Genomic DNA, 72,089 nt, shown 5'->3' with positions numbered 1-72,089 from the left:
TCTACTGCGTGTGGTACTTGTACTGTCAATTGATGTCCTAACACTATGGCATCGCTTTGTCTGATTGCTAAAGCTGTCGCTGCCACTGATTTCAGGCACGCAGGCAGAGCCTGAGCTACGGGATCTAATGTACTAGAAAAATAAGCACATGGTTTGTGTGATCCTGCTTGTTCCTGTGTGAGTACTGACAAGGCAGTACCTTCGCGTTCTGTAACAAAGAGTGTAAACTGTTTACTGTAACATGGTGTTGCTAGGACAGGTGCTTGACATAAAGCTTTCTTTAAACTTTCAAAGGCGTGTGTATGTTCTTGAGTCCAAGGGAGGACAGTCGATGTGGCTGCCTCCTGTGTTGTCAACTGAATGAGTGGTTTTGCTAGAAATGCATACTGAGGGATCCACTGCCTACAATATGAAGTGAGGCCTATAAAAGCCCGCACCTCCTTTTGTGTCTTGGGTACTGACATGTTATCAATTAACTGTATGCGGTCGGGTGTAAGCTGCCTTCCCTCCTTGGACAGCGAGTGCCCAAGGTAAACAACTCGCTGGACACAGAATTGCAGCTTAGTAGGGGACACCTTGTGCCCCTTTTCGGCCAAAAATTGTAAAACCGTCAGTGAAGCTTTTTCACATTCAGGTTCGCTTCTAGCGGTGATCAGCAGATCATCGACATATTGAAGCAGGGCAGTGTTGACTGGCATGTGGATACTGTCAAGTTCTCGTTTCAGTGCTTGGCTATAGATGCTGGGGCTTTCTGTGAATCCTTGAGGTGCGCGTGTGAATTTAAAGCTTCGTCCATTTAAACTAAATCCGAACAAGTATTGGCTTTCCGGATCTATTGGGACGCTGAAAAAGGCATTCTTGAGATCAATTACAGTAAGGAATGTTGCTTCGGAATCAATGGCTGTCAGTAATGAAGAAATGTCTGGAACTACGGGGTATTGTGGTACAATACATTTATTTAATTCGCGCAGATCAATAACCAATCGATATACTGGCGGGGCTTTTGGATCAGTTCGTTTAAGAATCGGAATTATCGGGGAATTACATACATTGGAGCCGGTTTCCACAACCACTCCTTGGGTAATAAGCTCGTCAATGATTTGTAGTAAAGCCAATACAGCATCTGGTGGTAACTTGTATTGTCGCATTCGTGGTAGTACCACTCCTGTCTTTAGTGTGACTCGATATGGTGTAATGTTCATGCAACCAACATCTGTAGGGCCTTGTGCCCATAAATGTGTGGGTAAAGTCTGCAGTCGGTGATCCATATCTCGGGACACGTAGTGCCCTTTGAAATCACGTAAAAACAATCTTACTCCTTCCGGAGAACAACATATTATAGCTCCTAGAGCTTTCAATGTTTTTATACCTAACAAGTTTTCTGGACATGATTTAGTAAGCAATAAATCTGTAGTTCGTGTCAAGGGACCAATCGTAAGTGGAAGAGGCTGTGACACTTCGTTAATGATAGGTTTTCCTGAAAAACCAAGGGAAATATTCTGTGAGCCTGAGAGGGGTGCCCCTGGAACTTCACTACGTTTTATGGTTGTTCGGCTTGCCCCTGTATCAAGTAAAAATTTTCTATCTTGGCCTAATAGTTCACTGTGTACATAAGGTCCTTCTTGATCTATAGGGACCTCAATAAGGGGTAAGCCAACTTCCCTCTCTAGGCTGTTTCATGAGTATCGTTGATAATCAGGATAGTCATACTGTGCAGTCTGGTACATCTGTCGTGTCGTTGTTGGTATAGCATCAATAGGCTGCGGTGGTGGAGCTGGCATAGACTGTTTCGGAGCTGGCATGGCCTGTGCATGCTGCGGAGCTCCTTGTTGGTTCTGATCCTGTCTAAGTGGTCGTGGTCTTTCTTTTGTATTACCTATGGCGATATTATGTTTTAAAACTGGACAATCGTGTACATAATGACCTGGCTGTTTACAATAGTTGCATGTCCCCTTTACAGAACCTGCTGGAACACTGGACTGTGTCATACCCTTTTTATGACCGTCAGCTGGAACTGTCTGGGAAACTAGCATTTTCATTTTCGTGTCTTTCATGCGTCTTTGTTCATGTTCTTGTTCCTCTCTAATTCTATTGTGATGGTACTGTAGCATTTGTAACATTTGTGACGGAGTGTTACCTTGCCAGGTACTCTCGAATTTCAATACTCTATTCTTAACTTGGGGCAGGGTATTTTCAACTAATTTTGTCACAAACAGATGTGGATACGATTCGCTACTTGCTTTTATTCCACTATTTATACCAAAACATTTTTCGGATCGGGCATAAAAATCACTAGTGTCTTCATCTTGCTTTTGTTTACAGGCTGAGATTGCACCCCAGTCTTCCTTTTTCGTAGTTAATAAACGTGGCAGTACCTGTACTAGTAAACCTGGTAGTATTTTGGTCTTGTCCCCAAGCCCTAAACCTGGACCTCGAGCTGTTTCTTCGTTTTCTAATGCTGTCCAATCTATCTTTTGGTCTCCCACCTCCCAATCCTTTTCTTTCAGTTTTTCATAAATGCCCGCAGGCATTAATACCTTTAATATTTTCATAATGTCGGGATAGGTATACTCTCCCATGAGCAACATGTCTTTAATTTCATGGTGGAAACCCGCTGGGTCTTTGTCATGACTGGGTACCACTTTCTTCATTTCTAATAGTTCCATTTTAGATATGGGTGTGTATACAAACACACGTTTAAACTGATTGTCATCACCTTTTATCGGGTGGACTTCGCGTAAGGGATTCTGTCTATCCATATAATACGTCGTTCTTTCCTTGATGGGCAGTGAGACATGTTCGGGGCATACAAAAAGAATATACTGCTTTCTGGATTCTAGTATTTCTCTAATTAACTCAGTACCTGAACCTCTCCATTTATTCGTGAGTAATTCAGTCAATATATCAGGTAAGGGACCAGGATCGGAGTGTTGGCTTTTATATAATGTAAGGAGTTGTTGAATCATGTAGATACCAGCTAAACGCTGTTCATCTGGGTTGAGGTTCAAAAACGTGTGTGCTAGTGTATCATCACTATATTTTCCGGGACTGTCAACCCAGTGAACGGCTGACCTGGCTAATTCTTGTTCGTCCATAGAATCGAGTATATGATAACCCCTTCGTTCTCGGAGTAATTTGTCAGCGGCTTGGAACGAATGTTCGGGGGACCTTATATTTATTATAGGGGTTTGGAAATTTCTGTCATTTTCTGGACGTATCGGACGTATCGGATCAGTAAAGCCTCTGGTATTATTATGGGGTCTTCCTTTACTTACATAGGCCATAGTTTCTAACTGTCCTGTGGGCAGTTCTAATTCTTCCTCCTCTTCGGTTTGTTCAGGCTGGTCTACTGCTAATCTTTCTTCGTGTATTCGTTCTACTTCTTTGCGGATTTTTCGGCACATAGCTATTATACTTAATCGTTTATCATGTCTCCTTTCTGATATATTCCGACTCCATGTGGTAAGAATTTGCATTTCTTCCGGATTTACCCCTGGTCGGTCTTGATTTCTGACCACACAATTTATGAGGAAACGTAACAGTTCTCCCTGTATCTCCACTTTCTGGTACTCCATGGCTCTATTAATACTTTCAGAATCTCGCCCTGACTGGACAAAATGATATATATTTTCTAAATGTGTAGTCATTCCTGGTAGCCTCCCTAAATATATTGCAGCTCGTCGGATACGTAATGAGGCCAGCAGCATTTCATCCTTTTTGCCGGGCACAGGGTCATATCTACAATCTATTAGAAGTTCCTTAAGCGTGTCTGGAGTTACTAGTTTGGGCGTACGTTGGTGAGCTAATTCTTGAAAGGAAAGTTTATTTACTCTGGGTGGCGTGGAAAAAATGTTTGTTGTACCTCCTGTAGCACCGCCTGGGGTGCTGGGTGTGAAAGGATTCGTTGAACGTGATATAGCAACCATAGGTGTGGGTACAGCTGTAGAAACAGATGTGCTTGCCGGAACTTGTGTCGGAATTTGTTGTTGCGGAGGTACAGACGGAGGGTCTTGGCGTTGAACCCCCTCGGCAGGCGGTCTATGTGGTGCAGTATTAGCATACTCGGGAGCTGCGTCGTCTAAATAAGAGGAAAGGAAAACATCTTCTGCGGTTCTGGGATGCCCTTTGGGATGTGCTTTTATCGGAAACAATGGGGGTGGCAAGTCTTTGGGTATCTCCAGAGTAGCCTTAGGTAACCCTTCGGCCAGAAGAGGATACATACCATTCATAAGGGCATTTCTTTGTCTGTCTAGTTGTTCTGCTTTTGCTCGGGTACCTTCTTCAATTAATAGATTCTCTCGGACTTTATCTGAATTCTCCTTACTCTTCTCTTCCTGTCTACGTGCTTTTTCTGTACGTCTATACGATTCTTTACGCCATAATTCAATGGCATCTTTCTGTGATTGTCTAGCTTTCTTTTTCCATAATTCTTCCTCTACTTTCATGATGCAATCTGCATCCCAGGTCCCAGCTGCGGGCCACCTCTGACTTTCTGGGAATTCCTTGGTGTAGTCTACCCATAAATCAAGAAATAATATGGCGTCTAGGCCATGTTTATGATACATGAAGTACCCTGGAGTGTCCCTAGGAGGAATGGGAACAGCTTCTTCGAGTACCCCTTTTCTAGTTTTGATCTGTCTTAATTTCGAAAAGAGCGGCATATTGAAAACTGATCTGATACCTAATTCTGAACACGTTTAATACAACAAAACACAATAATGAACAGTCATTCACACCACAATATGCAGAACGTATTTAAAACATTTAACATTTAATGAACAACAATGATGGCCATTTAGGGAACTAGTCACTAAGCATGATACTCGACACTAACTAGGTAATTCTGAATTATATACTAGACATACTAGATATACTGCTAAACAGTACAGATACACTGCTGAAACAGTGCAGACCGGATTTGTGTACCCAAACCCGTCTTGACCGGCACAACCTATGTGCACGTCAGAACGCCTCCCCGACAATGGTACTCACCGGGTAGCTCGGAACGGAAGGCCTCGGAACTGAACTGAACTGGACTCGGACCAGACTGGACTCGACTCGAAACTGCGGAACTTCGGAACCTGGTGGGCCTCTGTATACCTCGGATCTTGCTCTCTCAGCTAGGCTCTGGTCGGGATACTTCGCACTTCTCACCGCCTCGTCTGGGTGTTGATCGCAGCCTCAGTTACCCCCGCTCGGCAGGAGGGAGATACAGGAAATCCTGTGGGTACGCGTTGTTGTCCGTCCAGCTGTGGCAGGAGACCGGGCCTGCAACGCACCTCCGGCGCGTGAGATGAGAAAGTGTCCCTGTTCGGGCGCCATTCATGTGGTAAATAATTTAATTACCGGTACTTAATTTGATGCGGAAAATCTATAACAATAGCTCAGTAAAATAAGAGGCAGAATCCGTGGTATTAGAGGTTCGGAACGGGCTTTATTCCTATACAAAGGAACATAATTCGAATTATGGGCCTTCTATTCCATCACCACGAGAGTTCAGGAAGGAAGGAACAATACATTATTGACAGGTAATCATTTTTATAGAAAAGGCATTACAGTGAAACAGATGCAGGAGGCGTAACAGTTGATATCAGAGATAAAAGCATACATACGTAACTAAAATGGGTGTAACTAGGCGTAACTAAAGAACGTCATTAGATATGATGTCATAAATGGGTGGTTCCATGAAAGAATTTCTCAATGTCAGCAAAAATACTTGGCAGAGATGCGCGCGTAGCAGCATGACGTGTGATTGACGTGTAACTAGAGGGTGAAAGGGACTTGACATTTAGCTCTACATGTGGAGACAAAAGTCTGGGGTTATGTCAACCTAATCCCAAATCATATCTAATATCCTATGTTTAAAGAACTGTGTTATCCAAAAAGAGAGGTCTCTTAGGATAGAATCTTATTCTATACTGACTATACTGACTGTTAGTGCGTGTACAAGCGTCTAAGTGTCTACACTAGATGCGAGGGGGTAGGAATATTCCATGGTAACAGGGCTATGAATTACTTGCATGAGGGCAGCGAGGCCTGGTCCTTTGCACGGTAGCTGGAGGAATGTTTACCTAAACTACTAGACAGGAATGCATCGGATGAGGAGCGGAGCAGAGCAGATAATCTTGAAGGTGAAATACAGTTTTTGGCAGGCAGACAGGCCGAGTCAGGCACCGTTAGCCGCGCAGGGAGTAAGACAAAGTTCATGGTCACAGATGCAGGCTCAGACTGGAGCTTTCAGAGGCAGAAGGCAGAAAAAGGCTTAATGGCAGAATCAGGGCCTACTCGCCTGGACTGTAAAATGGGATAAATGAACCATATAAAGCCGGTGGCCTTTCATACTTAGAAATAGAATATCCGGCCCATTCATGGCGGATCTGAAAGAGGACATGTTGACGGTGGACGCACATGTGTTTGCGTCTTCATAACTGGAACTGGAGGGAACATACATGTACTTGTGATTTATACACGAAACCGTTGGGGTCCAAGATAGGGGACATGACCGACCATAAAAATCCATATTTCCACAGAGCGACCAAACTTCATGCAGGAAGGCAGTACCCAACGGTTCATATCTGCCTAGGGCATAATGTTTCATACATGAACTGAACTTAAACAATCGAAACGGCAAGGTGATTAAACCGTGGATAAGCCAAACAGCTGAGTTTGATTCGGCCACTGAGAAAGGTAAAGGTTCCAACTTTTCAATATGCACTAATGAGCATGTTGCATCTTTCATGGACATGAACTGTTGTTTTGCAGTCAGATTAAACGGCAGGAGTAACGATGATGTATTCATGTAGTCCCAGGGAACTTTTCCAGCCTTCAATGTTTGTAAAGTCCAATCAAACTGCATTATAGAACGCAATTGATTTTGACCAAGGTATAAAAAGACATGTCATCCTGTACAATATCCACAACAGATGAAACTATATTATCTAATGTGTAAATTCTGGAAGAAAGGGTGTTAAAGCTATTATCGATGACACCTAGCACTTTTTCCAAATTTGCTTGATCAATAGCCCTTAATTTGAGATAATTTCCAAAGTTCGTTATAAACAGCATACACCCATTTTTTGGATCTGCCACCCACAGGACCCTAACAAAATCATTCAAATCTACTCTGTCATTTCATTTCGAAAAATGAAGTTTAACAGATGCCAAGGTGGAATGTTGCAGCCAGTTCTGACATAACTTCCCGACAGAATAGGTAGTAACAGAATGGGAAGATTCAAATCGGGGGTCCACTCTAACCTGTGTATAGCCAGGGTACTGACCCAGAAAACGATGTTGACAGGAATCCGAGCTCTTCTGCCATATCAACCACCCTTCAGGGTCTAGGTTGGAAATGTTGAAGGATTTATTAGTAATGAATGACTGCAACGCATCAAAGGACAGATCTGTGTGATCATTCCATTTCGGATAAGCGCCCAGATCAGGAATATAGGGGAAATTCATCTTTTTAGAAGTAGCCAATCCAAAGCAGGTGGTTTGAAAAATGGTAGAATTCAAAAACAATATGTGGTTTTGGATAAGGCAAGCACGATGTAAAGGTTCTGCACCTTGTACTTGTCACGCTTTCGAACCCAAAACAGATTGAAAATCAATGGTATCTTTCCACAGCTCATAGCCCCCTGTAACCAATTCATTCATAAAGGACTTGGAATACAATAATTTAGTGTGGGTCAGTCTAACTTTGGAAGCTGACTCAGCAGCCACTTTAAAATAAAAGTCTTCAGGTTCAGAAACACTGAAACCAGTAAAATATGTAAATTTGTTCACTAGAGATTTGGAGCTGCCTTCAATAGGCGCAGGGCAATGTTCCCATTGTGTAAAATTGACAACATTTTTAAATGTATTCGCTTTATGCAGGAAATGATTGCCATAGTGTTGGTGGCAAAACAACTCCCCACAATTAGCCGTGTATAAACACAAATCTTCAGCATCAAAAGCAGCATAATATTTCAAATCAGAAAAAAGAGCCTCTATGGCCTGGACATCCCAATCATCAGAGTGGATGTTTTGTTTAACAACATCCCTCATAGAAACACGTAGTACATTGGGGACATTAATCACCTCTGTGGGACCATGAATTTGAAATTTAACAGCATCCCATACAATCCCATCTAACACAGGCCAGGTAGTAATATTCACAAAAGTCTGGTCCCTCTTCATGATGTGAGATGAGGAGTGGGGAGCCAAAGTTCCATCAATTAATCTAATTGTAGATCTTTCGATGAAATAGTGTCCATTCACTAGACGAAAACATACAACTACAAATCCAATAGACATAAACAAAAAATAGTTATGAGCACCAGCCAAATGTAAGTCCAAGGGGGAATTAAAAAATGTCTTTTAAACCAAAGAGCAAAAATAGAAATTTTCGATGGGGCATTGGAAGTCAAAGAGTTAGTGTCAAATGAAAAACGTGACTGGTCAACTGCACTTGAATGTGAACCAGGCAATGACACATCTGTGGGATAAGTGTACTCAGTATCTTCAAGTGGACCACCAGGCAGTGGAGGCAATAAAGGATTAGTAACTGTATGCATCTCGATGGCAATGTCAGGTCTGTTGGTAGGTGCCGGAGCCAAAACAGAATCTCTCAGCATTGCTGGACAAGAGACCGCTGGAGTCATACTAAGAAGAATAGGCTACTCGCTGTAGTTTGACATTGTCAATGGAGATGTACCTGTTATTCTTGCGACCAGGAAGTGGAAGTAAAATGACTGTTCTTGTACCCTGCATGCCAAGCACTGGTACTGGAGCACGATAAGAGGGGCCAAACTCCTTCTTGTTCTCTACCTTCTCACGGACCAGGTTACCAACTCGAGGTAGCCAGCCAACTACCGGAATTTGAAGCGCAGCATCAGTTGTGGAGGGCAAGTGTTCCTTTGCAAGACTGTCTCTGGTCTTTTGTAGATTCTATAATACAGCACAGTGATCATCTACGTCAAAGGGTGCGGCTGATGCCGCCATGTCTAGACCATCAAGGTCCGGGACAAACATCTTTATGCCAAAGAGCATTTAGAATGGGGTCCGCCCACCCAGAGACCTTCTAGGGAGATTACTAAGTGCACGTTGAACGCTATACAGATGGGCCAACCAGTTCCTGCCAGTATCTAAAACTCCAGCTGTCAGGGATTGCTTTAAGTCACGGTTCATTCGCTCCACAACACTATTGCCCACAGGCCGGTATAGAGACGAAAATTTGACTTGGACCCCCAAAGATCTCATGGCTTCTACCACATCCAAAAATTCCCACAAAGACACGCAAATCCCTGATGACAGTTCGAGCATCAGCACTCCGTTGTGGCCAGACCCAAAGAAACCGTGTGCATGAATCCACTGCAACCAAGATATACTTATACGCAGTTTCAGAGGAGAAAGGAATGCAGTGATCTAAATAAACGCACCCAAGTGGTTTATTAGATATGTACAACTGTTTTTGAGGTGGGCGCGCAGCAGTGGAAGGTTTTATCTGCTGGCAGATGTCACAATTAAGAACATAAGTACGAGTTTGTTTATACAATCCATGCCACCAGTAACGTTGTTGTAAGAGAGTAACAGTCACTGAAACGCTGGCATGGGCTGAAGCCATACCTTCGTGAGCTGCTGTTATCAAAGAAAGTCTGCAGTCCGCGTTGGGAATCAATCTGTCACCAACATCGTTAATTCTCACATAGGGAACTTTATCAGGACTTAAATGATAAGAGTATAGAAGGGAAACCTCTAGGGTAATCACTTCCCTTCTCTGTTGCAGCAATAGCTGCCAAGATGACGTCATCAATCTTACTTTTGGATCTTGTAACTGCTGCTACTAGATATGTTTAATGCGTTGGAAGTAATCTATATCATCAGTAAATGGAAAGACAACTTCAATTATTTCTTCACAATGAGGTACACTCTCTGGATTTAATCATATATCGATCAATACTATTGACAGATAACACGTTTGATTTAAACACAAACTTTTGTATGTATTCACATGTAAAAAATAATAATAAAGACACTTTTTATGTTTCACTATACATATACATACAAACAATAATAAATCCAAAGAAATTATGAGTCACAAAACACTACAAAGGAGGAACATAACCTCTATTCCTTATTTCCCTGCTAGTGATTGAGGATGCTCACACTTTTTTATAGGACCATTCCATTTTTTCAGAAAACCCTAATACAAAGTACCATGAGGAAATAACTCTATCCTCTGAACAATTGAATTAGTACTTCTTAATCTATTTACACATAATTTTAATTTGTAAGGGGCTTCTTCAATTCCTAAAGTTGACGCATTTCATCCCAACTTGCTTTGGGCCTCATCAGGACTAGGGTATATAAGGAATGGACCTGGGTACGTACTGTGGGGCACAGGGCTCATGCTCCTGTGCCCACACCACTGGCATAGGGCACCCAGCTAGAGGGGTGGCTGATGTATGCCAGGGCAGTGTAGGTGGTGGGCATGGCACACAGGGATGTGTGCCATGTCGACTCTTTGTTTTGTCCTGTACCCAGACACTCAGCCTGCAAGGACAGTGTGTGTGTGTTAGGGTACAGGGCTTCTAAGGGTGGCACAATGAGTGCTGCAGCCCTTGGAGGCCTTCCCTGGTCACAAGGCCCTGGGTACCTAGGGTACCATATACCAGGGGCTGACATGTGGCCAGGGTTTGTCAATTTGGGTTTGAGGATTTTAGGGAAGGAACATAGGCCCTGGGCACCTGATTGGCAGGAGCCCAGGGCACACTCAGTCACAGTACATTCAGCATTCAGCAAAAAGTGGGGGCATACCATGCAAGAAAGATGGCACTTTCTCACATGTGTACCTTAGGCAAGGTATATATCGTCAGAAGGCGTGGGTGTTCGGTATTGAAGTATTCAAACTCCTTTTCTGAGAGGAAGCCTTCCCCTCTTCCGTGATCAATCTTATCTTTCTTCGGACTCCATCTGTATGGTCGCTATTGGCAGTGGTGTAACTTATACCATCTCGGAGTTACGAGTATATTTCCGTTTTATAGTCTTGGGTGTTCTGCACCACAATTGCTCCCCCCTTGTCTGCCGGTTTGATTACAAAGTTTTTATTCTCCTTTAACGTGTTCAGTGCTTCACGTTCCCCTTTCATGATGTTATATTTCACGTAGCATTTGGTTGAACATGCTCGCATGACATCTCGAAGGACCACACTCTCAAAGGTTAAGATCTTGTGTGGCATCATGTGTGCCGGCAGCATGAAGGTGGATGGTGGTCGCATTCCAGTGTTCGCTGTGGAGGATATCGGCAGTGAATGTCTGAAGAAATGTCTTAAACGAACTTTCCTTAAAAAGCGGTGAAGTTCTGATTTCACATTAAAGCGGTTGGGATGCGATGTTTGTACAAATGAAAGTCCCTTACTGAGGATGCTGGTTTTGTTAGCAGATAATGAGTGGGAGGATAGGTTGATGATAGTTCTTTCCTGTTGGTTTATCATCTGTATGTTCTCCTCCAGATGAGTTACCATCTGTATGTTCTCCTCCGGGTGTTGATTTCCCCGTGATTCTCTGGTTGGAAGCGGACTTATTTGAAGTTCTGTCCTTCTCAACGTCCCATATCCCAATTTTGCTGGTTCTGTCCTCTGCGTCCACCTCTGTTCCAGTTGTATCCTCAACCCCTGGGGAGTCTCCAGTGGGTATCCTCTAAAAACGGTTGACCGACTGTTTGATGGGCCTGTGGTGGTTGGTACGATGAATCCTGGTATTGATGGCTGCTGCTGGACCCTGCTTGCTCGCTGTCACTGCTGGTGCTATATGATGAATCAGAGAAATTAGTGAACCTACGGTTGCCTCTATAACCTCCTCTGCCTCTGTAGAAAAAACGGCCATGATTATCTTGTTTGAAGTAATCTTCCTGTAGGTAAGGGTATGTTAACTTTTTGTCATAGTAGCGGATGTCTTTAGCGAGTTTATCAAGTTTCTTCGCTTGAGTATTGATGTTGAGTTCCTTAATGGTCTTTTCTAGCCACTCCAGTGCTTCCTTTGCGTTGTCCAGGGTAGAGTGACCATTTATTTCTTGTTTGAGGTCACTGATTGCTTTCATCAATTTCTCCACTTGTTCAAGTGCTGTTTTCACCCTCAACACCATCCAATGGCGTGAACAATTGTTTGCCACAAATCTTAACCCTTCCTTGAATTTGGGGTTGTCTACGAAGATTGCAGGTTCATTACGGACCTGTAAGCCCGTTGGTATGATGTTCGCTTCGAGATATTTGGTTAAGAGATGTCCGTGGAGGCGAGTTCGGATAAGTTTTTTCTCTAGGCGCTCTAGTTTATTTATTTTCTCATTTAAAGAGAAATCAATGTTGGGAGTATTGGATAGAAAAGATGCCCCAGATTCACCTTGTACTAATCTGGTGATGCATTCCTCGGTGTAAGAGAGTGTTTCCCTATCTGACATGGTATGTCTCACTAATTTAAAATAAAGAAAGGAACCCTCGCAAGTGTGCACTTGCTCTGAGAGTGTTGAGTTTCAATGGGGTGTCCCACACATGACAGCAATGTTCTTTCTTTTTTACACATAAACAATTTCACACGCTTCCAAAACAACCTCTTTTCCAACTACCCCTAAACAGCAAACCTTCAGGATCTTTCATATCATCCCTTGACGTCTGCCGGCACCTTTCTGATTGGACAGCCACATACGAGCCCCCTAGCAGCATCAAGCTGCTGCACGCGCGCCATGCTGTCATTACCTTTTAAGCGTGAGCTTTGGCAGCCGCATGCATCTCTGAGTCCACCGGCCGTGTAGGAGGTAAGCGCTTCATAAGCGATCTACAACAACTATCTTTGACATGCTTTATGCTAGGTGATACGCTCCGATGTAAACATACTTGATAAGGGATTTATTTTTGATACCCAAAGCGACAGTGATGTTTTGATTAGAAACGCTTAGTGCCCCTCGATGTCTCAGCACTAATGAATTTATTACCCCCATCACTTAATTCTTTGCAGCCACCGCCCGGAGCCTATTAGCGGTACGCGAGTCACACGCTCCTACTGATAATACAATTATTACGCAAAATGAGACTCAAAATATTCTTCCAGGAAAGCGAAGAAATGACACCCCAAAACTTTTCAGGCTTAAAAAATCCTTCGACATTTTTCCCAAACGCTACCAACATGCCCATCGAACTTCTAACATTTGAGAAAAATGTATTAAGAGACTTGGACAATCTAGAAAAAAGAAAATATTCACCAAATGGAACCTTACAAAAAAAGAAAAAGAAGCTCTAGACCACCTATCACACAAAAAGAGTCTTATAATAAAGCCAGCCGACAAGGGAGGAGGAATTGTTATTTGGCCCAGAGAGAAATACGAGCTTGAAGTACAGCGACAACTAGCAGACAATAAATACTATCGAAAAACCAACGAAGATTGGAACAAAAAAATCAAAGAGAAACTCCTGCCCATTATACACACTGGAAATGAAGAAGGTTGGCTAACAAAAAAAGAGTCACAATTTTTGATCAATGTCAACCCAAGGACACCCATTATGTATGTCCTCCCAAAAGTACATAAGGACTCTAGCAACCCACCGGGCAGACCAATAATCTCGGGAGTTAATTCAATACTAGAAAGACCGGCAAAATACTTAGACACTTTTTTAAAACCATTGGTCTGCGAAACACCAAGTTACATCAAAGACACCATGCAGGCAATCACCATGCTGGAACACTTCCCCTTTGATGAAGAAAACGAATTCCTAGTGACCCTCGACATCGTCAGCCTGTACTCCAACATTCCACAAGAAGCTGGTCTAGAAGCCCTGCAAGTGTTCCTTGACAAACGCATCCGACCGCATACTGTACCAACGACCTCCCTCATCCAGCTAGCAGAAATATGCTTGAAACACAATTTTTTCTCCTTTAATGACACACAATATCTACAAATTATGGGTACAGCGATGGGTTGTCCCTTCGCCCCAGAAATGGCCATAATGTTTATGGCACTCTTCGAAGAAAAATGGGTGTACAACAATAACCCTTACGATGGACACATCAAAATGTGGCGTTGTTATATTGACGATGTTTTTCTTTTATGGAGAGGTGATGAACAACTACTTGAAATTTTCGTGGTCTGGTTAAATAACAGGAACCCAAATATTCAATTCACGGTTAATCACAATAAAGAGGAAATGAATTTCTTAGATCTCTTAATTAAACATGAAGAGGGCCATCTATATACTACACTTTACACCAAAAAAACGGACAGAAATAAATTTCTACATTTTTCAAGCTTTCATCAACGCAATTTGCGGGAGAATCTTCCATTTAGCCAGTTCCTGAGAATAAGGCGGAACTGTTCAAAAAAAGAGAAGACTACTTCAGAAATGCGACCGAATTACTGGAGAAACTGGTAAAGCGTAATTACCCCAAAAAACTTCTCAAGAAGGCATTGAAATGGGCATGGTACACTCCACGAGAGTCCCTTCTCATTCCAAAATCAGAGAAAAAAAGTACACCTTTGGTATGTGTTACGACATTCTCAGGTCGAACAACAGAGATGCAAAAAATCATTTGCAAAAACTGGAACACAATAAAAAGCATATCCGCTTTTACACAAATTCCTATATTTGCACTGAAAAAAAACACAAGTATAAGAGAGAAACTTGTACGAGCCAACACAACCATCAAACAACCAGAAACAACATTGAGGACCATGCTATCACTTCCACCAATCAAAGGACACAGAAAATGTGGCACTTGTGTATCATGTGTCAGTACACTAGAAGGAACTAAATTTGTGTACGGGCAGAAATATATAAACCATGATAATTTCACCAACTGCAATACTCATAACGTTATATACTGCTTTCTTTGCCCCTGTCCACTAGCTTACATCGGGAAAACCACTCAACCTATAAAAAATCGCATTTCCCAACATCGGTCTAGGATCAAATGCAAAACACCTAATGCTCCCATGGTATCACACTGGATTGAAAAAAAACATGACCCAAACGACCTTAAATGGACAGTTTTGCGCCACATTCAAGGTAAAAACATCGATGCCTTATTATCCAAAATCGAAGCAAAAACTATCATGTTCCTGGGAACTATCGAAAATGGGCTAAATGAAATGACGGAAATATCACATATCATATAGAAGAAGGGTTCCATCTGTTACTTCCTCCCGAGGCACAGAGAGCTGAAGTCATTATGAATAAACATACTTTCATCAATCCAAAAGGAACTTTATTGTTCACTCAAGCCATACAACCCCACAACAAGACGAACATCAAAAAGCTTTATTGACAGCCAGTTGCTTCACACAAGTACTATTCAATATAGTGGAACTGATTATTGAAACAAAGAAGGGTGTTCACCTCAGTACAACGGTTATTTGACTATTCCACTCAAAACCATGTGAATGCCACAAAACACTGCTTTTTCAATATTACGGCAGTAAAACCAGGAAAGGAATGTACAACAGCGAACGGAACTTTCTCGGAGAGGTCGCACTTAAGAAGAAAATCACCCACGAATCAACAACAAGGCACCAAAGGAACACCCCCACCATTACCTTAACGACGCCGAACGTAACCACGCCGGAAGCATAAATGAACCAATCAACAGATCCCAGTGAAACGGAGCTTTTCCCAATTGCCGTGGATGAAGGAAACGCCGAACTAGCAGAAAGCCGGTATCTTACCAACAGCAAGGTATGAAAAACCACGGAATAATGATTGCGGTCTTTTCACAACCACGAGGTGACACGAAGGGGCACTCGATACTAACAAGTACTGCCATTGTTAACGAGCACTTTTCTTAAACGCCACGACCTTAAAGACGTAACTGCACAAAGCCCTCTCTCCGCCTCCCAGCTAACTACTGTCCTGTGTGAAACAAGCGGCGATTCAAATTTAGACATCGCGCCACCGAGGTTTAAAGAAGGGGCACCAAGTATCAACAATTACCTGCATGCATAACGAATACTTAGGACCGCCAAGACTTCCGAATTTGAATACAGAAAGTACCGCCGCGTCCTCTGTGTACCGCCAGTCCATGAGAAAACAGTGTCGATAGAATCACATCAAACTAGACGCACATGGGAGCACCCTGTGTATAAATACACCACGAATGTTTTGACCTTTGCACACAACTAAGTCCCCTCCGCTTTATATTTACAGAGAATTTAGCCACAATAAGCAAGATTGGATCAGAAACACACGCCATCCCTTCTCCCTTAGAATCATCGAAAAGGGTACGTAACAACCAAACAGCATGGCTTTAAAGCGTGTGTAAGACACATAACCATCACTGAACACCCCTTTTCATAGATTCATTCTCTTTTGTGTGTTATAGGCAAAGAAGATACAGCAACCTATAACTGAGTGTGCGTAAGTTTTCCCAACATATCACGTTTTTAAGAAAAATACACCATTTTATCATACATACTAAAAATAGACATATCATTACTTCCATAGGAAAAAGATGTCCCATCGGAACTTCATATGAGCCCTGACGAAGACCTTATGAATCAAATATAGGTCCAACACGACACAGGTCGAAACGCGTCGGCTAGCAGAGATCTAGAACCGTTCAGGATACAAATCAGACATCAGTGTCCCCTGGAGAGTAAAAACAACAATCCAGTTACTGCTCTCTAGAACGACTATTAAACATCTCCCTCTGACTCTGCTCAGGACCACATTAACTAGTTAACGCTGAGGAGCCAATTAGTTTGCGCCCCAACGACTTATAGAAGTGGACACCTTAGTACCGTAGTGCAATAATTTCTCCGTTTGTTCAAAATACTTTATTTATGTTTTTGGATATGTCATTAAGTCACTGTACAAAATGTAAAGAATTTTCATTGTTTTATGTAAAGGACATGTGTGATGCGAAATGAAGAAGTGTTCTTTTTGTTTCAAACAATCGTAGATTGTAATAATTGATTTAAAACTCGCAGTCATTTAATAGGCTTGCACAGAAAAGATACAATTGTGATCAATGGTGTCAGAGGTAATTGCACGTTAAAGAAAGTTATTGTATAGATTCTAGCCTCTGAAACCTCAGAGAATCCTCCCCCTTTGTTTCATATTCCACACGCTCCTACAGTGGCATGCGCCAATTGCCGATTTTTCATATTAATAAGGGCCCGCGTTTAGCAGACGCCACTGTGATCGTATCGACAACAGGAGTTTCTTCTTTCTTGATACGCTTTTAATGATCTGCGCCACCATTTCTTTTCCCCAAAAATATTTTAACACATAGATCGTGCCCCTCAGATGTGTTTTATTAAGTTCTGGATGGTATATTAAATGGTCGTAGGGATGCGCAGGCAACCAACTTGCACTACCTCGAGTTAGGCACCAGTGTTCTCACAGGAACACGAGGAGCACCCATGACATCCCCTGCAGGCACGAGTGAGGCACTCCCGTTTTTAATCTGTTTCACTGTACTCGCTGAGTTGTTTGTTGTTGAGCCCATTTTGGTGTGTATTTCCTTCATATATCAGACTGTAAGCGGATTAAGTTCCTTGGTTATCTCATGACATAACCTGCAGGGCCGAGCTCACGAGTGAGGCACTCCCTTTCTTAATCTGTTTCACTGTACTCACTGAGTTGTTAATTGATGAGCCCTTTTGGTCTGTATTTCCTCCATGTATCAGATTGCAAATGGATTAAGTTCCTTGGTTATCTTCTGTCTGACGCTCGCCTGTTCTATTTCCTCCGTGCACTAGATCTAATGTGGATTAAATCTAGGCCTGGGCGAAAATTTCGTTCCGTTTGTGGAAATTGCGATAATTTGACATTTTCGCGTTCCGCGGAGAGCGCGAAAATGTCAAAATTTCCGCATTCCGCAGCTTGCCGATAATTTGTTTCTTGCTTGCACTGTAAAATAATACATTCTCACGCGCGCGCGATTGCCTTACCTGAATCCCTGCGATCGCCGACAAGTTTTCTTGATCCAGTCGCGTTCTCCATGAGATGTTGTATTGTTTTTAGCCATTTGCGCTGTCTCGCGACAGTTTGCGCCCGCAGTGACGTCATTTGTCCCGCGATCACGTCTTTCTTGGCGAGCCGCAACCATGCAGAAAATCTCGCGAACATGCGAGAAAAAAACTTCTGCATCTTCGCGATATTTCTGCATGTTTGCGATAATTTTTAACATTTTCACGATAATTTGCGAAAGTGGATTTCGCAAATTCCGCCCACCCCTAATTAAATCCCTAACTGCGATTGATTTGTACTCAGCAGGAAAACAAAATACTGGGGTGAACTCAACAAGTCTGCGGGTAGAATACAGTTCATCTGTCATTCTTTTCTAGTTGTTTTGCCGCCTAGTTAAAAAAATGTGTTGCTTTACAAGACAGTTGAACAGAGGAACCACCAAGACATTTTATGACTACCGCTCCGCAGGTCCTTGTTTGTTCTTTCATAATTGGCTGTAAGAGGATCTTCCTTATGTTTTGTCGAACCGGACAGATGCATAGTAGGTGCAATATTGACTCTTCTCCAATGCCACAAAGGTGGCAATCCGTAGTCGACCAGGTCCGTTCTGTACCATTGCTACAAGGGTTGGGCTGAGGTTTAAATTACTGAAACATTGAGTGACTAAAGAGGAATAGTGCCATTATTACTTGTGGTGGACCACCCCCCACTCTAATAATCCTCATTCTCACACTCATGAAGTAGAGTTATCTGTATCCTGACTCCTATATCGCCATGCTGTATCTCCCCTTGCTATGACAGTGCCTCTTGTCTGTGATCCCCAAAAATCAGCGTCACCATGAAGGTTTCTATATCTCAATTTCTTTCCATATATGAAATGAAAAAGCATTTGTTAAGCGCAGGGCTACCAAAGGGCATCCCAGTGCTGAGAGCGGCAAGTAGTGGGAAGCCAGCCGGTTTAGGGGAATAGCCAGGTTTTTAACAATTTACGGACGGCGAGATGGTTGGGTTTCTTTTGTAGATAAAGAGGGAGGGTGTTCCACAGCTTGGCTGCGTTGTAGAACAGATGACCCCCACTTCTTGCTTTCCTAATCCTCGGAACAGTAGCAAGGTGCAGATCATCTGAGCAGAGGCGTCTGTTAGCACGGTAGGGACGAGCAAGAGAGTGATTGATGGCTGGAAATGAACTCTCTCCCTGATAGGGAGCCAGTGAAGAGACTTCAGAGCGGGTTTTGTTGATTGATTTTTTGGGACATCCATAAGGATTCTGGCTGCCCAATTTTGTACAGTCTGAAGTTTTGATAGGGTTTCACATGGGGCCCCTAAGTAAAGGGCATTCCCATAGTCAAGATGCAACAAAATAAGAGCCTGGATCATAAGTTTCCTTGCTCATGAAGGAAATAGAGAAAGGACTTTACGCAGCATCTGTAGGATGCCATATCATGAGGCTGCCACATTATGTGCCTGGACCTTGAAAGTCAAGTCTTGGTCAAGCCAGATACCCAGGCTTTTTATCTAGGTCCTGGGAGTCAAGGCTGGGCCCAGAGCAGCCGGACACATTGTATTCAGGTCAGAGGGGGACCGATTCCCAAGAATCATGATTTCAGTTTTTTCCCCGTTCAATTTCAGGAAGGAGTCATTCATCCATTTGGCTACCTCTTCCAAGCCGGGACTAGGGCTGGAAGGAGAGTTATCAGCATGGTTGAGGCCCAGCACAAGTTGTGTGTCGTCTGCATAGGTCACTATGTGAACCCCAAATGGCAGCACAGTTTCCACTAACGGGCGCATGTAAATGTTAAAAAGGGTGCAACTCAGGGATGATCACTGAGGCACTCCGCAGCCGAGCGACACCTGTTCGAAGGCTGCACTGAGGTCGAAGAGAATGACCACAGTGGTACCTCCGGCATCCAGGATTTTTTTAGACTCTTCAACAACTGAGAGCAGGGCCGTTTCTGTTCCTTGAAGAGGACGGAATCCCGTCTGCGAAAGGTGAAGGAGACTATACTTCTCTAGGAAGGTGGACAGCACAGAATTAACAATTTTTCAGCTATTTTGCTGATCTCTGGAAGTGAAATGGGACAATAATTTCCCAGGGAGTCCAGGTCAAGGCTGTTTTTCTTTAAGAGTGCCTTCATCATGGCTTCCTTCCAAGGTGGAGGAACCTCTCCGGAAGCAAGTGAGGCATTGATGAGCTCCAGAATTTTTGGGGAAACTGTGCCTGCAACTTGTTTTAAGATTTTCAGAGGTACCGGGTCTTTGGGAGAACCGCTTTTCACCTGGTATGAAATACTACCAAATGTCTCACGGTCCAACAAAGGAAATGTGTCCAAATAAGGTTCAGTACTGTTAGGACTAATATCCAGTATTTGGCTCTCTGTCAGAGAAAAAGAGGTAGAGATAGTTTGAATTTTGTCAAGAAAAAAGTCTGCTAGTTTGTGACAGCGTGAGCCTGAAGTGTCGGAGATCATTGGGGGAATGGGGATTTTGAGCAGTGATTTTGCAATGCGGAAGAGCTTGCGTGCAGAATTAGCTGCCAACGAGATTTTGTCATCATAGTACACCGCCTGGGCTGATTTAATTTCCACTTTGTATAGTTTGATAGCCTCCCTATATTTACATTTTTTGTCAGGGGAGAAGTCCTTCCTCCAAATTATTTCGAGCTTCTTACAAGTTTGTTTTAAGGCCCGAAGGGGCATATTTTCAGTTCCTGGCGATAACTATCACCAGCGCCAGTTAGCGAGAGTTTTATTATCACCTTCTTTCCCTGATCATTATTGCTTGTTATCGAGGTATTATCAACACGTCGGTAACAGGCGATAGTGTCAGGGAACGGCGTAGAAAACTCCCGCTATCTTCTTAGCGATGGCGATAGGTATTTAGGCGATACCTAGTGATCGCCGCGTTAGCGACTGGAAAGGTGTCACTAAAACGGCGATAAACCCATGGTATTATGCCCCCAATTGATATCTTCAAGAGGATCGGACGTTACATCATTTATTTTCCAGTTGTGAGTCCTCTTTATGAGCCTTGAGCCAGGGTCAATTCCGAACCTGAAAGTCAAAAGTGTCAATAATTAATATATCGTGGAAGATCATGTGGTATAAGACTGTATCGATTGCTTTAGTCATTTTGGCAATTGATGCAAGATGTCTGGCTGAGATTTAAAACCTCCATATGCAATTCCACTATTGTTTTTCTCTGGGCAGTGGATGTCCAGAGAGGGTTGGAGGAGCGTGCTGCTTCCATGAGAATTCCTGACAGTAACCGAGAGCCAATAGGAATGCTTGGAGACTGCGTCGTTCTCCAGGGGGGCAGAGAGGCCTGACGTTGGGGTACAGTGTGCGGTACAGTAACCGAGAGCCAATAGGAATGCTTGGAGACTGCGTCGTTCTCCAGGGGGGCAGAGAGGCCTGATGTTGGGGTACAGTGTGCGGTACAGTAACCGAGAGCCAATAGGAATGCTTTGAGACTGCGTCGTTCTCCAGGGGGTGCAGAGAGGCCTGATGTTGGGATACAGTGTGCGGTACAGTAACCGAGTGCCAATAGGAATGCTTGGAGACTGCGTCATTCTCCAGGGGGGCAGAGAGGCCTGATGTTGGAGTACAGTGTGCGGCACTGTAACGCCTGTGGAAGATGACTGAAGGGCTTGTTTAGGCAGAAGAAGCGTGTTGCGCGGTCGTGCATGGGCAGAGGCGTTTTCCTAGTGAGGCTTGTGGCGAGGAGAGTGAAGCGGGTGTGTTAAGTAAACAAGCATTGGAAAGTGAACAAGTGGGCTTCTGCATGACAGCTATTGTGTGACCGAATGAATGAATATTGATACAAAATGCCAAAAGAAAGAGCATGTTTATTGGAGCTGTGAGACTGCACAGCGGTGCATTTTCTCGGTGAAAGCGTGAGCAGCACCACGGGCAGTAAGTTCCATGCAGAAGAGGTGAACATAGGTACAGTTCTTTGTAACATAAGTATTTGTAAAGCGCACGTTCACGCAAATAACAGATGTTTATTGTTACACAACTCGATGGTTCTCATTTTATCGACCTCTGAAGGATGCAACGCTGAGTTGTTTGCCGGGATGTGAACCTGTGACCATGAGGTCAAATACAGGCCCCTACAGTGGACTCATCAGTCCACTAAGCCCCCAGACCCGGCTGTATGGACCCTCCGAGTGCATTCACCCTGCGACATGGAATCGCAGTTCACCTCAGCTGTTCCTGTGTCACAGCAAAATCTTGGCAGATTTCTTATTTTTCACAAGTGCAGTAATGGACTGTGGGGTGACTGCATATGAAATGCAAAAGTATCTGCAGATTAAGACATCTCCAGGGCTACAATAAGTGATAGCTTCCCATGCAAGCAGATCCTTCCTTCACGGCAATGCGAGGTGCGAGGCAGCTCTAGGAAAGCCTGTAGTTACTTATCTCTCTAGCTTACAGTACATGATTTGTGTGCATGCCTGTGCTATAAACCAAATCAGTCATTGTGTCTTTTAGTGGTATGTGGGAAGTCCCCTCCAGAGAATGTGCCAATCAGTGTAATCCCCAGGTTCCTGCTTAGTTTGTCAGGTCAAGCATTAGCAACCGTGTGTCCATAACCTATATAACCTTTAGTGAATAAGTCATGAGGCTCAGGTTCTTAGGCAAAACCATAGACTCCCGCTGGAGTATGATGATGCGCACCATGGGAAACTTTGTGACCCATTTTGGAAGCTTTAGAGCAAAGGTCTTCAAACTTTTGGATGCCGAGACCCCCCTGTCAAAATTTTCAGGTGTGAGGACCCCCTCCTGACAAAAATTTCTAGACTTGTAGGCAGGGCTACTGGAATTATGAGGTAGATGAGGACCAAATTACACGACAGGTTTGACTAAATTGTATGGGAAGAAAATGTAAATAATATTATGTGATGCAGCGTATTTTGGGATAGCATTGCTTCATTATTTTTACATTTTTTACACACAGTAACACTGAGGAAAGATTTCACCAAATCAGTACCAGTTTATAACCAAAATACAGCAATTAACATCAGAAAGATGTCTAGTCAACATTTGTGAAGGGCCTTCCACTCCGCAGAAATACGTGCTGCCACATTAGAAGGTCACCTGGCCCTGGCCATGAGCAGCAGGGTACCTTAAAACCCTGGTGGTCTTGTGCAGAGTTAAGCAGTTTACCCATGCTGCTTTCCTCTCACCCCCTCCCTTCCATCCCTCTCTTCTCTCTCGTCTCCCAACCCAGGATCCCTCTCTCACTTTGCAGGCCATTTTCTTTCACCCCTTTTTACAACTTCTGAACTCTCCCCATGCAACCTCTCACTTCACCTTTAATCACCTTTCTGTATTTTCACTGTCCTCATCTCTAACAGACTCCCGCATTTATCTCATCGCCTCTTTAGCCCCATCACCTCTCGTGCCCCTCAGCACTTCTCATTCACCTCAAGTCTCTCTATTCAAATTTGTGTCTATTTGTATCTTACAACTCTCCAGTCCCCCCATTAATCTTTCACATCTCCCCTTTGTTCTTCCACACCTTCTTGAACCAAAGTCCCTCTCCCCTTTTAACTCAGCACCAGTGCATAATTTGAGCAGGTGGTTTCTGGTGCGCTGCACTGGCACCTAACTGTGCGCACTGGCACTATGACCATCTGCCACATGGTGGCTCTGTCTGTGTAATTTAGAGATGAGCATAACAGCTGTTTATTAATTCAATGCACATTAAAAACGCAATATGAGGTGCGAGGCAGCTCTCGGAAAGCCTGTAGGTACTTATCTCTCTAGCTTACAGTACATGATTTGTGTGCATGCCTGTGCTATAAACCAAATCAGTCATTGTGTCTTTTAGTTGTATGTGGGAAGTGCCCTTGAGAGAATGTGCCAATCAGTCTTCTCTCCAGGTGAAAGTTCCTGCTTAGCTTGTCAGGTCAAGCATTAGCAACCGTGTGTACATAACCTATATGACCTTTAGTAAATACGTCATGAGGCTCAGGTTCAGGCAAAACCCTAGACTCCCGCTGGAGTATGATGATGTGCACCATGGGAACTTTGAGGCCCATTTTGGAAGCTTTAGAGCCAAGCATGGCAGGTATTGTTGTTCGGTGTCTACAACACTACAATCCTTTGCTAGGGGTCGGTAGTGGGGGAATAGGAGGCTGGCGGCCTGAAGAGCCTGAAAGGTGGACATGCAAGACAAAACAGTAGGCTGTATGATAATCTCATGAAGTTACTTGTGAGCCACTTAATCAGGTTGATGGTAAAATCTTCATGTGGAGAAAGTCATCCATGAAATTTAAAAGGAGACAGGCTAGGATTAATTGGCTATTGCACTGTTGAAATCCAACTTCAAAGGAGAGCCCGATCGGCTCTAAAATGTTAGCAAAAAACATTTCCCTGGTTTTATCTCCAATTGCGTTATCTGTGGTTCTCTTTTATTTGATTCCTGGCAAATATATCTAAATGAATGTTTAAAGTCGGGTCATGTCTCCATTCTGTGGCCTTCCTGGATTGTTGGCTTTGGCAAGGAAGAGACCGGCATATTATCAAGGACTGGTGATACCTATCGCCAACGCCAGTTGGCGCAAGTATTTTTATCGCCGTCTAACCCTGCAAACTATCACCATGTTAGCGGCGTATTACCAAGCCGTTGCTACATGGCGATAGTACCAGGGAACAGCGGTGAAAACTGCTGCTAAAATGAGCGCTATGGGGATAGGAAATCCTACGTTAACCCATAATACCTAGCGATAGGCCCATTATCAGCAGTAAAGTGCTACTAACGCGGGAATAAATACCTGATAATATGCACTTGCACACCAGAGATCACCGCTGGGAATTAAGGACCTGCGCCAGTCAAAGGAGGGACACCCCTGTGTACTGGCAGAGGTGAAGCGTGGTCAATAATTCATGATTGGAATGGCATTGTATTGCATGTTGGGGGATGGACACTGCAGTGACCGCTGCATAGAGTGGGCGCGTGAATGCCCATTGTTGCCTCTAGTGTGCGTGGGCCACACCAATAGAAGCATACACAAACAACCACAACATGCACTCGTGAGCACACATATGACACAAGAGCACACGCATATCACCGCACACACACACACACTCATACAAGACAGAAGCATGCCTACTCACACATGCGCAGCACAAGAGCACACACACACATAAAAACACACTGACACACACATACAAGACAGTATGCATACTCACAAAACCAGAGTACAGTAACATATAAACACCTAAATACATTCACACACATACACTCATAGAAGTCATAAGCACGTATAATACACAGCACAGGAACATGCACACCCTAACATTGACAGTAGCATGGTAAACACACTCAGGCCCCCCAAAAAATACGGCATGTACATACAAACATGTGCACAGGTACGTGCAGTCATTCCCTCACTCTAACATCCAGGCCAGATTGAGGCGCATACACACAATACATGCATGCGCGCCGACACTGCACCAGAAGGCCTTACAAAAAGCACAGGTGCACACCCCAGCACAGATTAAGGTGCACACCGAAAGTGGTAACACTCACTAAGGGCCATATGTAGGAAACACTTTTGCGATCGCAAACACTGCGAATCGCAAGAATCTGGGTGTTTGCAAAACTGACTTTACCTATGTAGGAAAGGTGTCCACTGCATAAAATAGCGATTAGATAATTTAGCGATTAGCAATTTTGCGTAAAGCTGATTCTGCAAATATTTTAGCATAATCGCAGTCTGCGTCCCAGTATTAGCGGAAATCATAATTACCGACATTGCAATTTGCGAATTCGCAAAATCAGATTTTCAAAAAATTTGCAAATAGCCATTCCTCAATAATCGCAGTTTAGCACTTCTCAATTACCACCAACTCTGAGCAGGTGGTAACCAAGTGCAACCTATTTAAACAGGCCCATAATGCCACAGGGAATTCCCACCATGGCTGGGCTGTACGTGATAGCCAGGAGGCTGCGAATCAGGGATGCCACGCAGAGAAGGATACGCCAGGAAAGGATCTACAGAGCACGCATCTCCCTCTTCCAACTGACCGATGAGGAGATCCATGTGAACTACAGGCTGCACCCACACAGCATCCTGGATTTAATAGAGGAGCTGACACCCATACTTGAACACCCCACACGCAGGCCACACTCCATCCCACCCATGTTCAGGTGCTGTGCTCACTGCACCTCCTGGCATCAGGGAGTTTTCAGGGGGTAATTACCACAGCAGGAGGTGTCTCGCAAAGTGCACTGTCGCGCTTCCTCCACGCTTTCCTTGATGCAATGGTACAGAGGCTGCATCACCACATACAATTTCCAAGCACACCACAGGCACTAGATCAGACCAAGCAGGAATTCTACCAAATTGCCCAATTCCCCCATGTCATTGGCTGCGTAGATGGGACCCATGTCGCAATCTCACCCCCATCACATAATGAGTATGTATTTCGCAACAGAAAGTCATATCATTCCCTGAACGTCCAGGTAGTGTGCAATGCTCAACATATAATCACTGATATTGTGGCCAAATGCCCTGGAAGCACACACGACTCATTTATGTTTCACCACTGTGCATTACATCGAAGACTCACAAATGGTGATTTTGGAGAGGGCTACCTGCTAGGTAAATGCATGCCAAACACACACAGAGGCAGTAGAGTGATGCAGTGGCAGGACACTATTGAACCTGAATCTGCTTATGCCCCGCAGGTGACAGTGCGTATGCTGTACGAGACTACATCCTCACTCCGTACCTGAATCCAGCAACTGCAGGTGAGAGGAGGTACAACAGCGCACACAGAGCCACACGCTGTGCCATTGAGAGGACCTTTGGAATCCTAAAGAGCCGTTTTCGATGCCTCCATAAGAGTGGAGGAGCGCTACAGTACAGCCCTGAGACATGTTGCAAAATTGTGGTTGCCTGTGCAATGCTACACAACATTGCTACCAAAAAAGGAACCCCAGTGGACCTGACAGACTCTGAATCATCAGATGAGGATGGACCAGCACCACATCGCAGTCCGGCAGGTGGTGCTGGTACGGCTACCGGACGCATGAAACGAGATGAGATCACACAAAACTACTTCTAAGTGAGTAATGAGGACACGATGTGACTGATTGGTTTCTTACAGGGATGTTTATTTCCTTATCTTCAGGAATGAAGGTATCTTACATTGTGGCTTTATAGTCCCTACATGCACATGTTTGTGTCACAGTGCAAAAACTACCATCAGCCACTGAGTCATCATGGACTGTGTTGCGTCACACATGGCCATTAGTCCCTTGTGTCCCTTCACCTCCTACGTGCACGGCCTGTTGAGCCTCGCTGTGTCTGCGCAGTGCCCTCCCTGGAGTCATCATCCACTCTGCCCTGGCGTGCACTCCGGCGTCTGTCCTGTGGAATTGGGGGAGTGATGCTGCTCCTGCTTGACTGTTCCTCAGTGTCCATGGCACCAAGTGTGCCTATGCCACCTGTGGCAGTTGCGCGCATCTGGTCCACCGCATGTGTAACCTGCACCAGGACACTGCCAACGTCCTGGCAGCAGTGGGCCATCTCGCGCTGCATGCTGACACATCTTCTGGCCAGCAGGGATGTGGCGGTTGACTGGCGGTTCACTGCCCTGGTGTATAGGTCCAGCCGTGTGTGTAGGCGATGTCTCTCCCGGCGCCTGGCTGCCCTGTCCCTCGCAATCTCCCTGCACAGTCCCTCCAATGCACCAGTCATGGCCATTACACATGCGAGCAACTCGGTCATGTTGTGGTTATGTGCAGCCAGCTGCCGTTGGATTGACCGTATCCCCTTTACTTGCAGGCGCTGTTGCTTGAGCATGCTGCCCTCGAGGCCCGAGAACACCGTGTCCTCTTCACCAGGAGCAGTGCTGGTGGACGGGCGTGCCCTGTGTCTCATCCCTCTCCCTACTCTGGAGTGTTCAGGGGACTGTGATTGGTGCTGTCCTGCACGCTGCCTGTGCACTGGCTGTTGCTCCTCTGCTGTGTCTGGTGCCTGTACCTCCAACAGTGGTAGTGGTGTTACAATATTGCGGCGCCTGCATGGTGCTGTGCCTACAGTTCTGGCTTTGCCCTGCTCCTCCTGGCCTGCCTCGTCCTCCATCTCAGCTGTTGCCTCGCATTCAGCCTCACTATCCTGTGTTCGTGATGGTGCTGTGGATTGAATGGCACACATTAGTTCTGTGTCCTGTCTGGCATTTGTAATGCATTAGTTTTACACAATAAATTCACATGGGTACTATCTGTCTTTTTCACTATCTGCATGATGGAGTCCTCCCTATTCCACCTGGCTGTGTCTCACTGTCACAGTTATCAGTGCATGTGACTACGTCTCCCATAATGCATTTCTGGGTGTGCTGTGTGACATGTACTGGAGTTGCAGTCAGGTTGCCTTTTGGGGGTTGTGGGTGGGTTGGGGATGTATCAGGGGGTTTTGGCATGCATCTTATCTTGTCTGGTGTCTGTGTGTTCGGAGCTGTCCAGGGCAGCCACTCCACTCACACTCTCAGGCTGCAGTGCGCCCTCCACCAGCTCCTCCAGGGGCGTCGGTTCTGTTGCAGTGGAAGGCCCCCCACTGTTTTTTTTGGCATCTGCAAGTCTTGTGGCCACCCTCTCCTTTCACCTCTGCCGCATGTCATACCACCTTTTTCGTAGGTCCTCAACACTGCGGTGTGTGACACCAATGGCATTGACTTTCTCTTGGATGTCACTCCATATCTTGCGCTTTCTGGCCTCTGGAACTCGTAGGGAACTTTTCCCAAAAAGGAGATCATGGCTGGTGACAACCACCTGTGTGAGGACCTCCAGCTCCCTGTCACTGAATTTATGTTTCCTCTTCCTTGGTGGTTCATCATGCTGCTTCTCAGGCCCCTGGGACTCCATTTGGCTTGTTTCCAAAAGCTGAGCAAAACTGTTCTCCTCTCCACACAGGCTCTCACACAGCTACTGGCTCAATCACAGCTGCTGGCAATCAGGTGCAGCATGGGCAGTCACACTTCGCAATTAAGGAATCGCTATTTGGGTAATCGCAATATAATTCTGCAATTTTTTGGGAATCGCTAAATAATTGCGAAAAAATACCTACATCGGAATTTGCGATTCCGAAAATGCGATTCGCCAAAAAATGCAATTTGAGAATCGCAAATTTGGTTCTAACTACATATGGCCCCAAAACACTAGCCTGCACGTACAGTTCATCCACTCACAGAGTCAACTATACACATGCACTGTACAAACACAAGCAAACCAGGGAGGTACCCTGCGTGCCATCCTTGGGGCTGCCACCTTTGGTCCTTGTCACACCCACACCCGGGGAGCTCGTCTTGTTCACTACACTAATTTACGGTGGAAAAAGTAGCCACCCCAGGGCTGATGTTCGTGTGCTGGCTATTTTTGTTTGTTTTATTGTTGATTCCTATCCCTTTGGAGAAGGTGAAGAGAAGCTGTGCGCTACTTCCTGTGTGGGGAAGGAACGAGGGTGGAGTCTCCGGTAGTAGGTGCAGTTCCTTGGCTTCTGATGTGGACATGGTTCACGGCGACGTTGCACATACCTGCCTCTCTGCGCGAACTGCAGGGGATGGATGCATAAATCATGCCCTATGCCAGCCAGAGATAGCCATAGGAACGCCAGGCCTCCGGGAGCAGGCGCCTCTAACCCCACCCACCTCAGAGGGCTGACCTGTGCGTCTACCCACAGGGCCCACCAATGGATGGGGGAGGGAGCACCCCCGGCCAGTTCACTGATGGCCATGCAGCACCGACAGCCCTATCAGGGTCAGATCGTTTCAGTTGTGTGTTACAGCTGATCATGTTCAAAAATGGTCACATCATTTAGAACCTGCAGCACGGGGCAGACGCGGCAACGGAGGCAGTCTTTTCATTACAGGGCTGCCTGTCCTTAAATAAATCCTCATTTTGAGGCTGTGGCTGCGGAAATGCCGATGAGAGGGCGGGCGTCGGCCCTTGCATGGGCATGATTCACGATCTCGATTGCCTAAGCTTACACTCAACACGTTTAGGGGTATGTCCCGGCAGCACTGCAGAGTGCCTGGGGCAGGCTTGTTGGTACTCCTCTCCTGGGCTACACTCCCAGGCTGGCCAGTGCCACCTCAAAGACTACAGTGCAGGCTCTCTGGTGCCCCCAAACACGGCAGCCTCTCCAGACTACCATGTGTCCCATCATGAACTACACACCTAGGTTCATGTGCACCTCCCATATCGCCTTCCCCCCAGGGGATCAAGTGCAGTGTACCCTCCCAGACTACACGATGCCCCCTCATGGGATACCTACACAGGTTGATCTGTGACCCCTGGAGGACTGAATACGGAGGCTCCGCTGTGCCCTTCTTGGGAGTTCCTTTGCCAGCCATCCCAGGGCCGACCTCAAAGTCTGCACCTCCCTAGGTGCTCTTGGACCTGACGCCCAGGCTTCAAAGTGTGTCCCTCATGGGCTTTAGGATTCCCAGTTCTACCCTCATGTGATGCCCTTCATGCCCCCAGGTTCCACCCATAATGGCTGTTCCCCAGGGTGCCCTCCTCATGGACGGACCTTCCAGGTTGCCCTCGTCATGGGCTGCCTTTCAAGGTTTCCGGGTGCCCTATGAAGGGCCGGCCTTGAAGGATACCCGGTGGTCTCTCGTGGGCTCACCACCCAGGTGCTCAGATGGGCTGACCTCCAGGGTTTACAGGTACCCTCCCTGGTTGCCCGGTGCTCTCTCACGGACCTCCTTTCCAGAGTGCTCTGCCTCCTCAAGGACAACAATGCAAGGCACCTGTTCCCATCCCACCCACGATCTCCCCTCCACCCCTCAAGGGCCACCCTGCCTAGGCTCCCAGATGGCCCTTATGAGCTCCAGTCCCTGAATGCCTGGTGTTGCTTCCGCATCCCCTTCTAGGGGATTCCTTCCAGGCTGCACTGTGCACATGCTCTTACTGCCTGCCTCTGTGCCCCTTGGGACAGGCTTGCCCCTTTCATACTGGCTGTTCCTTCTTCATAATGCCCCTCCATGCTCAAGGCTGCCTGACATCAAGCCATTCACCCAGGCCAACCCCCCGCCTTCCCTTATCAAAGCTTTCCGTCTCATCACCTCATCTTCAGCCCTGAAGGACCGCCCAGTGACACACACGCTTCATGGATGGCCAACCCAACACTGGAGGACACTCGACGGCACCTGTCCCTTATCACCCAGACTAACCTCAGAGTCACCCGATGCCCTCCCAGCTGGCTGCCCTCACAGCTGTCCAGCCCCCCCCAGCACTTCTCAATGCTGGCCGCTGTGCGCCCATGCACAGCGGGCGTACCACTCATGTGCCAAAGGCCATACGTAGTGCGACGCATGCCATGACATCGCATTCCATTCCAATGCGTACTAATACTAGTAACATTGCAACAGTAGAGTAGGTTTAGCATAGTGAAGACATAAATATCACTGTTCCCACTTCAGTGAGTGCAACCCAAAACTTACCTTTGCACCCCAAACCTGACCGTGAACCCTGGAATTACTTTTTGAGCCACCAAAACACACCCAAAATTCATATTTGACCCCAAAATTCAAGCCAATTTTTCCTATTTGACCACAAAATTCAACTAAATGTTTTGTATTTTACCCCAAAATTCACATTTTTAATATTTTACCCCAAAATTCACCCCATTTTTCATATTTTACCCCCAAAACTTCCCATTTTCATATTTTACCACCATACAAATGTAAATGTTCAAATTTTACCCCAAAACCAATACACACATGAGTATCTTTAATCACCCCATTACTGACCTGCAATGTGTTGTGATCAAATGCGATGTTAAAGCACCCGCGTTGTCGGAATTGCATTGTTAACGATGTACTACCAGCTTTGTAATGGTCATTTGCCGTGCCAAAGGCAACCCACAGGCTATGACGTTTGTGTCCGTCTGCCCCTGGACCATGCTCAGCATCAAGGAGCATTCCTCTTGGACACTCCACCGCTACAATGCCAGCACCCTCGTCACCATGAACAATGGACGCCACCTCACCTACCAGGACCAACCTCTGCTCCATGCCGGACATCGCCTTCACCGTCACTGTCGGCTGCAGTATCACATGCAAGGAGCACCCAACCATCAAGGAGGAGGCATTGCCGTTACGCGTCACCTACAGAGGCACACTCTGACTGACATTGCACTCTAATGTGCCAAGGGTGACCATGGACCATGTCAACTCCCAGATCCGGACCAAGGTCAAGAACATCCTCTGCAGCATCCTCATGTATAGGCGCCCCGGGCCATGGCCCCCCATTCTCAAATGCCATTGTAGACCTCATTGCACCCCAGGGTCTCTCATCCACCAACAACATCCGACTCATTGTACTCAAGTTCCACCTGGACAACCCCAGTGACCAGAGCACCACCCCCTCCTTTGGAGGGTCACCGACATCAGAAGCAAGCAGCAAGTCACCTCAACAGGCCACATAGCAGCACACACGGTCGGGCACTTCACCTCCGCCAGCGGATACTTCAACTACATCCACATCACCAGACTCTCCTGGACCGACCATCATTGGTAACATCATGTCTTCACCTTGCCCAACGGACGCCACCGCCATCATCGCACCCCCTCGCAGCTGGATCAAGGCCACCCTAAGAACGTCTCATTAACTCCCTCCACACCAACGCTCCACCAATGCTTCCAAATGATGACACCGCAGCGCGCAACCACCACCGATGGATTTCCAACAGCGCCGACATTAGGACACCCCTCGTGAACAGCACTGCGTCAGTACCTTCCGCCTGCCTAATGGCAGGCGTGAGGGTGAGGCAGTGCCACAGGGAAAGGCTGGCCCCATACATTGCTGGAGTTGCATCATGGTTGTGACACGACTTCAGCAATGCTTGAATTTAGCACCAGAAGATACGTCAGGATTCCTGACGTATCTTTCATTACTTTGCATCATGGAGCACTGTCCAGTGATTACAACTCATCCATGCTGTCGCAAGAAGGGTGTAGTGAGAAGTGTTGCAACGCTGTCTTGTCGCAGCGCAGTTTTCATGACTGTGGCACAGGAATGCACACTATCTTATTTATTGTGCACATTCCTGCACTGTAGTTTTGTCACAGGGCAGCGCTGCAACATTGCTTGCAGCGCTGGCCAGAGCCAAAATCTGCAGAGATATGGGCCCAAGTTTTATCACCATTTTTAAGACCAGCTACTTTCTGACTTAAATAACTGGCTCTAACTGCAGTTAGAGCCAGTTTTTTGGCTCTTCAGAATTTCAAGGAGCCCCTTGATAATATGGAGTAGTGGTGTTTGCATGCCTTTGTGCACGGGAACGCCTACTTTGCTTGCCATTAGCAATAAAAATCACTAACATGCTTTGAAAAAAAAAAATGGCCCGCTATCGCCCAAAAATGCATGCTAAGGCCCGTTAGCTGCAGCTTGCTAATAGGGCAATAACATTTTCATGCTTTAGCGGCAAAAAAGTGCCACTAAAGCACCGATAAGCCCTTGATAAAATGCCCCTTTGTATCCATTTATTAAAGTTCTCATTAGCTGCTACAGCATCAGAATTGGGCGCAGGATTTGATTTTTCTAGTTCTAAAATCTATTGTTCTATTGAAAGTTTGGACCAGGGACGTGACCTTATTCTGATAGGTTTAGTGTAGGACACTGCAGTGTTGGGGGTCCAAAGAACTGGGATGAGAAAATGGTTGGACCATGGTACTGGGATGGGGTTCCCTCTTGCTAGGTCTTCCAGATTGGAGAAAATAGAGTCCAACAAGTGCCCTTTTGTATGAGTAGGATTGGCAACTTTTTGCAGAAAATGATAGACTGCGAGTTCATTTGTTATCTCCGCTGAGGGATCATTGAAATGGAGAATAAAGTCTCGCAATAAAGTAAAATTAGCGGGGTTGCTGGCTAAGTTGGCCACCAGGTCGGGCATGGATTTTCCAAATTGGCCCAAGGACCCGGGAGGTTGGTAAATTAGGAAACCTGACAGGGTGAGCATAGGTGTAAAACCTATGGCGAAAGCAAGGTTCTCACATTCTGGTAAAGGGCTTCCAGCTGTACGACAGATGAGGTGGTTTTTATGAATAATAACTATCCCATCACCTTTCCCTGTAGTCCGATCAAGCCTCTGGATGGAATAGCCCAAGGGAAGAGCCTGGACTAGATCGGGTTCCGACCCTGGGTTGAGCCAGGTTTCAGTCAAGAACAGAACCTCCGACTCTTCTTCTTCCAAAAGAATACAGATTTCCACCATTTCCACTGCATGCTTTGGCAGTGACCTGCAATTAAGCAGGAACATTTTATAAGATTTGGAGTTTTGAGAATTAACGTGTGGGTCCCAAGACAGGTTAAAGGGGCATTGCATACACTCAGTAGAACTGGTGGCAGGATGAATGGAGCTTTGGCAGCTCCCCGTGGTGGGCCCATTTAACTGAAGCAGCTCTTCTGCTTTGTAATACAACCGTTTGGAAATGATAGATGCAGGGTTTCTAGCCCCTGGTCCCGGCCATACGCAGACGGGCGCGGACGGGCGCGGACGGGCTTGCCTTTATCGTGCCTTCGGCGCGCCAGCGGCTGGTCCGCTGCGCGTCCGTTGCAGCATTTCTCTTAAATGAGAATTCAGCCCCGGGAATTGAGGATCTGATGGGAGGGGCCATGTCCCTCCGCAACAATCGGCTGTTAAAGCAGCGGCGGACCAGGGACCGGTTTCTGGAAAGTGCGCGGGCTGGGGTAAAAAGGTGACTACGGTAAAATGCCCTGACAGCGAGGCTTGAATCATTAAAAGTATTTTAAAATAGTGCAATACAATTATTAAAAACTGGTGCTTAAATCAAGGTACTGGCTTCAAACTTTGACGCGCTGCTGCATATAGACTCAGAAAATGGCCAGACCCACAGTCAACAAAACTGCTAACAAATTATTAAAGACAGGGGTGTCTTGGCTGAAGCAAAAAAGGTAATTAAGTGTTCTAGACTGCTATAAATATAATAGTTGATTACAGCGGATGTATGAAATCTTTAATTTTTAAATGTTCATTATTATTGTGAAAGGAGTTTGTGGCCCAAGGCCACCTTGAAACTACACTTCACCCTTCTACTTGTTATGAACAGTTTGTCTCCATCCTCATTATCCGAAGCAACCTACAATGATGAGAGGACATGATCCACATCTACCTCTGTGGCCTCAGACCAGTTAGGTAGGACACTGTCTGCTCCACATGGTGTCTGGTGAAGGGGAGAGGCTCTGATGCCAGCTTTCTCTACTTTGGAATGTTCTTCTTGTCAGCCACTGTGTTGGCAGTGCAATGTAGGATGAAAGCTTGTAAACTATAAGCTCGGTACCTGATGCCTCTAGTAGTAAGGATATGGCCAGTTCCACAATGAAGACGAGTGGGGATGTGCTTGTTCTTGGGCGACACTTTCCCCTCTTGAATTGTGGACAATAGTGGCTTTATATAAGCACTTATGGGCTATATCAGAGAACAGGAGGTTTCATTTGGTGTTAAGAGGCACCTAAAACTATGCAGCCCTGCAAAATACTCCTGTCTGGGTCAGATCACACAACGTTTTTGACTTCTGTTAAACATGTGGAGGATGGTAGGGCAAAGCTTGCTGCATATGTATTCTTCCACCACATTATAAAAGTAGATTTCTGAAGGAAGTAATATGTGTCTAGATTGTTTGTACATATTTATTACGTTTTGTTGTGGTAATTGGTGCCTTCTTTTGTTTTTGTGTGATTTGTAATAGTGTTGTATTATTGATTGTAGTGCCACATTGGGTTTGACTGGTTTTTGATGTTCCCTTTTACATTTCTGCTGTGTTTGCTTTGTGCTTTATTTTTGTGTGTATGCTCTATAATTACTCTATAGATATCATCAAATGCTGCTACACATGTAGCCAACAATTGCACATTCTCTATATTTTCCAGTGGAATACAAATATTCACCACTTTCTGAGGTGGTACCATGCCCACAGTCCATCTCCTCAACATTGTAAGACACCAGCGAGCCCAGTGCTGAGGGATGGCCCAAGGGCGGGATCACAAGACATGATTGGCACTATTTGTGGTCCTTGATGGTTAGTGAAGGAAGTTCTTGGTGCAAACAGTTTTTCCTTTGTATTATCAAAGCAGCTTCCTGGAGGTTTTATTATGTGACATATTTGTTTCTGGCATTTTGTTGTGGTGATGATATGTTAAATCATCTTTTTATGCTGTTGGGTTTTTGTGCTGTATTATTGCAGTGTGATGTTGTACTGTGTTGTTTTGTTATATTTGACCTGTTCTGGTGCATCCTATTATGCTTTAATTGTCATCTGATATTACTTTGTACATGTTATTGCTTATGTTCTGTTGTTCACTTTAGATATGCCAACAAATACTGCTACATTTCCATCTAAAAGCGGCAAATGCCTTTAAAGTTGCAGTGACAATTAACCATGTACCCTGTTTCTGGTGGGAAACGGCGCTGGTCCGGCTCCAGTACTTAGGACAAGCTTTCAGCCCAAAACTGTGGCAAAGACTGTGGAATAAATCAGCTCTTGCGGTGCTCAGTTTGGGATGTGCCTCATAAAGTGAACACTGGACTTGACAACTTAAAATTGTCATAGTATTGTGCTGACTGGTGGCCTACGTTCAAGAGCTCCAGAAGTGAGCCAGACTTTAGCGTAAATCTTTATTGAGTTTAAACATGTGGACATCTAGGTCATTGGCCATCAAAGAATTACAAGATTAGTGAGACAATCATACATAGGAAATCACTATTAAATCACTAATGAGTTCAACAATAATCCTAAATAAGGCTAGCATGGTGTGTTGTAGGCCAAGACCCATGCCCCCACTAACCTCCATCTCCTTCAACCCTCAACTTCAGAATTTACAGCACCCCCAGCTCATCACCAAGTTGTAGTCACCGGAAGTACAGTTCTAAGATTCCCCCTACAAAAGTCAATCAAAAATGCCCACGGCTCTCTAACAGGGGTGAAAGACTGACAGATGCACCCCACAGAGCGCGCTCTGTACACGCCTCTCTTTTGCCTTGTAGGCAAGGTGAGTAGAGTTCATGTTACTAATGAGCTGGCTTATCGTATAGAGGGGCCTGAGCCTTTGATGCCACTGAAAGAGTGGGGGGCAGGTTGCACTTTTACAAATAAAAGTGGTCAGTTTGGCAGCCCCTAAACATTGCAATATAATTTGCCATTCCTGTTTCCGCAGTGTCCGTAAATCACCCCATTTCAAGCCCAGTAGCAACGTTTCTACTGTGAAAGGTATGTGAAACCCCAAGATGTCCCTCAGCCTGTGTGCCACTTGTTCCCAGAATGGCCGAACCATAGGGACGGGCCCACCAAACGTGCAGGGCCTCTCGAAGTTGCCCACATCCCACCCAGCACCTCCGGACACCATGCAATACATGTAACCCCGCCCAAACCATATATTCTAATGTTTTCCGTGCACAGGACCGAGGCATAAAAAGAGTGACTATTCCTTCTATACCTACTCATTTGTTAGCTGGTGTCTGTTTCCCCAGGGCTCATATCCTTTCCTTGTTGTATTTCCAGGTAGCAGGTAAATCCTTCACTAAAAGCAGCCTTAGAGACCAGGAACTATACCCACAAGCATGGGGAATAGGTAGTCAAAAGCCGTATTGTGCCCGAGGGGCCACAGTATGGCTGACGGGGCTGGTGAGCCAATGCTGAGGCTGAGCAGAACGAAGTTGCTCATCTCCAGAGGCCACAGTTGATCTTATGCTGAAGGAAGGTCTTGGGGCTGTTGGAAAAGCATTTCCTTTTCTACGGGGGCAGATGGCTGATGGATGATATATTCATTGACACCATATCTATATCTTTCTTCACCTTTTTCTCACACAACCTTAAGATTTGGGCATACATTTCTCACTTTCTCTTTTCTGTTTTGGTCATGAAAGTTACTGATGATGACAACGTGAGCCAACTGGTGGGTACCAACCAGTAGCTCCTTCGGTGATGCTTACGTGAGGTACTTTCTGATCTCTCAAACCTTTTTCTTCTCTATTTTTGATGTGAGTCTGTGTGTAGTGGGTTGACAAACTCTAAGGGGCATATGTATCAACCGATTTTGTATTCGCAAACGCTGCGAATCGCAAAAAAACAGCGTTTGCGAATACAAAATTGCAAAAGGAGATGTATGAGGCATTTCAGCCTCACAATCTTAAGGAATCGCTAGATTTGCGATTTCTTAAGTTTGTGTAAGCATTTAAGAAATCGCAATTGCGATTTCTTAAATGCGATGTAACACGCACCCAAGTTGTGCGATTTCTCCTTAAGAAATCGCAAATTACCACCAACTTCAAGTTGGTGGTAAATTGCGATTTCTTTTAAATATGCACTTTTTTGCATATTTCAAAGTGCCATGTGGTGCCCTTAGAGCATATATGTGCTCCATATGTGCACAGATGCTGATTTCAGGGGTGCATCAGGATGTCATCATGACACCCTTGCACCTTTGAAATTATTAGCAAATAGCGAATCACAAATTGAGAAGGACTTCCCATTCATTGCTATGGGCCTCCTGGCCCATAGGAATGAATGGGAAGGTATTCCTTAATTGCGATTTCGCAATTTGCTAATCGCAATTAAGGAATTTTAAGAAATCGCAAAAGTTTTGCAATTTTTAAATACATCCCGTTTTGCAATTCTCAAATAGCGATTCCCAAAAAAATCGCTATTTGAGAATCGCAAATGGAGATGTTGATACATATGCCCCTTAATGTTTAGAACGCAGAACACTTGGTTTTGGGCACGGCTGTTAAATAAGCGGAGCCTGACCTAGGGCTAGATAGAGTGCAAAACTGGCCCTTTCTTGAAATATAAATCACATTGAAAGTTTGTAGTGTTCTAAGTATTCAGGTCATTTGTTTATGGGTAGTTTATTTTATACCTGGACGCCTTTTCAAAGGACTGTCATCTGCATAGAGTGAGATTTCAAATTCCTGTGCCTCAAAAGTACTTCCAGTCTTCCGAATCGGATTGTTGTTTAAAACAAGCCAATGGTTTTATATAGAGAGTGAAAAAGATACCCCTGTCTGGTGCCCCTGAGGAGCACTAACGGCACAAAGGTCTGTCCAATCCAAGCCAGTCTCACTTCCAGCTGTGAACACTTGAAGTAGCTCATTATCAAAAGGAAGGACCAAAATCCATCTTCAATAGAGCGAGACGTAGAAAAGACCAGTCCACCTGGGTGAATTCCTTTTCAGAATCGAGAGACAAAATGACTAATGGGACTTTCTTAAAGTAGAATTTCTCAACAGGGTGGACTGAATCTCAATAATATCATGAGTCTAGCATGCCTTAATTAAACCACTCTGATCTGGATGTACCAAGGATGGGAGCATATGTATAAGGGGGGTAGCTAGAATTTTATTATACAATTTAGAAATGATATTAAACAACACAATGGGGCGATAGGATGGGCAGAGTTTAGGGTCATTGCCCGCCTTCAAGGACTGCCATAAGTGCTTCCTCCGTAGTAGACCTAATTAAGTCCAATGCAACAAAATGAGAGGGAGGCTAATTTTGGAACCAATTGTATGCAGATATCTTATACAATTGAGACGTGAGCCTGTCTAGTCCAAGGTACTTTGCTAATTTTAAGGATTCTCTCGACAGGTTTTAGTTCCTTCAGTTGGATTTGCTGAAGCAGTGATTCCTCCTAGGAATGCGCCATCTTGAGAAGCCTAATCCTGTCTAAGAAGCTCTCCTGCCCTGCCATAGAGGATGACTGTCCCACATAAAGGGCAGTAAGAATAGCACCATTGCCACTAGAGATGTTTTTAATATATTATATTTTCCATATGCCAATTATTATTTTTGCAAGCTGAGTCCCCACCTTGTCCTTACTGATATAGGGGTGTTTGTCAAGATGGAGAACAGCAAACTCTGCCTTACTAGTGTAATGTCCACAAAGTGTTCTACATCTAGCTTGTGAATATGTTGCTTTACTGCAGCAGCAGCTACGGAATGACCCGTGACCACCGCCTTGAATGCATCCCAAAACACCCCGAAAAGAACCTCCCCATCCTCAATACTTTCAAATTAATTGTCAATCTATTGTCCAATTTCTTCCCTGAGGAGAGGGTCTTGCAATAGTGAAGGATAAAGACGCCAACCCCCCTGCTGCCATGCAGAGCCCCAGTCTACCTGGACAATATCTGGCATATGATCGGAGACTATAATCTGTTGTGGGGATTCTGCTCATGCACAGAACTATGCGCAGGAAGCCAGGACCTCAGTGAATTGTGGTGTACCAAAAAACTCACCTCACTACCTAGAACCTCTATCCGACTAGCATCAGTGTCTCATTCGTTCTCCGTACTATATCAAAGCTACCAATGATTAGACAACCCAGAACAAGCGACTTAGGATACTCTCAGGAATTGTGGGAATCAAGAACACCTTTTCGTTATTATTCTCATATCAGTCCACAACGTGAGTAATCAGAGACATGGAAACGTTTAAAATGTTTATTTTTAACTACGTGCTCTAAGTTTAGAAATAATACCATCAACATTGTTACAATTCCATAAAACAAAAAGGGAGAAATCATATTATAATGGTAATGGAAACAGGTCCTATAATACCTTGTGTACCACCCTCCCCTGGCCAATAAGATAGTTTTATAATAAGAATAGAAGGTCTCTAGGCTTGAATGGGGAACCCCATACCTCAAAGCTCAGTTTAGGTGAATCACATCACAGGATCAGCAGTGATCTCTGTGTCTGGAAAGGTTTTCTCCAAGAGTGCCAGCATCATGCATGCAATGCAATATTAAAGGCACCCAACTTTCAGATATTTGCAGCTGTGTGCTTGAATTCAACAGCATACATTGTTATTTGACCTTGGCGGTTTCTGCACACAGTGTTCAGTCTAAGGTTGCAGTTCACGTCTAGAGATGTGAAAAACAGACCGTTCTCATGTGAAGAAAAAGCAAGCAAGCAGTTTTACTTATAATAACAGCTACCTGTAGTGTCGTGTACAGAAGCAGCAAAGTGGCAAGATGGTGTTAACATCTAAAACGCTTATGCTAACATAGCAATGTGTGCAGGCAAAACCCTGTCTCCACTACAAATCATTCTGATGTCCACTGCCTGCTTCTGCCCATGATGGCGTTGCTCAAAAGAACATAGTTGAATCGAGACTGTGGCAAGTGTGCATGAAATTAGAAAGTATAGTCTGGAATGGAGAGGGGCAGCTTACGCCACACATCTCTTAGACCAAGATTTATTAGGGCATGCGTTTAGATGCTTCAACAAAGCCCCTGTCTGGGGCGGCCCCCTTCTCTATTCTTGGGCAGATTCCAAATAGCATTAAAGTCTCCCGCCAGGGTTATGTCTCCAGTGTAGCCTTCAACAGGTCTACCAGGAACTGCGGAAAATAAGCATCCTGGTCCGTATTAAGAGCATCGACTGTGGTCAAAGTGACAGGGCATCCTGCAGTTACCCACCAAAACAAGAAACCTGCCATCTTTATTAGTCCAAAAATTTGTGATGGTGAACGGTGTGTTCTGGTTGATAGAAGTCACTATGCCCCACTGTTTAGTAGGTGCAGATGAATGGTATGTGTATTTGTCATGCACTGTATTGTAGTATTCCCTGGATCCTCTGCAAATGATGTGTATCTTGGAAGCATATTATATCCAGGCCTATATTCCTAATGTGTTTCCAAATAGCCTCCGTATTAGGAGCATTAGGAACCTTTCATTACCGCTGATTACAGGAAAACGATAGAGAGGCAAGATGGCGCCTGAGTCGTCGCCACTGGTGCAGCTCTCCCGGTCCGGCCCTGAAATGAATCAGAAATAACCCCTGTTTTTATATTCTGAACGCCGGAAAGATTTCCGTTAGAACTTATCTGAGGCGTGGGGTCTGCAATCCCGATCCTGAAAGTTCACTGGGCAAGAAAGAACGAGCTGCTGTAGAAGTGATGCCGATGCTTTCATTCCGGCTCCTCTCGACGTTCGCAACACACGCCGCTCCGGCATCATCGGCTGTTACTGCCCTGCGGCGGGACTCTACCGCAGCGTGTTCCTTGGTGGTGTTTTGCAAGATCTATGGAAACTTGCAGAGCGCGGGGAGAAAGTCACTGACATTGACGTGTAGGAGGGGCGGGATTTTCTGGACATGGAATATACATTGTATCCAGTCCTCTGCAACCAAGCAAGGAAGGATGGCAGGGCGGGGAGCGAAAGCTAATAAAATAAAAAATTTACAATTGACAGACCCACCGGGGAGTGAACTCTTACAGTCTAACTCCGCAGCAGCTGAGAATCGCTAAAAACACCCAGACACACGAGGAGCCAAGAACAGAGAGCAGAGAGAAAAGCAGAGTGAAAAATCCAATTCCATAGAAAAAGCAAACAGACTACCAAACAGGGTAAAAAATACAAGGGAAGATCACTAAAGGTGCAGATAATGGTCAAACTACCCAGAATGTTCATGGTGGACAACCACTTATTTCGAACATATTCGCTCCGATAGATGGGAAAACACATACAGTAATAGAGGGGGAAGTGGCTGACACAGATGGTTCTATGGTAGCTCCCTTAGCAGCTGCACAGTCCACTGAGAAGGCAATAGAGAGCAAAGTACCAATCTTCCAGTCTAGCCCAGCTGCTATTCTGGGGATAGTCCAAGAAGATGAGGGGTATAAACAGCCACTACCCTGCCACAACGTAATGTACAGTGCCCACAAGCTCTCAATAACACAGCAGCCGAGATGGGCAATCTGCTGAATGAAGACATTGAGACTGAGTGAGTTTGTTACGGAAAAGAATCTCGCTCTCCCACCTCATATGCCAGATAATATAGACAAATTTTACTCGCTCACGGACGAGTCTGGAATGTTGGACGGAAGTATATCCGGCGCGAATGAAAGAGGAAGCCAAAATTGGGATAGCAACACAGACTAAGAGCTATCCTTGAGACCTTCTGCTAAAAAAAGAATGTTTAGAAAGAAAACTAATCGACACAAGAAATGTGAGATTCCTGATCAGGGCAGCACGATGGATCTCAGATGGGACTATTCCGCTTCTCAATTGTCAACACTGACAGAACCAGCGATGTGCTCAAGAGGGAGCCATACACCCACAGGGGGCACCATTGATGGGGGGGCTGAGTCCAAAGGCGAACCTACTTTATCAGAAGTATTGCAATCCATAAAGAACTTTCAAGAGGAAGTCAAGATAGACAGCCGAAGGTCACGCCTGGCCACGGAAAAGCTCCAGGGTACCATCAGGAAAGTGGGCAAGACATGTGTTGAGATTGCAGATAGAATGGCTTCAGTTGAGGTGCGCACTGAAAATCTCGAGAAAGACCTCGTAACCCTGAAAACACAAGGTGAGGGGCATGATTGGATAATTAAAGACCTCATGCTTAAAGTTGAGGAGCAGGAAAACAGACTACGCCGTAATAATTTACATGTTCTGGGTATTCCGGAGCGGGCTGAGGGGAGTGAACCCAAGACCTTTATGATTACACTCTTTAATGGAGCTTTCCCGGACTTACACTCGTGGGACTGGGATAAGGAAATACAGCGGGTTCATCATTTCCCACTAACACCATCTAAACAATCTACCACCTCTTTGCAATATCCTAGAGCTATGCTAATTAATTTTGGCAATTTTCTCTGGCGACCACTGCTATATGACCTTGCAAGGCCTACAAATAAGAAGGAATTTAATGGTATCACATTTTTTACTCACCCTGATTTCGCCCATGCAGATGGAGGCTGAGACAACTCTTTGCGCCATTACAACAACAGGGCGCAAAAGTCTATCTACAGAACCCTGCTCGCTTACAGGTTATTTTCAAGGGAACTACACGCAGCTTTGCATCGGAAATCCAGGCCCAAGCTTATCTGCAAGAAACATCAGCTCATAAATAAGATAAAGTTGGTGACTTAGGATATATGAAGAATCTTTGAACACAATTTTGTGAAGCAGATACCAGCTGTACTTCCAGTATAACTTCAATTATTTATTGTTTTCCCTTTCTTTCCTGGCTTCGTTGTTTAATGAGTAGATGTCTCTAATCTTGAAGGCAACAAAATAAGGCATTGATGGGATTTGTACAGGGTAGTACTATGAATTACAATGAAAGTAGAGGTATTGGATGGGGGAGGGGCACGGGAGTCTTGAATGCTCAGATGCCATCATCCTGGCCCTTTCAGAGCCAGGTAACCTCAGTGGTAGGTGGTTGGACAGGGGTGGGGGGGTTTAGGGGGCAGAGGGGGTTGAGGGGTGAGGGGTTGGTATTTTGGAGGTTCACTCTAAGTTGCATGGTTCTGTTATGGCAGAAAACCATTGTAATAATGAGTAAATTGTGCGTTGCAATGATTATTATCCGTGGGCTTAATGACATTAAAAAGCTGCGGAACACTGCGGTGTGTTACGATTGTTAAAAGCTGATATAATATGTAGGCAAGAAACCCACATTGAAAGAGCACAGATACATTTGTTGGAAACACTTGGATATAGATTGGTCGGGCCACAACGCAAAATTCTCAGACACGGGGAGTAGCAATATTGGCAGCTAATCACTCTATTCAATTCACTTTTCCAATAGCTGATCAGAATGGGCGGTGGGTAATCACAGAGTGTTGTAGGGATAATGGGGAGCCAACTACAATATGCCCCATCTATGGAAGCACTCTCGGTGATCCAACGGTTTTTGACGATATAAATATTGAGTTAGCTACATGGCCACTGCCTGTTATTACTTGTGGGGATTCTAATATAAACTTGCTTGCTAGTCAAAATGTGGCTCTTGATAATGGATCGGACTATAGCGGGCGGAAACCCAAGGTTTTCTAAGCTTTAAGGACACTATGTCTCGAACAAGCACTCTCTGATATCTGGAATTGGCAAAATCCCACTGATCCGGGCTTTACATTTTTTCTTCTCCACACCACAAGCATGCTCGATTAGACTTTATTTTATCATCACATACTATTCTTCATGAGTGTTCAATTGAGAAAGCTCCGCGCATACTAGCAGATCACAGCCTCTTAATACTAGAACTTAAAGGGTTTGGCTCAAGAACTAAGGATAAGTCTAATTGGAGCTTTAAGCAAGCTCTATTGCTGAATGAGGAATATTGTGGGCATATGAGGAAATGGATACCCCAATTTCTTAAAGAGAATATAGGGAGTGCCGGGGTGAATATAGTTTGGGACACTCTGAAAGCGGGGATACGGGGAAAACACAGCTTCTCACTTACTAAGAATAAGGAGAAGCGATGCTTGCTTAATGACATGCAGCGTAGTCTGGCTGCGGCAGAAGAAGATCTGGTTGTAGTACTTCAGGAAGGTAGAGACGCCACGGAAGCACATATAACAGTGAAAGTAGCTAAATCAGCAATTCTCGAAGTAATATTAAAGAGAGCGGCAGATAGATTAGCGGTATGGCGAGAAAAGGCGTACAAATGTAGAGAGCAAGTAGGGCACCACCTCGCAACTAGAGCCAGGCAAAGAATAGCTCGAAATATAATAGCCGAGATCAGTGACCTTGTAAAAGGGAGAACCAGAGACCCAGAAGGTATCAGCAAGTTATTTTATTCGTACTATCAAAATCTATATCACAAGGATATTCTTGATAATCCGGGAGATGTTACTTTATATCTTAATCAAGGTTCAGGGGCACAATTCTTCGAGGAAGATCAAAAACAACTCGAAGATCTTCCCCAGTGGGTGGATATTCCGCTTTGCATCAATAGTCTTCCGAGCGGTAAAGCTACTGGGTTGGATGATATACCTTTAGAGTTTTACAAAAAGTTTGCCCTACAATTAAAAGAGATAATGTTACAGTTGATTATACATGTATTTAAAGGAGGGAAACCATCACAATCCTGGACACAGGCTAAAATCATTATCTTTCTTAAATAACACAAATCACCACTGGAACCTGGCTCTTATCGTCCTATCACTTTAATTAATGCAGATAGTAAGATTTACTCAAAATGTCTCACCATTCGCTTAGCTGCTGTCATTCATAAGGTAGTCTCACCGCGGCAGCATGGTTTCATACCAGGACGTGGAACGACTAACCACATTAGGAGAGTTATTTCTCTATTTGACGCCGCCAACATTACCGGAGCCCCAACTGCACTTATACTTTTGGAGGCTGAGAACGCCTTTGACAGTTGGTATGTACCTAGGGTACTCACATCAGTTTAGAGCGGAAGCAGATAGGCTGGGGGCCTGGATAGCAGGGCCACAGCCTGGCTAGAGTCATAAAACAGTCAAAACATCAGCAAAAAGTTGGGGGCAACTATGCAGTCAATGCCAATCTCCTACAGTTATACTTTAATCCTAGAGCGAGACTTTCTGTAAATGGGGTACTCAAAGTCTTATTTGAAATAACAAGAGGTACCTGACAGGGTTGTCCAAGCTCCTCGCTGCTATTCGCACTGTACATAGACCCCTTTTTACGGCAACTTGAAAGTAACAGGAGGATTAGGCCTATGGAATCTCAGGGAAGGAACACTAAAACTTTGGCCTATGCCGACGACATTGCGTTAGTCACCCCTGAAATAGCTATGACTGAGATAGAAGCAGAAGCAGTGAGATTTGGGCGACTCTTGGGGTATTCCCTTAATAATCTAAAACCCAAATTGTATGCAGTAATATTGTTAGAAATGAGGGGGCTCTGGTTGAAGCAGGTGTGAACCCACAACAAGCAGGGACCCTTTACTTCTTGTCAGGGCGAAGGATGACTCCCCAGAATAACCCCTGCTCACCCTCTAGGTGCGTGGCGCGAGCAGTCTAGGCTAAGTCTCAGGCATACACGGTTAAGCAAATGCAATTACACATACAGTAAACCCCTTGCATGCACCACAAACGGACACCAATCAGGAAGTATATAAAAATAAGCTTTTATGTAGATTCAGCAGATTCAAATACAAGGCCCAGTAACGTTGAACTGATGGGGCCACAATTCTTGGAAATACGGTAAAGTTCTCTTGGTGTTACGAAAAGATCTTTAGGCGGGCACAAGGTAACTGTAGGCCTCGGCGCACTTCGTGCTGAGGCAGCGCCCAGGAAGCACACAGCAGATGACAGGGAAATAAGAACGTTGCGGACCCTGGATCCGATGCGAGCTCGCGGTCGAGTTCGTAAGTACAGTACCTTGTTTCTTGACGCAAAGGCGGGTGCGGGATTTCAGCGGCTCTTCGACAGAAGAGCGAGGCGGCGTCCGGGGCTCCCACACTTCACGAGGGTGTCTGATCTTCAGGCTCACGACAAGAGCGGGGTGTTGCAGGTGGCGGGTGAACAAAGCGGGGCAGCCGGGCACGCAGTTACGTCCGGGCCGTCCGAGGCTTGGGGATGCTCACAAACGCCGATTCCGGCGGGAGGGTGAAGGTGCACAGCGAGCCTCCACGAGCGAGGTGACGGGGCAGCCCAGCACAGCGTAGGGGGAGCGGCTCCGATCGAGCGAGGCTCTTCCCAAGGCGGGGGCGGCTAAGCAGTCCTGGTCACGGCTCAGGGAGGGACTGGGCACGAGGGTCACAGCTCCGGCGAGGGAAAGGACACCACAGTCCAGCAGCAGGCGAGTGAAGATCAGGTAGAGCCCAATGGTCCTGGGGCTCAGTTCAGGGGGCAAGCTCAGTTCCAAGCCCTTGGAGATCGTTTTGGAAAAGCACAAGTCTTGAAAGTAAAAGTAAAGTAAAAGTTTTCAGCAACAGTTTCTCTTCTCTCCTTTGGCAGCAAGGTCACCACTGCAGGCCAATCCCCCAGGATATGGACAGTCTTCCTCCTACAGCTTTCCCGGTGCCTCCTCCTCAGGCAGAGATTCTTCTTGGTCAAAAGCGGATCTAGTTTCTTAGGAGCAGGGCTCCTCCATTTATACCACAAATCTTTTGTTCTCCCAGGCCAGGGGGGCCCTTGCCTAGTTCAGTCCGGTTTCTGAGCACTTTGTTTACGTGATGCAGGCTTCTCCTTTCAGAGTGCAGGGCAGAGTCATCAGACGCTCCACAGGGGGTGGAGCCGGCATCGAGGTAGCGGAGCACTGTCCTATTCAGAACCTAGGAGCACTCCTCCCACCCATCTACCTGTCGATCGTCCTATTCATACCAGGCTACCTAGCCCTGCCCATCTGGGTTCCCCCAGCCCGGTCACTCACACCAGCCAGACATCAGATACACATCACGCAGAGGCGGCTGAAATGGTTAGGCAAGCAAAGGCCAACTTCCTAAAAGTGACATTTGCAAACCCGGAATATTAAAATAAACCTTGCGAAAAGATGTACCTTATTATTCCGAGTTCAGGCATACTAAACTCGATCTTCTACCATGTTCCCTGGGTCGGTTAGGATCATAGGGTGTAATAATCCGGGCCGCCCATACTGGCCTATGAGAACAGGGTAGCCTTGCAGTAGTGAAAAACAAGATGGCAGTAATTCACTACTAGGACATGCCACGCATCTGGGCTTGTCCTACCTTAGGCTTACAACGCACCCTGCCCGTGGGCCTACCAGAGGGGTGACTAACATGCAGCTAAGGGAAGGTTTTAGGGACTGGCAAGTGTGGGCACTTGCCGGTCAGCATGTCAGTACCAGACTGCACGCAGGTTCTGCGATGGCAGACCTTAGACGTATTTTACCGGCCGCATCTGTGGGTGGCACAACTTGTGCTGCAAGCCCACCAGCGGTGTTTGCCTTTACATGCCCTGGCGCTCCTGGCGCACTTTACTGGGGTCTGATAGTAAATCAAACAATCCAATCATGGAATCCAACCAACATATATAATTTACATAGGGAGCACTCGCACCGTGACACTGGTTGGCAGTGGCACAGCGCGCTGAGCGGCCAACACCATAAAAACACATGAGGCACAGCGACAAAAAGAGGAAGGGAGACTCACGCCAAGGTGCCAGGTCTAACACGTGTCCCCTCCAGCTGAAAAGTGGGGAGAACTACCCTACCCCAGGGAGTTCCTCATCACTAAGGCGGAAAAATCTGGACAGACCGTCAGCATTGGCGTGATCTGTACCAGGGCGATGTTCCACCGTGAAATCCATACCCTGTAGGGAAATGGACAACCTCAACAGCTTTGGATTCTCACCCCTCATATGCATCAACCATCTGAGGGGCCTGTGGTCCGTCTGAACCCGGAAGTGAGACCCAAACAAGTAGGGTCTTAGCTTCTTCAGCGCCCAGACCACAGCAAATGCCTCACGCTCAATAGCACTCCACCTTTGTTCCCGTGGAAGTAACCTCCTGCTAAGAAAGGCTACGGGTTGATCTAGGCCCTCCTCATTAATCTGTGAAAGAACAGCCCCCACACCATGCTCTGAAGCGTCTGTCTGAACGATAAACTCTTTGGAGAAGTTGGGAGCCAAGAGCACGGGCGCCGTGCACATAGCAGTTTTCAAGGCCTCAAAAGCTTTCTGACAGGTGTCAGTCCAGATCACTTTCCTGGGCTGCTTCTTCGAAGTCAGCGCTGTCAAGGGGGCAACCATGTTGCCATACCCCTTGACAAACCTCCTGTAGTACCCGGTGAGACCTAGGAAGGCTCTCACCTCCGTCTGGGTTTTGGGCGCCTCCCAATTCAGGATGGTTTCTATCTTGGGCTGAAGGGGTGCCACCTGGCCACTCCCAACTTGGTGCCCCAAGTACACCACGGAACCCTGCCCGATCTGGCACTTACTCGCCTTGATCGTGAGGCCTGCCTTGCGCAGCGCCATCAACACCTCCCAGAGGTGACGCAAGTGTTCCTCCCAAGTGGAGCTGAACACTGCGATGTCATCCAGGTAGGCTGCACTGAACGAATCCAGCCCAGCCAACACCTGGTTGACCAACCTCTGGAAGGTGGCAGGGGCATTCTTCATCCCAAATGGCATAACCCGGAACTGGTAGTGCCCATCTGGGGTGGAAAATGCTGACCTCTCTTTGGCCCCCTCGGTCAAGGCGATCTGCCAATACCCAGACGTTAAATCAAACGTGCTGAGGTAGTTGGCAGCCCCTAGCCGATCGATGAGCTCATCAGCTCTGGGGATGGGGTGTGCGTCGGTCCTAGTGACCGAATTGAGTCCTCTGTAGTCCACACAGAACCGGAGTTCGGGTGTGGCTCCCGGCGCTGCAGCCTTTGGGACCAAGACCACGGGGCTGGCCCAAGGACTGCTAGAAGACTCAATTACCCCGAGTGCAAACATCTTGGAGACCTCCTCCTTGATGCATGTCCTCACCCTGTCAGTCACCCTGTAGGCCTTGTGCCGCACAGGTGGACTATCCCCAGTGTCCACATCATGGACGCACCAATCAGTGACACCAGGGACCAGGGAAAACAGGTCAGAAAACTGTCCCAGCAACTGGCGACAATCATTCTGTTGCTCAGGGGTCAGGGTGGAAGAGAGGATGACACCATCCACTGACCCATCTTGCTCCTTGGCTGACAGGAGGTCAGGAAGAGGTTCTGTCTCCTCTTCCATTCCAGCATCTGTTGCCAAGAGCATGCCCACTTGGGACCTCTCCAAGTGGGGCTTGAGGCGGTTGACGTGTAGGACCCTTAAGGGGTTCCTAGGAGACTTCAGGTCCACCACGTAGGTAACAGGACTCTTGCGCTCCACCACCTCAAAGGGACCGGTCCACTTATCCTGGAGCGCACACGGCTCCACGGGGGCCAAGACCCATACTTTCTGTCCAGGCTGAAGCTCTACCAGAGTGGCATTCTGGTCGTACCACCGCTTCATCTCCTCCTGGCTGGCTTCCAGATTTGCCTCAGCAAGTTGCCTGAAACGCCTAGTCTGATTCCTGAAGGCCAGCATGTAGCTATATACATTCTGGGGAGGCTTCCTGGGAGATTGCTCCCAGCCTTCTTTGACCAGACTTAGAGGTCCTCTGACTGGGTGACCATACAGAAGCTCAAAGGGACTGAACCCCAGAGACTTCTGTGGCACCTCACGGTAAGCGAAGAGAAGGCATGGTAAGAGGACGTCCCACTTACGCCTCATGGCTCCTTCTAGGCCCATTATCATGCCTTTGAGGGTTCGGTTGAATCTCTCAACCAACCCGTTTCCTTGGGGGTGGTAAGGTGTGGTGAACTTGTAGGTTACACCACACTCTTGCCAAAGAGATTTCATGTACTTGGACATGAAATTGGTACCTCGGTCAGACACCACCTCTAGAGGGAATCCCACTCGGGAGAAAATTCCCATCAGTGCACGTCCCACCACGGGGGCCGTCACTGTCCTTAGAGGAATGGCTTCCGGGTACCGGGTGGCATGGTCCACCAGGACCAGGATGAACCTATTGCCCATCGCTGTCCTGGGGTCCAGTGGCCCTACAATGTCAATCCCCACTCGCTGGAATGGGGTACCGACCACAGGGAATAGCTGGAGTGGAGCCTTCTGCTTCCTTCCACTCTTTCCACTTGCCTGGCAAGTCTGGCATGTCCTGCAGTGAGTATCTGAACTCCTGCGCATTTGAGGCCAATAAAAGTGGGTGACAAGCCTTTCAAAGGTCTTGTCCTGCCCCAAATGCCCTGCCAATGGCACATCGTGAGCCAGCCCCAGTAGGAAGGCTCTGAAGTCCTGGGGTACCACCAGCGCACGGGCTGACCCAGGCTCAGCAACCTTAGGCTCTGTATATAGGAGGTCGTTCTCCCAGTAAACGAAATGTGATCCTGACTGATCACCTGCGGCCTGGTCTGCAGCCTGCTGCCGCATACCCACGAGAGAAGGGCACTCCTTCTGTGCCTTGCAAAAGTCCTCCCTGGTGGGACCCCCTTCCTGCTGCCAATGGGTCAGCTCCGGCAGGTCTCCCAGTTCAGCTATCTGCTCCCCTGTAGGCTCCAGGGCATCCCCCTCAAGGTCTGCTTCCTCCTGGACCGTGGGAACTTCAGGGGCCGGCTTCCCGCGCCCCTTGCTCCTTCTCTCTGAGGCCGGTTCCTGGGCCTCCCTCTCAGGCTCCAGGACCTCTTGAGTACCTCTACTGGCTGCCATGGACCGTGTGGTGACACACGCCCAATCCGGCATACCCAACATCTCCAGGTGAGCACTCCGCTCCACCTTAGCCCAAGGTGAGCTCTCCAAATCGTTCCCTAACAAACAGTCTACAGGCATGGCGGGCCTCACAGCTACCTGAAGAGTACCAGAGACCCCCCCCCACTCAAAGGGAACCTGAGCCACCTTGCAGTGTCTCTCTGTGTTGTCAGCGGCAACAACGGGATAGAATGCATTGGGGACCACCTGCTCCTGAGACACCAGGTGACACCGGACAGCTGTCACACTGGCTCCTGTATCTCTAAGAGCTTCCACTCTATGGCCATTTATGGTCACCCACTGCCTGTACTTCTTAGTGTTCTCAGGCAGCTGGGTTGGAGGGACCACTTCACGGTCTCCTAGCGAGACCAGGGACATCTCTGCGGGACCCCACCCACCTTGGACATCCCTCTCCTCCCCCAAGGCTACACTAGTCACCTGCCGGGGTGGAGCACCAGTGGGTGCTGGTTTACCAAACAACGGACACTTTACATCAGAGGCAAAATGCCCCAAATTGTTACACCTGTAACATCTTACGGGCCCCTTCTGAACAGGAGGACCTGTCGGGGCCCCGGTCGGTTTCTGGGGTGGGGGAGGCTGAGAACCCTTCCCTTGGTTCCCTTGGGGACTATTTTGGGGCCCTTTTTGGAACTGCTTCTGTTTACCCCTGTCCCCCCCACTCTTCTGCTGGGGACCCTGCCCACCTTTGGCGGAATCTCCCACGGTACCCTTGTGGACCCTGGTACTGACCCAGCGGTCCGCCTCCTCAGCAAGCTTCCTCGGGTTAGTCAGCTTACTATCGATCAGGTGCTGGCGTAGCTCAGGAAAACAATTACTGGACAAGTGCTCCCATGCCATTAAATCAAGAAGCCCTTGATAATCATTTACCTTACTACCCTTTACCCAACCATCCAGCGCTCTGCAAAAGAAAGTCACATACTCCACATACGTACTATTGGGAATCTTAGTGCAACCCCTGAACCTCTGTCTATATAACTCAGGGGTCAACCCATACCTAGCCATCAATGCTTCCTTCATATGGGCATAAGAATTACGAACATCAACAGGTAAATCTAACAGTGTGTCCCGCCCTTCACTCAGGAACCTTCCCCACAACCCCGCTCCCCAATCTTTCTCAGGGACCCGGTGGGAAGACATGGCTACCTCGTAGGCTCTGAACCACTGCCCGATGTCGTCATTCCTGAAGAACTCCTTCACTACATCCTTGGGAATATAAACTCTTGGTTCCGCCGGTACTGGCGGTGCGCTGCCACCAGAGGGATTAAGCTCCAAACTTTTTGCTTTCAGCTCCAGCTCCCTCAGCTTCATGTCATGCTCTAATTGTAGTTTCTTTTCTTCCAGGGCTAATCTTTGTTTTTCCATATCCATCTGCCCATGAAGTTTTGCCATTTCCACCTCGTGTGCCCGGGTTGCGGCCCTGTCTGCCAACTCTTCTGGCGACAGGCACCTGCCAAACTCATGGACACTTTCTGGTGGAACCACTTCCACCTGATTCTCTGGTGCCTTTGACTCATACCAGGCCCTCAGCGCCTTCACAAATTGTTCCTTCTTTTTCAATCCAGTTTGGGCAATCCTGAACTTGGAGCAAAGACCTTTCAAGTCTTCATTGGTACGATTCAGAAGCGCGTCTTCTTCCCAATCTACGTCTTCAAATCCAGAGATTATGGAAGCCGCCCTTCCGGCGGAAAGTGAACCAGGCATGGCTCTAACAACGGAGACTCTTGGCAAAACAAAAACAAATGCTAGCCTTGTGGCTGTGTTACTGGTCTGCTCTCACTACGTGGTGATCAGTGATTCACTATACGCAAACCACAAATGCAAATCCGTAAATCCCACCGCTGCCACCAATGTTAGAAATGAGGGGGCTCTGGTTGAAGCAGGTGTGAACCCACAACAAGCAGGGACCCTTTACTTCTTGTCAGGGCGAAGGATGACTCCCCAGAATAACCCCTGCTCACCCTCTAGGTGCGTGGCGCGAGCAGTCTAGGCTAAGTCTCAGGCGTACACGGTTAAGCAAATGCAATTACACATACAGTAAACCCCTTGCATGCACCACAAACGGACACCAATCAGGAAGTATATAAAAATAAGCTTTTATGTAGATTCAGCAGATTCAAATACAAGGCCCAGTAACGTTGAACTGATGGGGCCACAATTCTTGGAAATACGGTAAAGTTCTCTTGGTGTTACGAAAAGATCTTTAGGCGGGCACAAGGTAACTGTAGGCCTCGGCGCACTTCGTGCTGAGGCAGCGCCCAGGAAGCACACAGCAGATGACAGGGAAATAAGAACGTTGCGGACCCTGGATCCGATGCGAGCTCGCGGTCGAGTTCGTAAGTACAGTACCTTGTTTCTTGACGCAAAGGCGGGTGCGGGATTTCAGCGGCTCTTCGACAGAAGAGCGAGGCGGCGTCCGGGGCTCCCACTCTTCACGAGGGTGTCTGATCTTCAGGCTCACGACAAGAGCGGGGTGTTGCAGGTGGCGGGTGAACAAAGCGGGGCAGCCGGGCACGCAGTTACGTCCGGGCCGTCCGAGGCTTGGGGATGCTCACAAACGCCGATTCCGGCGAGAGGGTGAAGGTGCACAGCGAGCCTCCACGAGCGAGGTGACGGGGCAGCCCAGCACAGCGTAGGGGGAGCGGCTCCGATCGAGCGAGGCTCTTCCCAAGGCGGGGGCGGCTAAGCAGTCCTGGTCACGGCTCAGGGAGGGACTGGGCACGAGGGTCACAGCTCCGGCGAGGGAAAGGACACCACAGTCCAGCAGCAGGCGAGTGAAGATCAGGTAGAGCCCAATGGTCCTGGGGCTCAGTTCAGGGGGCAAGCTCAGTTCCAAGCCCTTGGAGATCGTTTTGGAAAAGCACAAGTCTTGAAAGTAAAAGTAAAGTAAAAGTTTTCAGCAACAGTTTCTCTTCTCTCCTTTGGCAGCAAGGTCACCACTGCAGGCCAATCCCCCAGGATATGGACAGTCTTCCTCCTACAGCTTTCCCGGTGCCTCCTCCTCAGGCAGAGATTCTTCTTGGTCAAAAGCGGATCTAGTTTCTTAGGAGCAGGGCTCCTCCATTTATACCACAAATCTTTTGTTCTCCCAGGCCAGGGGGGCCCTTGCCTAGTTCAGTCCGGTTTCTGAGCACTTTGTTTACGTGATGCAGGCTTCTCCTTTCAGAGTGCAGGGCAGAGTCATCAGACGCTCCACAGGGGGTGGAGCCGGCATCGAGGTAGCGGAGCACTGTCCTATTCAGAACCTAGGAGCACTCCTCCCACCCATCTACCTGTCGATCGTCCTATTCATACCAGGCTACCTAGCCCTGCCCATCTGGGTTCCCCCAGCCCGGTCACTCACACCAGCCAGACATCAGATACACATCCCGCAGAGGCGGCTGAAATGGTTAGGCAAGCAAAGGCCAACTTCCTAAAAGTGACATTTGCAAACCCGGAATATTAAAATAAACCTTGCGAAAAGATGTACCTTATTATTCCGAGTTCAGGCATACTAAACTCGATCTTCTACCATGTTCCCTGGGTCGGTTAGGATCATAGGGTGTAATAATCCGGGCCGCCCATACTGGCCTATGAGAACAGGGTAGCCTTGCAGTAGTGAACAACAAGATGGCAGTAATTCACTACTAGGACATGCCACGCATCTGGGCTTGTCCTACCTTAGGCTTACAACGCACCCTGCCCGTGGGCCTACCAGAGGGGTGACTAACATGCAGCTAAGGGAAGGTTTTAGGGACTGGCAAGTGTGGGCACTTGCCGGTCAGCATGTCAGTACCAGACTGCACGCAGGTTCTGCGATGGCAGACCTTAGACGTATTTTACCGGCCGCATCTGTGGGTGGCACAACTTGTGCTGCAAGCCCACCAGCGGTGTTTGCCTTTACATGCCCTGGCGCTCCTGGCGCACTTTACTGGGGTCTGATAGTAAATCAAACAATCCAATCATGGAATCCAACCAACATATATAATTTACATAGGGAGCACTCGCACCGTGACACTGGTTGGCAGTGGCACAGCGCGCTGAGCGGCCAACACCATAAAAACACATGAGGCACAGCGACAAAAAGAGGAAGGGAGACTCACGCCAAGGTGCCAGGTCTAACAAATATAAACATGGCTAACGATGCTAGACAGGTAGAAAAAACCACATGTCTGGGGGTTAATATTCTGGCTAATGTCGACAAAATTGTTGAGGGCAATATTGATCCTTTGATCGCTAAAACAAAAACTGATTTAATGAGAATACATAAACTACACTTGTTGATTATTGGTAGATGCAATATAATTAAAATGCTTTTCTTTCCTAAATTTTTGTATTTTTTAAGGGCAATTCCTTTATTTTCTCGCTTTATTTGGGCATATGATAAGCCAATGAGAGCATATACATTTTTATCTTTACCAAGAGAAAGAGGAGGCTTGGCATTACCAAATATTAAGTTATACTTCTGGGCCACTACCCTATTAGCCAATCTAACCCTCATATTGGAAAGCCACCAAATAGTGTTATGGAGGAAATACCTACACCTATAGAACTTATAATGGGCAAAGACGCATGGGGGTGACTTTGGAGATTCCTTAATGACAGCCACTACAAGAAAGTCTGATTCAAAACATTACTAGGTGGGTATAGAATTATGAGATTAGCTCGGAAATTGTTAGGGCTGGGTCGACTGAACCATTAGACACCGATAGATAATAACCCTAACTTGCCGGAAATTTTTAAAGATCTTATTATTAAAAGATAGTGTGAGGCTGGCCTGTCTAATCTTGGTGATTTCTACTCTTTGTCCAGCATAGTTAGTTTTGACAATCTTAAGGAGACTCATAATTTAGAATGGAGAGATTTTTATAAATACCTCCAGGTTCGAGATTTTCTGAGCAAAAATGGTGGAGGCTCAATTGGATTTGCCAACAATGACATGATAGACAGATTAAGGAAAAAAAAGCATAGAGCAATTGCAGTTCCCCATTTTGTCTCTAGCAACCCCTGTGCCCCACAAAAATCCCACTATGTGAGCAAAACAAACAGGGGTAGAGAGGGTCATCATGTAAGCAATGGCAAAGATGCAATTCAGGGATGGAGCTGTTTTAGATCCCCTGGACTCTACAGCAGAGCACTTCACCAAACCGCACCAAATTGAGCAGCCCCAATCTGCCAAATGAGAATCTTCCCAGGCCTCGACCTTCTGTTCTGCTCGAACTTGGCGATTCCAAATCAGCTTTAGGGGGAGAGGGGGGGCAGGCATAGCAGCAGAGATGCTTGTGCTACCTCCGTAACCACATGTCACTTGAACCCCAATTTAAAGGAGAGGCTGAAGGGGTAAGTCAATCTGTACCTGACCCCATCCTGAGGGAGTTCTTAGTCCAGCTTAAAGTGGGCTTGGTATTGGAGGGTAGGCTGAGTTTTGGGTGCAGGTGGCGTCCTGGAAGCTGATGGCTCCTAAGGCACCCACTTGTTATAGAACATCTTCCATTCCTGAATAACAGTAATATTTTAACACCGCATCCCCAGGACTTTGTTATTGGGACTGTCATTTGGAGACCACCCTATGCGCCCCGTCGATGTGGGCCTCCGGATGAGCCTCGCCCAGTTAAGAGGACAGTATACCTATGACTAAGGAATTCAGTTCTTTTTTTTAAATTTTCATAAGGATTTTCCATAAACATAGGAAGAGCCGTAGGGCAACGCAGCACGTCTTTTTTGCTGTGCTGCCCTATGACAATATGAAAGGGCAGGAATGCACCATGTACCTTATTTACAAGTAATTACGTATCACTGGGGTAACACATCAATGCATCAAAAATCCTTACTGCGCCATGGATGCTGTATATTTACAATACGCGTCTCCATGGCGCAAGGACCCACAAATGCAAAGCATCAAAAACAGAGGCGATGCATCAGTATTGACGGATGCAAGTAGCCACTGTATGGGGACCAATGTGACAGAGTGTGAAAAGGTGAAATACTCACATTGGTCCTGTGTGTCTCCCATATACGTGGGCATAGTGTACTTTGTGTACCACTATACCTACATATGTGTGACAAATTGTGTGAGACTACTATGTGGGTGGATACGAGTCATTAATATTGTGTAGTGTCACATTTACTGAATTACCTACCTTATGTGTGCACTTACCTGTTGAGGGGACATGATTTCCTTGCAGATTACAATGTTGGATGTGACTTCAGCTGGTCAAATTCCTATGCAACAGCCAATGCGTCATTCCTGGGTTTTAGAGGCTTAGGAATTGTGATGCATTGCAAGTGCAGTGGCCCACTATCTGAAGATGCATCACTTTTCCAAAATGTCATAAATACCAGTCAGTTTTACAGAGGATTTTGCATGAGAAAGCCTACCTTGCATATATTAATTCTAACACGACGCAGCTGATTCCGACAAAGGTAAAAACTGACGGAGGGCAACAAAAAGTGACGTCTGCTTCCGCTTAAGGTTTTGTCGCTGTCCCAGGTTTACGTGATTTTGTAAATCTGGGACATCTTCAAAATCCATGGGTTGTTGTGTGGGAGTGCCCAACACACCGCCCATGGAATGCCTCCTTGCTGCAGAGTAAGGTCCTGACATGCCTTAGTCTTATCTATGAGGTCACGCAAAGCCACACAGAGTGGAATTGCGTCGCCTCAAAGATATGTTTGAGAGGCCTGTGCCATTGAAGCATCAAAAAGAGTGATGCGTTGGCAACGCAGGCCTCTTGTACATAAACCCTACGTGAACGGACTCCACTCAGTCACTTAATATAGATCAATGTACTCAGCACAAGAGTATCAACAACAAACAACTTGTATTAGCATGGCAACTCACCCAGGTCCTGTTTTCCTCAACCTGGCCTATGTTACCTAACTCATCTTCCCTTGTCTTTGTCAACGGAGAGTGTGGTTAATTCTTAAAGACGGGAAACACCAATGCACTGTTTTGCCATCTCATCCCTTGCTCGGTTACGCAACCAGTCAGGATCCAAGTGGTGGCCAATTCTGGCAACCACTGAACATGACAACTCTGTTTCCTCAAGAACAGCGGTGACAGACTTCAAACTTTTTGCTCTGTCACTCGTGCCCTCTTTCGGTCAGAGAAATATACAAAGAATGCGTTTTCAATGTTTACTGAACCAGAGTAATTATAATATAGAAAATATGGGCTGCAATGATTAATGGTAAGAAGCAGATAAAAGTTATAATGAGTGTCAAAACAGTGAATAAAACAAAGAGTTCCACCAACATGTTGAAGTTATAAATGCATACATATACAGTATTATAAAATGCTAGCATACTCCTACAATTCAAACACTAACCTATGCATCTAGGGTGTGAATGTATGGTCAGCCAAAAAAAACCCTTCTGGATGATCTAACCTCTTTACATGGTGGGTAGGAATTTAGGACCCTGTCTTGGTCACAAACTAGACACCCCTCACGGAGATGTCAGTCAGGTGGTTAGACAAATGCTTCAGCATGCAGGAACCCCTCAAAGTCATCGGAAGTGTCTCCTCTTGTTGTATTCGGAAACAAAAGGATATGTATATAGAAAAGGTCATCCTTCCCTCGGGCCATGATTGTGATCAGGCTGTCTATTGGATTGTTTTTGCTGTGTCGCCATATGGACGTAATAACAAACACATTTGTATCACGCATGTGAAGGCCTTGTACATAATGCCAAGGCAGTATGATAGTGTTCTCACAAAGTTCTTTTGTGCTAGCAAGGTCGTTGTATCTTAGGCCCAGATATTCTAAGTCATATAGCATTTCTTAATGGGCCAACTCACTCTTTCAGCCCGTTAAGAAATGCTAAATTGCCTTTTCAGATGTACAAAGTGCCAACACCGTACGCTACTTGCGATATCTGCACGATAGAAATCGCAAATTGTGACCACGATTTAGAAGTTACAAATACGGATTACCTATTTGGAAGTCCTAAAGCACATGTACAAAGCATTTCCTAAATGAGAATTGGGCTTTTAGGAAATCCAATTACTCTCGACTCCTAGTCAATGGTGACCATGTGCAAATTTAAAAAACTCTTTTTTTATTGTGACATGAAGTGTACATATGTCTATACATATGCACTAGGGAATTCGGGGTGCCTCCAGAGGGCTTTGCATTTCTTAAAATGTGATTTCCTATATGCAAATCATTTCCTATTTCGCCGATAGGCAGGAATGCACTGGTATTTCCTATCTGCAGTTCCCTCAGAGCGATTCCTAATCTGCAGGAATCGCTATAAGGGAATCACACATTTTGTACATATCCTTTTGCATTTCTTAAATAGCGATTCCTATGGAGTTGCTATTTAGGAAATGCAAATGGGAACCTTAGTACATCCGGCCATTTGAAATAAACCCACGTGTCGTAAATGCAAATGAGTGTTAAAAGTTGATGTGACAAAGGGAAGGCAACTTTAGTTAAGAACCATGTACATGTAAATTGACACTATTTCCTTCCAGGTCTAACTCAGGAATATGACAGTCCCAGAGCCTGAGTGAGCATCCTGTGAGGCGGAAGGTTGTCCCATGATTGCTTGTCCTCTGGCTCTCTCTTCACACATGTAAGAGCCAAGCTGGGTGAAGGCACGGTGTGATGGGGAAAAAGGACCGCAGCTGCTGGCTCTCCCACCAGCAAAAAGCAAATGGCAGGTAGGCAGGAGCCAACCTGACTGCGCAGGCTTAGGAACCCATGCAAACTTTTGAGGAAGCATGCGAGTGCCCTATAAGTGCAGTAGGAGCACCCACTAGAGGCCTAAAAGGGAGTGGCCACACTAACTCATTGCTCTGGGTGAGAGGAGTTGGCCTAATGGCTAGGGCGGTCAACCTCAAATCTGGGGAACTTGGTTCAAGTCTCGGCAATGACGCTGAACGTCCTGTGATTTGGGCAAATCACTTAATCTCCCCGTGCCTAACAAAAATGAATTTGTCCTCAAGTATTGCAAATAGTGCTATGGTAAGTGCTCTGATACCCGATTCGGGTCAACTTTGTGCTATATAAAACTCTATAAAGAATACATTTAAAAAATCTGCTATTTTATTAAGCAGCTCTCCTTGTTGTATTAGGAACTCAGAGGAATATTGTTGCTTTACAGGTTATGGCTTGCTGTTGCACAAACGGTTCGAGCTGCCTCCAGCAAAGGATCACCAGGGTACATTAAGGGCCTCATTTATATTTTGGGGGATGGGTTACTCCCTCAGAATTGTGAGCGATATTCCATCCACCGACATATAAATTCCATTGGGTTTATATTTTGGCGGATGGGATATCCAACACCATACTGATGGAGTAACCTGTCCACCGACATATAAACCAGGCCCTTAATGGATTACTGGACCTTTGTGACTTTTTCTGCTGTACGCTGCAGGGGAAGTGGTTTATTATAGAGTGCGGTTTATGTCACCTAACCGTGTAATTACTCACTACCTGTGGTGGGTGCAGTGAGGCTCGTTTTTGAAAACTAATCTCAACCCAGTCTCATGTTGATGCCCCACTTGTGAGAGTTTGCCCGAGGGCTAACTGCAATTTTCTAACTTTGCAGACTCAAAGGGGGTGTTACCTTTAAGTGGGAGCACCCAGTAATGGATTAATGCTCACTTCTGACATATGCTGTGTCCTGCACATCATCAACTCAGAGCTTGGAACACAGCTTCTCAGGCTCTGTGTAGGCCTGGGCGAAAATGTTGTTCCGTTCGCGGAAATTGCGATAATTTGACATTTTCAAAATGTCAAAATGTCAAAATGTCAAAATTTCCGCAATCCGCAGCTTGGCAATAATTTGTTTCTTCCCCCACCTGTTTTCATTTAAAGCACTGCTCCTAGGCCGTCCTCTCCTGATTTCACAGACCAGAGTTTCTTTAGGTTTTTGCGGTGTAACATCATTCGTGTATTTATGGTGCTGCTATCATTTATAACAATGGTGTTTTATATGTATGTTGGCTCATCAAATTCAGCCTGGGTGGCTAGGTCATATCGGAGTTACTTGGTGAGCCGCTTTACCCGATATGTGGTAATATGTGGGGGTTACCTGAAGGCAGGCGGGCAACTAGAGCCAAATTTCGGGGGGGGGCTGAAAAAGATTTCGGGGGGGGCTAAGTCTTTGAGCCATAGGCAGAGTGGCTGTAAGAAGGAGTGAAACCACAACAAAAGCCTCATTAACGAGTAAATGGTCTTTTAAAGACCCGTGAAGTACTCGGGTCCGGCTGCAATTACACGGACGCCAGCCCGCGAGGCTGTCTCAGCCGGGCTGACACACACGACGGGGGGGGCTGAAGCCCGGTGAGCCCAATGGGTGTTGCGCGCCTGCCTGAAGGTAGAGGTGGTATTGAAGAGCCATAAAGGCTTCATCCGGTGGACAGTAGATGACTCTTTGATTAACCTGATTTTTAAGGTTGTAGCCAATAGGTCGCGCTTTTGGGACCTTAAAAGTATTTAGTTATGCAACAGTTGCATGGCTAAACACTTGTAAGGCCCCAAAGGCGAGACCTATTGGCTATGCCAATGCTTGTTATAGTCTTTCCTAGACATTTCGTGCCTGTATTTGTGCCTGTTTTTCGTGCCTTAACTTGTTGATTTCTCTGCCTTTGCTCCTCTTTTCTCTCCTCCTTCTCCCCTCGCTTCAAGGACTCACCCTGCCACATCCTTCCTGTGATTTTCCCTTCTCACCCCTCCCCCTCTCCTTGCCTGCTCCCCTGCATGCCTTCTCCCACTGGGATTTCCCACCCCTCCCTAACACCACTGCCCATGCTTCTCCCCCTTCTAGGACTGACTCAAAGACAGTTGCTGCGTGACCCATTGAGCAGATGCCTCGGCCCCAACTCCCACTTACCTTGCACTGGACCTCTGACCCACCTAAAAGACTTCTAGGACCTGACCATCTCCTGCTAGGCCGCGCTTTACTGCATTCCCCTCTCTCACGCACTCACTCTAGGGCAGGGCACGGTGTTAGCCTCCTTGGCTTAACGCCTCACTTCAGAAATGCAAGGCTGCACCATATTTACAACAATATGGTTCAGCCTTGCGTTTCCCCCTGCGCAGGTGCTACACTTAGAAGTGCAGCGCCAATGGAGGCAACCATGCACCATAGTGCAAGGGTGTCTGCGTGCAGTGAAAGGATTGTTTATGTGCAGGAAGGTGTCTCTTCCTGCACATAAACAATCCTAAAATGCCATTTTGTCACTTTTATGTGTGCTGCTTCATGCAGCACATATGAAAGTCACAAAATGGCATTTTTTTACAGATTGTTTATGTACAGGAAGGGGGACCTTCCTGTACATAAAAAAATCCATGGCAGTTTGCTTTTCCCATGTGTGCTGCACAAGGCCGCACTCATGGAAAAAGCAAAAACGAGGAGAAATAAAGCATTTTTCCTCTGTTCGCCAACTTAAGACCAGGTTTTCCCAGGTCTTAATTTTGGCGCTGCCTCCTATGAATGCTGCCCTTATACATTGAGGAAAGCGTCTGAATCAATGCCGACCAAAACACCCACTGCCCACCCATTTCACGCTAACCATAGCGTGAAAGGGGGCCTTATTTACAAGATGGGGTTAACGCAGCCTCGTAAATAAGTCTAAGCCCCTATCACCACCACAACGTTGGAAAAAGTGACATTGTGGTGGCATTAGGGGCTTGTACATATGCCCCTCTGTTCTCTCCTCGGACTCACTCCTACCCGCTCTATCTTTGACCTGTGCTTTCCTCTCTGTCTTTGTACTCTTTTGTGCTTGGCATGTGCGGCCATTTGTCTTCTGTGCCAGTTTGTCTTTTGTGCTTTGGCTTGTGGCTCTATTGTGCTGTTTAATCTTTAGTGCCAATTTCTCTATTAATTCCTGTCTGTCTTTGTGCCTGTTTGTATTTTGTACCTGTTCCATTGCTCAGCCCAGCCTTCTGTGCCCATATTTGTGCTTTTCCCTGGTCTTTTTTGCCTTTATTCGTGCCTGTTTTTGTTGCCTTCACTTGTTGCTTTTTCAGATTTTTCTGCTTTTGCTTCTCTTGTCTCTTGCTTCTCATCTTGATTCAGGGACTCCCCCCCACATCCAACCTGTGATTTTCCCTCCTCATTCTTCCCTCACCCCCTCCTCTAGTTACCTGTTCTCCTGCATTCTTTTTCTTGCTGTGATTTCCCACCACTCCCTAGGTCCAGCCCCACCTAGAACCTACTTATTGATGGCTTTTGCTTAACCCTACTCAGGTAGTGACTAGGCCCCAGCTCCCCCTTACCTTGGACAGGTCTTCTGACCAGTCTGAGGCCCTCTTGGGACCCAGTTGTCTGCCACAAGGTCCCATCTCGCCTCACTCCTTCTCTCACCCTCTTAATCTGTTTTCACTCCCTCCTTCATGCTCTCGCTTTGACTTGTGCTTTATTCTCAGCTATTTGTGCTGTCTTGTGCTTGGCATTTCTACCCATTTGTTTTCTGTGCTCGTTTGTCTTTTGTCCTTTGTCTCTTGTGCTATTTTGTTCTTTTTCTTCTTTTGTGCCCATTTTTCTTTTCGGCCCATTTAATTGCTCAGCCCAGTTTCCAGTGCCCATTTTTGTGCTCTTTCCTATTTTTTTTTTGTGCTTGTATTTGTGCCCATTTTTGTTGCCTTGACTCATTGCCTTTTCTGATTTTTCTGTTTTTTTTCTTGTCTCCCCTACTTCTAGCTTCATGGACTCACCCCACTCTCCCCTTCCCATGCTTATTCTGTCTCTCCCCCCTCTCTTACCTGTTCTCCTGTGTGCCTTCTCCTGCTGCGGTTTCCTGCCCATCCATTGCCCCCCACTCCGCCCACTCCGAGGGCCTACTTAATGGTTTCTGCTGTGCAACCATGCTGAGGGTGCACCAAATTCAAGCCTGTTTGCAAGTGTCAGGGCCTGACTGGTATCCTTCTCCGGCAAAGACTTTTTTAACATTGGCAAAGAATTTACCAATGTAACATCTGTCTCCAATACCATCACTCCCTTTCCTGTCCTCTGTGACAACCTTTCTGACTTTTTCCATGGCAAATTACTTTAGTTATACACCAACTTCACACCCCAACCCACTTTAGAAGACATTGCCACACAACTTCCCCCCACCACGGGGAGCACCCACCTTCTAACGAACTGAAGTCCTCTCAACACAGATGACTCCGCCAGAGTCAAGCAGACCATTCACCCAGGGTCCCTCACAGACTCCTTCCCTCACCAATTGTACAACCTGGGAAGCACGCTGATCAGCGCCAACCACACCACCATCATCAATTCTTCCATTCTCAATGCAAAAGTCCTGGATAGCTGGAAACACACATTAGTCACAGCTGTCCTGAAGAAACCCTCAGCCAACCCAAAAGATCTCATCAACTGCAGACTCATCTTGCTCCTTCTTTTCATGGCCAAAGGCTGGAGAAAGAGATCAACAAGCAACTCTCTAACCATCTTGAAAAGCACTATCTCCTGGAATCCTCCCAGTCAGGGTTCCACAGTAACAGCAGCACGACAACCATCCTTCTGGCAGCAACAGACAACATCTGGTCCACCATGGACATAGGCCAACCTCTCATCCTGCTTGACTGCTTGGCATCCTTCAACACCACCCCCATGGCACCCTCATTGTCAGACACCAGGACTCAAGAATTCAAGGGAATGACCTGTGTTGATTGCCTCCTTCCTCTCAAACAGGACGTAGCAAATCAGACTCTCCACACTCACCTTCAAACAGAAGAAGCTCAGCTGCAGAGACCCCCGGAGCTCTTACCTCAGCCCAACCCTGTTTACCTTATACATGGCCCATCTCCCCGGCATAATAATAGCCCATACCATTAACATTGTCTCTTACACAAACAACACTCAACTTATCCTCTCCCTCACTAACACAAACAACACCACTAGGATGTCCAACGAGGCCCATTCGATACAAAAGAGCTGCTTTAAATGAAACACCGACAAAACAGAGTTCCAGATTTTCAGAAACAAGATCTCCTCTTGGGATGCCTTCTGGTGGCCACTGGCCACCTGACTTAGGTTCCATGCCCACCCCCACAGACCGCAGCCGAAATCTCGGCATTATCCTTGATGACAAGCTCATGATGACCAAACAGGTCGATGCTGTGGCTGCATCGTGCTGCCCTATCCTCAGAATGCTTCAATAGATTTTCAAATGGCTCCCCACGTACACAAGACGCATGTCACTTATGGCTTCCCACGCACAAAAGATGCACGGTCACTCAGGCCCTCAGGACCAGAAGACTGAATGATGGCATTGCACTTTACATTGGCATCTCCAACCAACTCACTCAAAGACTCCAGACCATTCAAAACACACACCACCAGACCCATTCTGGCCATCCCCAAAGCGCTCAAATCACTCACTACCTAACTCACCTACAGTGGATTCTCATCCAGATCTTTGCAAGTTCAAGCTTCTCATCCATGCCTACGATGCCCTCTACAACACCGAAATAGCATGTCTCAATGACAGATTTCAACTCAACCAACCTTCCAGACAGCTATGTTCCACCTCTCTCTCCCTCACATGAGTCCCCTGCATCCGCAGAGGGCACATCTCCTCCTTCATTGCCACCAAGTACTGCACCAAACTTTCACAACACATCAGGACTGTTACCCCAGGAGTGTTGCCGCCCTATGTTCCTGCTCTAGCTCCTGTAGACCCTCACGGGTGGTAAGCTGCACCATACAATCAACATAACACAACACAAGACTACATGACATGACATAACACTGAGTCTAACATTACAAATGATAGGCCAGATAAAAATTCCAATTCAACAAAAACAAGCCCAAAAAGACAACACAACTGCACAAGTCTGCCAACACAATTAAAAAATCTATAGGTATTGTAGTGGGAGATGTGAGATACATCATGAAAGGAGAAATTACCCGAATGAAAGAGTGGTCAAAAGAGGAAGAGGCTGGAGAGTAAGAGGTAGACAGAAGTGTATAGGAGAGAAGGGCTGAACATCCCTACAAGTTTATGCACTAAACTTGTGTATATCATATCCGAGGGAGTTGCTGAGACCACCTTCGATAGATTGCAAGTTGTAATTCAGTCATGTTTTCTGTCCCAGTCATGGTCATTCCCATAGGGTCGTAGGACAGAAAGTTCTGAAAATCAAAAAGAGGCACCAAATGAAAATGTCTCATCCAATAAGAGGAAAGTGTTAAGGAAAGCAGATCATGGCATCTTTAAATATATACCACTATTGTGATCTCTCAGAATATGGTAGTAGCTGATTCTTATAAGGAAGTCAAACTGAGACAGATTAGATTTGCTAAACTGGGAAATATTTATATGATACACCTTAAATTCTATAAGAAGCTGTAAAATTCCAAGGAAATAGTGGGTCAATATGTGGTAAAACTAAGAGAATTTGGCATGAAATACCACTTTTTACAGATCACTGGCAATTTAAAAACCAAATATTTGTTCAATGTCATAGGAAAAGGTTGCAAGAAAGATAGTTCTCATCAAGTATTCGTGCACTCCAAGATGCCATTGCTATAACAAAAGAATTGGTGGAATCGAATCAAAGAGAATTAGTGAATAGAAGGAAAAAAGAGACCACTAGTAGCAGTATGGCAAACAGTAAAGTCCTGGCCCGCCTGTTCTTGGACGACATGTTACTGGTCTTGAGATCCCTAATGGGTGTCCAAAATCTTCTGGATCAGTTTGGAGTCTTTTGCAGCAGAGAGGGCTGGAGATCAAAACAAACAAGACCAAATACATGGTATTGAACCATTGCAAGATAGCAGGAACGTACCCGGTCCTCAATGGTAACCAATTAGAATTTGAATACTTGGGGCTTACTCCTAAGGAGCAATTTGGCTGGTCACTCTAGATTCAGAAGACCAAACTCAGACTAGGACACTATAGTGGCGACCTTCTGAGAGCACGGAAGGGATAGTAGCGGCCTTCTGAGAGCACGGAAGAGATAGTAGTGGCATTCTGAGAGCATGGAAGGGATAGTAGCGGCCTTCTGAGAGCATGGAAGGGATAGTAGCGACCTTCTGAGAGCATGGAAGGGATAGTAGTGGCCTTCTGAGAGCACGGAAGGGATAGTAGTGGCGTTCTGAGGGCATGGAAGGGATAGTAGCGGCCTTCTGAGAGGACGGAAGAGATAGTAGTGGTCTTCTGAGAGCATGGAAGGGATAGCAGCGACCTTCTGAGAGCATGGAAGGGATCCAGCTTTCCTCCGATGACATCTGCATTGCAAATTTACAACTCGCAGGCCTTGAGGGGGTCCCTATATCTTGAGGAGCTCTGGGTGTATATTAATGTCAATGACCTGGAACTGATGGAAAATCAATTACTCCGGCTCCTCACCAACCTTCCCTCCAGCACTCTAATGGTACCACTTTGCTTAGATATTGATATTCACTCACTTTCCTCCAATTTAAAACTCAGATCTTTGATGTACTGGAGGAGGATCTGGTCCTCAGTAAATCTATTTCCGTATCGTCCGGGCTTGAAAGAGATTATGAGACTTTCTGGGGCCACCAGAATTCCTTGATTGGGCTATATTAAAAATTCCCTTGAAGAAATCAGGTGCAGTGACATGTGGGCTCGGAAACATCCAGTGATATTTCCAAGTCTACACTCAAGGGGCGGTATTGGAGATATGTGGATGGTAGATTACACCAGCATGACGGAGCAGGTACTCTAAATTCTACCTTTTTATAATTTAAAGACTCTCATCTTCTGGAAAGGTACATGGGCATAATTGAGCCTCCAGGTGCTAAGACACTTTATTTCAAGCTCCGAATAGGGACTTTCCCACTTCGATGATTCACTGCAAAGTGGCGGTGCACCCTCGCTGATGCTGAACCTGACCTAAGCTGTCTGTTTTGCCCAGAGGTTAAGGAATCTGTAGGTCATGTCTTGTACTTTTGCCAGCAGTATTATGCACACAGGAGAAAATAGATCCTGCTGTCATGAGGTAACATGGGCAATGGGGACTAAAAAATTGCAACTAGTGTTTTCAGGGCAAACCCATCTCAAGTAATTGCCTATGTTGCCTCCTGGTTATTTCTATATATGTGGAGACACAGGCACAAATACAGGCCCATTGTCCCCCAGTACATAAGACCTAAGATTCTTATGTGTCTAGTTGCATTTTGCTGCCATTTGTGGATTTGTTGTATGGACTGTGTAACAGTAGATCATCAGTGCAGGAGTCGGATGAAATTCACTTTTGCATCTTCAGATTGTTATGCTGTTCCCCCAGTGTGCTGCTAGTCTTAATTGTGTGTCTCAGAAAGTTTTAACTGTGGGTATTACTATCATTGTAATTATTCTATTTTTTATGTTGTGTTTTTAATGTTTTTATTCCATTTTGTCTTACAGTTTTAAGCTATTGTGTTTGCTTTTATGGCAGTTGTCTAAAAAAAGCTTTTGGAGGTTGTGGTATTGAAGGAGACACTAAAGAGAAAAGAACAGGGCCTAATAACCTAGAAAACAAAGCTGAAAACAATAGTGGGAACAGAACTTTGATGTGTCAGAGATGTAAATGCACTATCGTGGGTCAGACTTTAAAAACAGGTTTGCATCCGAAAGGGTCATTTTACATGCACGTGGAGGGTTGCCATTAAAATCAGCAGATGGTCAAGAGGAAGCACCAGATTATTTTATGTGAGGGATATAGTGAGAATTAGACAACTTTTCCAGCAGATTGGGATCTGTGAATATGCTGGATGGCTCGTTGCCAGGGGAGTCATGGCCATGACCTCCCTGAACTTCCAAGCCAATAAGTCACCGACACACTCTGGATGGTACTGTACATCTCTTGGATTGAGGAGAAAAATAGATGCTGTTGAGTCCTGATTAGAATGATTTTGAAGTCCAATGTGCTTAGAATCTGCCTTGAAGCACCCGATCCCAACATGCAGATTGACTTTACTTCTGGGATGAATTTAGCACTGCTAAATTGGACCAGAATGAGATGTTTCTTGATGCGAGCAGTTCACTTGACGTTGCAACCTTGCTGGCATGGGACCAAAGTGTGTCTGCATAAAAGGCATTGTGAGCCCTGCACCCAAGTCCTCACAGGATCCAGTCTGAAGTGTTATCACTCTCAATGGTGCCATTCTACTTAGGTTATCCACACTCCCTCCACCCTCCCGCTGGTCCCTGCCCCGGGCACCCCCCAGCACAATGATAAACGTTATACATGCGTTTCGGAACACCCTTTGTGAACAAACATAGATGAAGCTTGAGTTGCTGGCCCTCCCTAACAAACAGAATAACATCAAAGTCCCTGAAGTGGGAGAGAGACAATAGTCCAATCCCTTAATAGTGGTGAATTTCTTGACCAGTGTAGGGCGCATCTTTCAATCAATCAATCAATCATATCATTTGTAAAGCGCACTACTTACCCATGAGGGTCTCAATGCGCTGGGGGGTGGGGAATGCTGCTACTGCTCGAAAAGCCAGATCTTGAGGAGTCTTCTGAAAGTCAGCAGTTCTTGGGTCTGCCGTAGGTGGTTGGGGAGGGTGTTCCAGGTCTTGGCGGCGAGGTGGGAGAACGATCTGCCACCAGAGGTTGCTCTTCGGAAGCGGGGGACTGTGGCGAGGGTGAGGTCGGCAGAGTGGAGCTGGTGGGTGGGGGTGTAGAAGCTGAGTCGGCTGTTGAGGTACGCTGGTCCAGTGTTGTGGAGTGCCTTGTGTGCGTGCATGGGTGAGTAGCTTGAAGGTTATCCTCTTGTTGACGGGGAGCCAGTGCAGGTCTCTCAGGTGGGGTGTGATGTGGCTGCGGTGAGGGATGTCGAGGATCAGGCATGCAGAGGCGTTTTGGATGCGTTGGAGCCGTCTCAGGAGTTTGGCCGAGGCTCCTGCGTAGAGGGCGTTTCCGTAGTCCAACCTGCTGCTGACGATGGCCTGGGTGACCGTTCTTCTTGTTTCAGTGGGGATCCACTTGTAGATCCTGCAGAGCAAGCGGAGGGTGTTGAAGCAGGTGGAGGAGACGGCGTTGACATGTTTAGTCATGGAGAGGGTGGAGTCGAGGATGACCCCTAGGTTGCGTGCGTGGTCTGTTGCGGGGATTCTGCTTATGCACAGAACTATGCGCAGGAAACCAGGACCTCAGAGAATTGTGGTGTACCAGAAACTCCCCTCAGAACCAAGAACCCCTTATCTGACTAGCTTAGTGTCCCATTCGTTATCCGAGATTTAGCTCGGTGGTCCCAATGTATAGACAACCCAGAATAAGCGACTTAGATATTCTCAGGAGTTGTGGGAATCCGAAATATCTGTTTGTATCTTTATATCAGTCCACAACAGAATAACAAAGACACAGTAAAGTTTAAAGAGTTTATTTTATAAACCTCGCGTCCTAAGATGCAGTACTTTGGCTAACACAAGCAGACAAATGGTTAAGATCAGAACCATCAGCATTGTTACAATACCATAGAAAATGAAAGGAGCAGTCATAATAAAAATGACAGTGGAAAGCAACCACCCTCCTTTCTCTAGCAACTAATAGGTTATTATTAGACTAATAGAAGGTCTCTTAGGCTTGCAGGGGGGACCCCATACCTTATGGATCAGCTTAGTGGAATCACATCACAGGATCAGCTAGGCTCTCTCCTGCAACAGCTCTTAGTTTCGAATGAATCTAAAAACATGCTGCTCTGTAATATTAAAGGACTCGTCTTTCAGGTCTTGGCAGCTGCATGCATGTTATGGCTAAGAAGTGGTACGATCAACCTGAACACAACAACCTGCACCGTCTAGTGACCCAGACTTGTTCCTTACACGGTGTACAGACCAAGGTCACTGCTCACTGTTAAGGATGTTAAACAACAGACGGTTCTCATGTGAAGCAAAGTCGAGTCAGCATTTCTCAAATGAATAACATGTAACAACAGTGTCGCGTGCAAAAGCATCAGGGGGCAAGCTGGCTTTCTAACAGCTGACGAGGTTATGCTAACTTAGCGTTGTAAATAGGCAGTGGCTAACCCATACTACACCCTCCCTTGATTGGACTACTAACCACTAGTGGTGCACTTATCAAGAACGCAGAGTTCAAGTTAGAAAGAACGGAACCAAGGGCATGAACTATAAGTCCATATAAGGTAAGTGTAAAGTTCGAGAAAAAAAAATTTCAAGAAGAAAAACGATGTCTTTAGGAAAAAAAAACATGAAAAAATGGGGAAAAAGAATGACATCGATGGATGCACCATGAGTTGAC

This window comes from Triturus cristatus, chromosome 3_2 (genome assembly GCF_964204655.1).
Source record: "Triturus cristatus chromosome 3_2, aTriCri1.1, whole genome shotgun sequence".
NCBI classification, from domain to species: domain Eukaryota; kingdom Metazoa; phylum Chordata; class Amphibia; order Caudata; family Salamandridae; genus Triturus; species Triturus cristatus.
Note: the sequence above shows the minus strand (reverse complement) of the source record.